The sequence below is a fragment of the Solanum dulcamara genome, chromosome 11 (genome assembly GCF_947179165.1).
Source record: "Solanum dulcamara chromosome 11, daSolDulc1.2, whole genome shotgun sequence".
Taxonomy (NCBI): Eukaryota; Viridiplantae; Streptophyta; class Magnoliopsida; order Solanales; family Solanaceae; genus Solanum; species Solanum dulcamara.
Genome location: NC_077247.1, coordinates 37,539,511 through 37,611,599, shown reverse-complemented (window position 1 = coordinate 37,611,599; position 72,089 = coordinate 37,539,511). Strand labels below are relative to the sequence as shown.

Here is a 72,089-nt window from a genome sequence, read left to right as displayed (position 1 = left end):
AAAAGTTAGTCTTAAAACCAGCCAAAAAAATTTAATTTTACCTACTATGTTAGCTATGCTTTCAGGAGAATCCTGTTTATCAATCATGTTGAGTTGTTTCTTGAATTATTCTATTGTGAAACCTTGTTACTTTGATGAATGTACATTAGCTTGCTGGACATTCATTTGCTGCTCAAAACCATCATGACAATGCACATTAGCATTGTGTACGTTGTAGCCACCAGACTTATGTCCATTTAGACTTCTGTAACCCGAGTTATGGTAATTTCCACCTCTAAAATCATTTTGTTCTCTCTATCTATTCTTGGTAAACTTGAAATCAGATGGATAACCAATTAACTTGTAACAATTCTTTCTAATATGACCCTTAAAATGACATAAATCACATTGAAGATTAGAGTTCTTCTGTATCCTTATATTATTATTATTATTCCTTGTGAAATGATCACCAACAGCACCTGATCCTGAAGATTTTCCTTCCTCATAACGAGAAGGTAAACCTGATTTCTATTTCAAATTATGACCATATCATATTATAGCAGTAACGCCAAGAGCTGAAGGTTCTTCTTTTTCATATTTTGGCTGAGAGTGTGAAGTTAGTACAACCATATTTAAGTGTGCTCTCTAACTTTTCTCATGTATTAGCATGGAATAAGCTTGATTCATAGAAGATATTATGGGCATTATCAAAATTTGACTTCTTGACTGGTTATAATTTTCATTTAATCCACCTAAAAATTGCTTGAGTTTCTGTTATTCTAGATTGGTGATGAAATCATGCGATTTGTCAAAGGAACACGAAGGAGGTGGTACCAAGGATTCATACTCTTTTCAAAGCTCACTTAATCGCGAAAAATAGATTGAGATATATAATTGAAATACCTTGAGTTAGTGTTGCAATTCCTCTGTGAATGTGATAGATCTTCATAGCATTCACCTTATCAAAATGTTCCTTGATATCTGCCCAGACTTTGTGAGTGTTTGAAGAATAGACAATTCCATTAACTAGATCTTTCGAAACTGAACTCATGATCCAAGACAACACAATCGCATTCACACGCTCCTATTGATGCGCCATTTGACCCTCATACATGTCCTTCCTGAAGGTACTATCCACAAACCAATTTTATTCTTCTCTAGCAGTGCAATTCACATTGATTTACTCCAGAGCATGTAGTTCTCCATTCCATTGATAACATAATGAGCTAGATTAACTCCAAGAATATCCGAGCTTTATAAGAACAATGGATCAAAATTCGAAACTAATCTTTGATTGCTTGCATGTCCAGATCCATTGATGTCTACTCCATTTCCTTCCAGTGATTCAGTTTCAATTCATCGATGAAAATATTCAGGCACATATGAGAACAAAATGAAGTTTTGAAGAAGAAAATTAAAAAAACACTTTAAGAACGACTTTGTCACGACCCAAAAATTGAGGTCATGATGGCACACATCTCAAAACCCAATCTGACATGTAACCATAAAAATAAAACTCATACAAGACTCCCAAAGGGGAAAGTGATGCCACGATTTAAATAAAAAGAAAAAAAAACAATGAAGAAATTATCCCAAAACCTGGTGTCATAAGTATAAAGGACATCTAATACAAGGTTCGAATCTGAAGATACAACATAAGTCTCTGAATGATACAAAAGACTGAAAAATAAAGATAGACTAGTGACGATCCGAATTCTGGGACCTCACCACTAATCTGAGAATACACAATCCGCTAAAATATCAACTGCCACGTGAGGTACCCCGACTAGTATCTGCATCAAAAAGGGATACAAAAGTAGGGGTGAGTACAATTCACATGTACTCAGTAGGTTTTAGCTGACTGAGTATAAGGAATTAATCAAACCTATGAAATAAACTAAGGAACGTTTCCACCTGCATATAGAAAAGTCCCACTTCGGCATCGGTGCCGCCATTTTATATATATATTGACGCGAGTAAAGTAAACCCATAATAACAGCTCATAATCACAATTAACCAGATAATTCAAGCAGCACAAATATCAATGCAATGCAATGCAATATGATGATGCAATGATGTGGTGGTACGGTGGAATCAAGACTGTCGCACAAACTTTCGTATACACCTGCTGAGCTGTGCTACCAAGCAGGACCCATGGGGGTCTCGCAGACTATATACCTCAATCACAATATCTCATTATCCTTGCCACCTCCTCGTGGTCAAGTGATCACAATGCATCCACTACCCTACCGGAAAACTGCCTCGGTCAGGGACTCAAGATACAAAGGTTAAGATCACAATATATCCACTACCCTGCCGGAAAACTGCATTGGTCAGAGACTCAAGATACAAAGGTTTAAAGGTGTTTCATTTTCTTTCTCAAAAAGAATTTTCATATTTCTCAACTTCCCATGTTTCATAATATGATGAATGAGGATGAATGCATCAAAACACATATGGCATGGAAGTAATATTCAACTCGCATGTGGTATAAGGTTCAAAGTTCTCAAAACTTAACCTACACATGATATTCACCCTCAATAAATAGTAACGGGAAGGAAACACTTTCTTTTAAATATTCAACCCTTTTTCAACAATATTTCAATACTCAAGTATGCTAAAAAAAACAACTCAATCTCTCAGGCGGCATCACAAGTCAAATAATATACTCAAGCCTCTCTCTTAGGCAAATCACAAATCACATGCTCTCAAAGCAAATAAGATAACAAATAATACCCCCATACAGGCTATGTAATACGAATAAACCCCCACACGGGAACACATTAATAAATAAGTCCCCACACAGGCATCACAATATATATAACATTCTCAACTCATACTACAACCCCATCCCAAAGTCTATAACATATGAATGACTAATTATCCCATCTCAATCTCAAAGAAAGATAGTCAAACCTACCTCAATTGCCGAAACCGCACTCGAATACCTCTACCGGACAAGCAACTCTCGAATTCAGCACCCAAAATGAAAACCCACTATCAACAATGAAGCATACACATCACAAGGAGTCCAATGACACCCATATTGATAGGTTTCGGAACCGGGGGTAAAATAGTCCAAAAATTAACTATTTTCGAAAAGGGTCTAATCTGGAAATTTATTGAACAATCCCATTCTATTGGTAATAAGGAACTCATGGTTGAAAAACCCATAAAAATAGAGCTCAAAACGAGTTGGAAATCACAATTTTCCTTAAATCCGGATTAGGGAAGAAACAAAGATTTTTGGGGTTTGAAACTAAAATTTAAGAGTTAAAATCATCAAAAAATTAATAAAAAGGGAAGGTTTTAGGTCAAAAATCACTTACCCAACACTTTGCCTCGAAAATCTCTTCTCAAATCACCTCAAGGAGTTCAAGAACTCAAACAAATGATGAAAAATATTGAAATGGGAAGAAAGTGGCATTTTCTGCCCAAAAAGTTACTGTTCACGCGTGTTACTGTTCACGCATGTTACTGTTCATGCGTGTTTTGTACAAATTTTCGAAAATCACCCTCAAGGTCATTACATTATCCACCACTAAAAAGGATGTTCGTCCTCGAACATAAGATAAAATAAAGTACCTGGGGTCTCAAAAAGCTGAGGGTACCGAGCCTGCATATCAGACTCTAACTCCCAAGTCGCCTCCTCAGCAGGCCGATGCTGCCACTGCACCTTGACCGAAGTGACATCCTTGGTCCTGAGTCTATGAAGCCGCCTATCTAGAATAACTGTTGGCTCCTCCTCATAAGTCAAATCCGGACTCAACTCTACCGGATGGACAGCTGACAATTTAGGGGGTAAGGCCAACTTATACGCCACTCCACCTACTCTCCTCAGGATTTCAAACGGGCCAACAAACCTTGGGCTAAGCTTGCCCTTCTTTCCGAACCTCATCACACCCTTCATGGGCGATATTTTAAGCCACACACAATCACCCACCATAAACTCTAAGGGACGAACCCTCCTATCAGCATAACTCTTCTGACGACTCTGAGCTATCAATAGTCAACCCTGAATCAAATGTACCCGCTCCACAGCATCCCTACGTAAGTCAGTATCCAATGCATCAACCGCAACAAAATCAAACATCCCAATGGGTGATCGACACCTACGACCATACAATGCCTTAAATGGTGCCATTTGAATGCTGGAGTGATAACTGTTATTATAGGCAAACTCTGCTAAGGGCAAGTGTTGGTCCCATCGGGCACCAAAATCAATCACACAGACCCTAAGCATATCCTCCAACACCTGAATAGTTCGCTCAGACTGACCATCGGTTTGGGGATGAAATGCTGAACTCATCTGTAGCCGCATACCCAAACCACGCTGTAATGCCTTCTAAGAGTGAGAGGTGAACACTGAACCCCGATCTGATACAATAGAGATAGGCACCCCATGCAGCCTAACAATCTCACGAAGATAGATCCTAGCTAACTAATCCGCATTGTAGCTAGTCTTCACCGGAAGGAAATGGACTGATTTCGTCAATCGATCCACAATCACCCAGATAGAGTCATACTTACCCAATGCCATGGGTAATCCAGATACGAAGTCTATAGTGATACGCTCCCATTTCCACTCAGGAATGGGCATCCTTTGCATAGGACCACCCGGTTTCTGATGCTTATACTTCACTTGTTGGCAATTTAGACACTTAGCCACAAAATCAATAATGTCTCTCTTCATGCAACACCACCAATAGTGTTGTTTCAAGTCATGAAACATCTTTGCCACTCCCGGGTGAATCGAATACTTGGAACAATGAGCCTCCTCTAATATCATACGTACCCATTCACTAACCTTGGGCACACAAATGCGACCATTAATCCTCAAAACTCCTTCCGGATCAAGAGAGGCTGATTTTGCTTCACCACTCAACACTTTGTCTCGAATGGCCCTCAACTTTTCATCTTCAAACTGGTGTGTACGAATCTGGTCCATCAAATTGGACCTAGCCTCCACAAAGGCCAAAATACCATGATGTGTAGAAATATGAAGTCGGACCAACTGTCTAGCCAATGACTGAACATCCAACGCCAAAGGCCTCTCCACAGCCTTAAGAAAGGCCAAACTACCCATGCTAATGCTTTGCGACTCAGGGCATCCGCTACCACATTAGCTTTGCCCGAATGATAAAGTATGGTAATGTCATAGTCTTTCAATAACTCTAACCACCTACGCTGCCGCATGTTTAGATTCGGCTGAGAAAAGATATACTTAAGGCTACGGTGGTCAGTATAGACCTCGCAATGCACTCCATAGAGATAATGCCTCCACAACTTCAGAACAAACACCACCGCTGCTAACTCTAAGTCGTGGGTAGGATAGTTCTTCTCATGTACCTTCAACGGTCGACAAGCATAAGCTATAACTCTACCTTTTTGCATCAATACACCACCCAAGCCGACTCCCGAAGCATCACAAAACATAATAAATGCCACGCCCTCCTCGGGTAAGGCTAGAATAGGTGCTGAAGTCAATAATTCCTTGAGCTTTTGAAAGCTCGCCTCACACTTATCAGTCCACTAAAATGCCACTGTGTTTTGAGTTAGCCTAGTTAATGGGGATGCAATAGAAGTGAATCCTTGAACAAACCGATGAAAAAAGCCTGCCAACCCAATAAAACACCAAATCTCGGTAATCGAAGTAGGCCTAACCCAATAACGAACCGCTGCAACTTTGGCTAGATCAACCATAATACCATCCTTAGTCACTATATGACCCAAGAATGTCACGGACTCAAGCCAAAACTCATATTTGGAGAATTTTGCATACAACTTCTCCTCTCTCAATCTCTGAAGGACTGTCCTTAGGTGCCTAACATGATCCGCCTCATTCTTGGAATAAACCAATATATCATCAATAAACACAATCACAAACGAGTCCAAATAAGGTCGAAGCACCCGGTTCATCAACTCTATAAAAGCAGTCGGGGCATTAGTCAACCCGAAGGACATAACCACAAACTCATAATGCCCATAACGAGTCCTGAATACAGTCTTCGGGATATCAGATTCCCGAACTCTCAACTGATGGTAATCCGATCTCAAATCAATCATTGAGAACACAGATACACCTTGAAGCTGGTCAAATAAATCATCAATGTGAGAGAGAGGATATTTGTTCTTGATAGTGACTTTGTTCAACTGTCGATAATCAATACACATCCTTATAGTACCATCTTTCTTCTTCACAAATAAAACTGATGCACCCCACGGTGATATACTAGGTCTAATAAACCCCTTCTTCAATAAATCTTCCAATTGTTCTTTCAACTCTTTCAATTCTGCTGGAGCCATCCGATAAGGAGAAATAGAGATGGGTTTAGTGTCATACTCCAAATCAATCACAAAATCGATATCACGGTTAGGAGGAACTCCCGCAAGTCTGTAGGAAATACATCCATAAACTCTCTCACCACCCTCGTAATCTCTATATGAGATGACTCCGTGAGGAGATCACATACATGAGCCAAATAAGACAAACAAACCTTATCCATCAAGCGACGAGCACGAATATAAGATATGACCCCCTTAGGATATGAACTCGGATTACCCTTCCATACCACGCTAGGTAAACCGAGATAAGTTAAGGTCACGGTCTTTGCATAACAATCTAATATAGCATGATAAGGAGATAACCAGTCCATACCCAGTATCACATCAAAATCAAGCATGCCTAATAAAATCAAGTCTGCACGGGTCTCTCTACCCAAAAATATCACCAAACATCCCTTGTATACCAGATCCATCACTAAAGATTCACCTATTGGGGTAGAAATAGTAATAGGCACAATAAGGGACTTACTCACATAATCAATACCCACATCGAAATAAGTCGACACATAAGAATAGGTAGACCCTGGGTCAAATAATACTGAAGCAGAACGATGGCAAACTAGAACAATACCTGTAATAACTGCGTCAGAGCCTTCTGCCTCATATCTACCTGGTATAGCATAGCATAACTGACGGTCACCCTTAGCCTGCGAACCACCACGAGCACTACCTCATACTCTACCCCTAGCATCATTAGTGCCACCTCTAGTATTCTGCGAAGAACCTCGAACAGCTAGAGCATCTATAGAACGAACAACTGGTGCCCCAGGCCATCCATTAGAAAGAGCACGTTTGGGGCAATCTTGGGCCTTATGCCCAAACTCATCACACACATAACAACCTCGAGGACCTGAACTCCGTGGGGAATAACTAGAAGTGTCAAAACGACCTCCAAAGCTCGAAGAACCCTGAATAGCTGCCTAGACTGGTATGCCCTGATAACCATAGGTTCCTGAACCTGAATATTCTCTACCCTTGGAGGAATGATCGCTGAATTGACCCTACCGACGGAACCTCTTGGCCCCGCCCTGTCTAGCACGTCGGATACTCTCTATCATCCTGGCATAATCAATAATACTCTGAAATGTACCCCTAAACAGTACAAGAGAGGTTGTAGCCTCTTGGAGATAACCGGCGAATCCTTTCACTAGTTTGCGAATCCGCTCGAACTCGGTGGGAATACTCGACATAGCATAAAGAGATAACTCATGGAAGCAAGTCTCGTACTCAGATACAGATAGGGAGTCCTGCTCTAGTCTGTCAAACTCATCTCTACGCTGATCACAAAGGCTATAAGGCATAAATCTCTCAAGGAACACCTCAGTAAACTGTTCCCAACTCATCATAGGAGAACCAATAGGTCTACGAGCAAGAAATGACCTCCACCATTCTTTGGCCACTCCCGCAAATTGATATGAAGTGTAAGCAACTCCATGTGCCTCTAAAATGCCTAGGTTGAACAACCTGTCTTGACACTCAGTCAAAAAGTCATAGGCTTTCTCTTCGGCTTTACCATCAAACCTTGGAGGCGCTAATCGAACGAACCTCTCGAAACTCTTCTGCTCAGCTACCGACATGGCAGCATTAGCAGAAACTGGCGGAGCTGCAAATCTCGGAGGTGCAATAGAAGTCATTGAAGATGAACTAGGAGTCTGAAATCCTACACTAGGCCCCTGAACTGGCGGTGTTGCACCAACTATGATAGGAGAACCTACAGCACCTAAAATAATACCAGAGGTAGGAAAACCATCCAGTCTAGCCAATAATTGAACCAGTAGCTCTTGAAGAATCAGAGCACTTTCGGGAACCACAGGAGGCTGGGATGGCCTCTGCTCCTCAGTCTTCTGCTCTAAGTCATCCTCATGCTCATACATGGGCTCAGGTGATAGCTCTCTAGCTCATCCACGAGTAGGTGCCGCTCCCCTTTCTCGGCCTCATCCCCTGACTCCACCACGTCCTCTACCTCACCCGCGTACTAGGGCTCAGGCAGCAGGTGCAGCCTCACCCTCAGTAATTGTGGCTCTAGTCCTCACCATCTGCGCAGAAGGAATAGATCAGAGGTATACAACACTTGATATGAATAAATGGCACGAAGGGAGTAAAAAGAAAGAAATTCTTCTATTAAGTATCTTGTAGCCTCTGAAAGATAAGTACGGACGTCTACGTACCGATCCGCAAGACTCTACTAGACACCCTGCTCTTTAACTTATAAGACCGGTGAACCTAGTACTCTAATACCAATTGTCACGACCCAATAATTGAGGTCATGATGGCACACATCTCAAAACCCAATCTGATGTGTAACCCTAAAAATAAAACTCATACAAGACTCCCAAAGGGGAAAGCGATGCCACGATTTAAATAAAAAGAAAAAAAACAATGAAGAAATTATCCCAAAACCTGGTGTCATAAGTATAAAGGACATCTAATACAAGGTTCGAATCTGAAGATACAACATAAGTCTCTGAATGATATAAAAGACTGAAAAATAAAGATAGACTAGTGACGATTCGAATTCTGGGACCTCACCACTAATCTGAGAATACACAATCCGCTAAAATATTAACTGCCACGTGAGGTACCCCGACTAGTATCTGCATCAAAAAGGGATACAAAAGTAGGGGTGAGTACAATTCACATGTACTCAGTAGGTTTTAGCTGACTGAGTATAAGGAATTAATCAAACCTACAAAATAAACAAAGGAACGTTTCCACCTGCATACAGAAAAGTCCCACTTCCGCATCGGTGCCGCCATTTTATATATATATTGACGCGAGTAAAGTAAACCCATAATAACAGCTCATAATCATAATTAATCAAATAATTCAAGTAGCACAACTATCAATGCAATGCAATACAATATGATGATGCAATGGTGTGGTGGTACGGTGGAATCAAGACTGTCGCACAGCCTGTCGTATACACCTGCCGAGCTGTGCTACCAAGCAGGACCCATGGGGGTCTCGCAGACCATATACCTCAATCACAATATCTCATTATCCTTGCCACCTCCTCGTGGTCAAGGGATCACAATGCATCCACTACCCTATCGGAAAACCACCTCGGTCAGGGACTCAAGATACAAAGGTTAAGATCACAATGCATCCACTACCCTGCCGGAAAATTGCCTCGGTCAGAGACTCAAGATACAAAGGTTTAAAGGTGTTTCATTTTCTTTCTCAAAAAGAATTTCCATATTTCTCAACTTCCCATGTTTCATGATATGATGAATGAGGATGAATGCATCAAAACACATATGGCATGGAAGTAATATTCAGCTCACATGTGGTATAAGGTTCAAAGTTCTCAAAACTTAATTTACACATGATATTCACCCTCAATAAATAGTAACGGGAAGGAAACACTTTCTTTTAAATATTCACCCCTTTTTCAACAATATTTCAATACTCAAGTATGCTAAAAAAAACCAACTCAATCTCTCAGGCGGCATCACAAGTCAAATAATATACTCAAGCCTCTTTCTTAGGCAAATCACAAATCACATGCTCTCAAAGCAAATAAGATAACAAATAAGAACCCCACACGGGCTATGTAATACGAATAAACCCCCACACAGGAACACATTAATAAATAAGCCCCCACACGGGCATCACAATATATATAACATTCTCAACTTATACTACAACCCCATCCCAAAGTCTATAACATATGAATGACTAATTATCCCATCTCAATCTCAAAGAAAGATAGCCAAACCTACCTCAATTGTCGAAACCGCACTCGAATACCTCCACCGGACAAGCAACTCTCGAATTCAGCACCCGGAATGAAAACTCACTATCAACAATGAAACATACATATCACAAGGAGTCCAATGACACCCATATTGATAGGTTTCGGAACCGGGGTAAAATGGCCCAAAAATTAACTATTTTTGAAAAGGGTCAAATCTGGAAATTTATTGAACAATCCAATTCTATTGGTAATAAGGAACTCATGGTTGAAAAACCCATAAAAATAGAGCTCAAAACGAGTTGGAAATCACAATTTTCCTTAAATTCGGATTAGGGAAGAAACAAAGATTTTTGGGGTTTGAAACTAAAATTTAAGAGTTAAAATCATCAAACAATTAATGAAAAAGGAAGGTTTTAGATCAAAAATCACTTACCCAACACTTTACCTCGAAAATCTCTTCTCAAATCACCTCAAGGAGTTCAAGAACTCAAACAAATGATGAAAAATATTGAAATGGGAAGAAAGGGGCATTTTCTGCCCAAAAGGTTACTGTTCACGCGCGTTAATGTTCACGTGTGTTACTGTTCACGCGTGTTTTGTACAAATTTTCGAAAATCACCCTCAAGATCATTACAGACTTGATGAAGATGATGAAGATTTGTTGGTAACTAGATATCAATCACTAAATCTGGATCGCCATTGATGACTCTGATATCATATTAAAATGAGTGATAATTCTGGAATGAAAACTAATGGAGAAGAAGAGTGAACTGGAGATTGAGATAAAAGGATCAAATTTCCATTTTTTCAGTGTGATACAATGATCTAATACAAGTTACTATCTATTTATATCCAGCTAATCAATTAGGTAAAATATCTAACTGATCTCTAACTACCTTTTACCCACATTCTAACTAATATTTAAGTTAGTTACAATTAACTATGTCAGCTGGCTTCTTAGATAACAACTTTAACTATTTCTTCATCCTCAACAACATGATACAACTATAATTTACCAAGGACATAATCGTAGATAGGAGAGTACGGAGGTCGCAAAATTAAGATAGAATCATAGTAGGTGGTGGAGTGTTGTTTTTCATAATGTAATAGCCTTATTCTTGTAGTGTATTTCCTTTGATTTCCTTTATCCGATGTGTTTATTGCTCTTCAGTTATCGCATTATGTTGTTGTTTTACTAACTGCTATATTTTCTTCACTATCATTATTTTCCCTTTTTCATACATATTTTTATTAGCTATATTTGAGCAAAAATCTTTCAAAAAACAGCCTTTCTATCCTTCATAGATCTCACTGTGAAATTTCCCGTTGTCCTTGTATATATATTATGAGGGTACATATATAAGTTAAAATGTGCCGCATATATAAAGTTATGTGAATATGGGTATGGCAAGGCCGTATCCAAGTGTCCGACAAATGGCATACACGAGGGCAGAAGTACTAAGAAAGGCCAAAGTTAGAAAAGACAGGTCCATGTATATATTGTCTCCTCAATTATATGTACATTCAAAAGTACAAAACATATCCTTACTATATCTATCCATCTTTTGTTTCTCTCTTTAATTTCTTTCTTCTGCCACGCAAAACCTGTACCTCTGTACATTATGGACATTTGCCTAGTCATTTTCGTGTTACAAATTAACTTTATTTTTTGGGGGGTGAAAAATTAAAGGAAAAGATTATCTTTGTCTACCTGCAAAATGGTTAAAATTCTCTTTTCTACTCTTTCTTTAAATGACTAAAAATAAGGCTCTTCAATCAACTTTTCTGTTGTCCAAAGGTCAGCACTATTGCGTAATACTGGTTGCCATGGTACAAAATAATCATCATCTTCACTTTTTTTTTTCAAAATTCAGTCCATATGTATGTAGTGTATGATTATTGTGCATGCAGCATTAACGCTAGGCTATAGATTTGGAGATAGAATTTGGGTTCAAGTGGTTTTAAGTTGAGTAAGGTCAAAAAATTGAGTATGCGGAGTGCAAATTTAGTGATAAAGTCATTATTTCAAGAGAGGAAGTTTCATGTATCTAGGGTCTGTAATTCAAGTAATGAAGAAATTGAAAAAAATGTCACACATCATATTGGAGCACGATAGATGCATGGAGACTCGCATTAGGTTTTTGTGTGATAAGAATGTGTGGGAGAATATACCATAAATTATGGTTGAATAATGAAATAAATAAAAATGAATAAATAAATATTCATGCCGAGGTGCGGTCGCTCTCTTTAAAAAATATTCAAGCTCACTGTGCACGGTACTATCTTTACCAATCTAACAATAGATTCAAATAACTGGGAATTAGTTGAAGATTATAAAATTTCACCAAAAAAATATCTTTCTTCAATATAATATAAATTACACTCTTTTGTATAATGAATAAGTTGACTATCTAAAATATTTTTCTCTGTCTTTACTCTCTCTTTCATTGCATTAATCTGAAAATATGAACACAATATAGTACTTGTCATCCACTTCACATCTCACAACATACTACTTCTCCTCTACACAACAAAAGGATGAAAATCAAACATCCTTTATAGGTGTGGTATTTCTTCCATCTCGGTAAATTATAGAGTGGGATATTAGGGGATCAGGTTAATAGTGATCATGTGATAGTGGTTATAATATTTAAGCCTCAATGTGGGAATTAGTGGTTACACACGTTACCAAGAAATAATTTTCACTTTCATCATGACTAATTCATGCAAATTAGTATTATTATTTTTGATATTAAAATGCATTTTTTCTCTAATAGAATGTGCTGTCGATATTTAAAAGTGAACTTTATAGAATGATTGTTAAGCCGACTATGTTATATGTTGGGTTTAAGTGAAGTTTAAGTGAATTGTGAATGGAAAATAAGAATTGGAAAATGTGGGAAAATCATATGAAGGAAAAATGAAAAGTCATTTCTTCCTCATTGGTAGAACAAAGGAAAACTCTTGTCCAGATATTAGGAAAGACTTCCTTTAACTCATAAATGATTAAGTAGAGGGTGTCCCCTCGAGCCGTCGTCGTCGCTCGACTTCAGCTTCGGCAAATAATGTGATTGATTGATAATTTTTTAGACAAAATTTATTTATTAATCTCATTAATTGATTTCCTTTTTCTTAATATTGATTCGGAATGACTAAAATCGAAAGATTTTTTTATTCCAGTGATTAATTTGGTTCGAAGAAATAAAATCTTTGTCAAGTTAATTAAGTTTTTATTTCTCTTGGTTCGAAGAATATAAAAACTTCATCAAGTTGAACAAAAATTTCTATTTGTTCATTCTGTTGTTTAAATGCGATTTATGTTTTGTCAAACGGAATGGGAGATACCAATGAATATGTTTCTGGAGAAAATACAATGGCTTCATCTAGTTGACCACCACTTGTGCTTGCTCGGACTGCTCCAGAAAAGCCAGGCAAAATATGTGGTGTTGATTTCAAAAGGTGGCAACAAAAGATGCTTTTCTACCTAATCACATCGAGCCTTCAGAGGTTCATCACTAAAGAGGTTCCAATCATATCAGACGAAACTCCGGATAGAGAGCGCTTTTTCGTAAAAGAAGCATGGAAGTATTCTGACTTTTTATACGGGAATTATATTTTGAGTGATCTGAAGGACTGTCTATATAATATCTACAATGTGTGTAAAACTTCAAAATAGTTGTAGGATACGTTGGAGAAGAAGTATAAGATAGAGGATGCAGGACTTAAAAAATTTGTTGCGGTCAAATTTCTATAGTTCAAAATGGTAGACAGTAAGACAGTAATGTCTCAAGTGCAGGAATTGTAAGTTATTGTGCACGATCTCCTTGCTGAAGGTATTACTTATGTCAATATTTTTCTTAAAATTATTGATTGTAGTATTAACAATAATTTATTATTATTAAAGGGATGGTCATTAACGAAACTTTTCAAGTACAACCTTCATTGAAAAGTTGCCTCAACAATGGAGGGACTTCAAGAAATATTTGAAACACAAACGAAAATAGATGACTCTAGCAGATCTTATTGTTTGTCTCAGAATTGAAAAGGATAATAAATTCACATAAAAGAAGCCAAATGGTAAATCGGCAATCATGAGAGCCAATATTATTGAAACTGCTCCAACAAATTCGAAGAAGAAAAAGAAAGCTTGTGGACCGAAAAATCTTCTAACTAAGAAGAAGTTTAAGGAAATTTTTACAACTGTGGGAAGGCTGGACATAAGTCTGTTGATTGTCGTGCACCCAAGAAGGAAAAGAAGAAAGGTCAAGCCAACATGATTGATACAAATGGGGATGTTGAAAACTTATGTGCAATGCTGACCGAATGCAACATGGTAGAAAATTTCAAAAAATGGTGGCTTGATTCAGGAGCCATGTCACATGTTTGTGCGGTCCGAGAAGCCTTCACTACTTATTTCCCTGTTGCACCTGTTGAGACTATCTATATGAGAAATTTTGCAACGGCTAAGATTGAAGGATATAGTAGAGTATTCTTGAAAATGACATTCGGCAAGGTGGTGACACTGAACAAAGTTTTTAATGTTTTAAAAATGAGAAAGAACTTGGTTTCTGTCGGTCTTATCAAAAAATGAATTCAAGTGTGTTCTGGTTTCAAACAAAGTAATAGTTAGTGTATTTAGGAAAAACCTACCTCCTGTGGTCCTTTTCAAACTGAATGTAATAATTGATTATAATAATAAATTAAAATATCAAGTATTCACGCTTAGGACATGTCAATTATAAAACCTTACGAAAACTGATCAACTTAAATGTATTGCCTAACTTTTAATGCAATAAATCAAAATATCAAGTATATGTTGAATCTAAGTATGCTAAGCATCCTTATAAATCTTTTGAAAGGAATTTTATTCCTTGAGAATTGATTCACACAGACATTTGTGATATGAAGTCAACATCATCTCGTGGTGAGAAAAAGTATTTTATAACTTTTATTAACGATTGCACTAGATATTGTTATGTCTATTTGTTGAATAGTAAGGATGAAAAAATAAAACCATTTAGATAATACAAAATTGAAGTTGAAAATCAATTGGATAAAAAGATAATAATAATAATAATAAGTGATACAGGTGGAGAGTATGAATTTCCTTTTGCAGAAATATATTTGGAAAATGGAATCATCCATCAATCTACTGCTCCTTACTCACTTCAATATAATGGAATTGCAGAAAGGAAAAACTAGACTTTAAAGGAAATGATGAATGGCTTACTTATAATTTTAGGTTTACCATAAAACTTGTGGGGGGGAAGCCATCCTTACAGCAAATCGAATACTCAATAGAGTTTCCCACATCAAAACACAGTCTATTCCATATGAGAAATGAAAAGAAAGAAAATCAAATTTGAAATATTTCAAAGTATGGGGGTGTCTAGCCAAAGTCCAAGTTCCTAAACCTAAGAGGGTCACAGTAGGATCTAAGACTGTGGATTGTATTTTCATTAGATATGCTACAAATATTAAAGTATGTCAATTTTTGGTTCATAAGTCCGAACATTTGGATATTCATGATAATACGGTAATAGAATCAGATAATACCAATTTTTTTAAACATATCTATCCGTATAAAACTAGACGTGAATTATCTAATGAAGGGTCTAAATGACCTCGAGAAGAACCAAAGGAGAGTGTACCAAATAAAGAGAGTCCAAGGCGTAACATCAAAGGACATCTACTTTATTTGGATTTGATTTTGAAACATTTCTTCTTAAACATAAGCCTCAAACATTCAAAGAAACTATGTCTGCTGCGGACTCACCCTTTTGGAAAGAGGTTGTTAACAATGAGATTGATTCAATCTTGGGAAACCATACTTGGGAATTAGTTAACCTTCCTCCAGGAAACAAACCTTTAGGTTTAAATAGGATTTTCAAAAGAAAAATGAAAGCTGATGGAACTATTGAAAAATACAAGGCAAGACTTGTCATCAAATGATTTAGACAAAAATAAAGCCTTGATTATCTTGATACATACTCACCTGTAACTAGGATTACATCTGTCATAACCCAAAATGGGTCATGAGTGGCACCCACACTTAACCTCCTAGGTGGGAGAACCAACGATGTGAACCCCAACTTATAAAGTATAATAATAACGCGGAAGCTCAAACTTATAAAGTAAGAAATAACAATCCACATGAGTTTACTACATAACGTTCCCCAAAATCTGAAAGTCATCACATCAAGGACATATAATTATAAATACTAAGTCTAGAATGTCAAACACTAAAATAAAATAAGTGACATAGTTCGTGTCCGAACACTAAGGACATCATGTCATGACTAAGAGAATCCATCATGAGCTAGAAGGATAGCTCACCCTTAAATCCGATGAACTTGAGACGGACTAGAGTTGAGGTCGAGTCGAAGTCTGTGGAACACTCGCTGCACTCCACAAAATAAAATAAGAAAAGATACAAGTAGGGGTTAGTACAGGACAACATGTACTGAGTAGGTATCATCGGCCGACTCAAAATAGAAATTAATATACATAAAATAATAGTGCAAAATCAACAACACTTAACAGGTGGCAACCAATGAACAATTACATAACCAATCAACAATATCAAGATCACACATAAGGACTCAAGCCTCCACATCACACACTTTTGAAATATGAGTTTTTAAAGATTGGGTAGTATTAAGTAATTTTAATTTATTTTCCTTTAATATTATCGTGTCAGAATGTGACACCCGATTCAAATATACCATGTCGAAATGTGACACCCGATCCAAATATACCGTGTCGGACGTGACATCCAATCCAAATATAATTAATTTATCATTTCTTATGATTATATTCCACTTCATTAACAATATTTTATCAAGCCTTCTTTATTCAAGGCACTATTTTTGATAGGACAAGTTCAAGATTATGGATTTCATGGTCTCGGGATTTTAGACTAATCACAACAACATATCAACCATCCAAACCGCAACAATTAAATGCGTAGTAAACTTCACACATATTACTCAATGAATATCAATCACTATTAAGAGTCTATCTATGATATAGAATAAAACCATAACCTACCTCAATCGAAGAACCAAAATCAAGCAAGCTAATTGACCAACGTTTTTTCTTTCTTCAATGCCTCAGGACTTTTCCAATCTATCAAATATACAATATTCATAAGTAGACGAGTTCGTTGATATCCATACTATATATATATGTTTAATCTAAACCCAACAACTCATTCAATTTTATTATCAATTCCCTAAAACTCAAGCCTAGGGTTAAGAGGTAATTCCTCTAAATAATATAACTTTGATGGATTTCATATAAGCACTACTCCTAATATTTAATTACATATCTCAAAATTTAAAATATAATATAATAAGCACAAGAGATTCCCATAACCGAAACTCAAACATATCTAGAAACTACAACTACGAAAATAACATACAAACATGAACCTATTGTAAATCTATTACGTATATAATTTTCAATTACTACCAAATCAAATGTCACTCATTGACATCACTACCAATAATGAATACTAAAAGTTAGTCTCCTCCCATAGGTTGAAAAGACACAATTTTCAACCAATTTGAAAACCAATTATTTACACACCAACGTATAATAACTGTTTATGCTTATATATATATCCTAAAATCACCACCTGCACACACTATCACCTTCCAAGTCAATTCTTCCTATCTAAACTATATATTATACTATATTACAACTCTTTAAACCACATATACCTACTATCATTTAATGCTAAGTACTTAATGAAAGAATAAAGGTATTCTTACATGGTGTTCCTCTTCGTTTGCCTTCTTTCGCCGCAGGTAAGGTTCTTTTTCTTTTTCTTTTTCTTTTCCTTTCTTATTAATTAGGTATTTAAAAGTTATAACCCTACTAACTTATTTTAATAAATATGGAATAAGTTGTACAGGATATTAATTAAATTATAAATTTAACCCACCAATTAAATTAAATATCTAAAATTACCCCTAAATTAAATAATCTTAGTTATCAATTAGTCCAAAGTACTCATTAAAAATTTATGGGGTGAGTCCCTTATGAAATAAAAAGTTCTAGTTCTCAAAACGACCTAATGGATCGTTACAATAGATACCAATCTATCCACCGTTCGTCCACGAACAATCAAAAGAAGAGCAAGGGTAGAAATGGGTACCTGACTCGACGAACAAATGCGGATATCTCCTACGCATATCAGCCTCAATCTCCTAAGTGGACTCCTCAACAGGACGATTCCTCCACTGGACCTTCACAGAAGCAATCTCCCTTGACCTCAATTTGCGGACCTCCCTATCAAGAATAGCTACAGGCTCCTCCTCATAAGATAAATTCTCATCAAGCAAGACTGAATCCCAGCGAATAATATAGTTTCCATCACCATGATATTTCTTTAGCATAGACACATGAAACACTCGGTGCACTCCAGATAAACCTGGAGGCAATGCCAATTCATAGGCCACCTCTCCAACACGCTTAAGAACTTCAACTGGCCCAATATACCTCGGGCTGATCTTACCTCACTTACCGAATCTCAGCACACCCTTCATTGGTGAAACCTTCAACAACACTTGCTCTCCCTCCATAAAGTCCATGTCCCTGACCTTTCGGTCTGTATATTCTTTCTGCCTACTCTGAGCTGCTAAAAGCTTCTCCTGAATAAATTTCACCTTCTCTAGTGACTCTCTCAAAAGATTAGTTCCCCAATGTCTCACTTCAAACCCATCAAACCAACCAATAGGAGACCTATATCTCCTCCTATACAATGCCTCAAACGGAGCCATATCAATAGTCGAGTGATAGTTATTATTATACGAAAACTCTGCCAAGGGTAGAAATTGATCCCAATGACTACCAAAATCTATCACGCATGCACGAAGCATATCTTCTAGCACTTGAATTTTCCTCTCAGACTGCCCATCGGTCTGAGGGTGAAATGCAGTACTAAGATCCAACCTAGTATCTAACTCAGCATGCAAGGTCCTCCAAAAGTTAGAAGTAAATTATGTACCTCTATCTGATATGATAGAAATCGGAACTCCATGTAGTCGAACAATCTCGCGGATATAGAGTTTGGCTAACTTTCCAGCATCATAAGTCACCTTGACTGGAATGAAGTGAGCAGACTTAGTTAACCTATCAACAATCACCTATATCGAATCAAACTTACCGAAGGTCCATTGCAATCCTTTCCCACTTTCATTCAGGAATAGACATTCTTTGAAGTGTCCCTCCAGGCCTTTGGTGCTCATATTTTACCTGCTGACAATTTGGACAATGGGCAACAAAATCCATAATGTCACACTTCATTTTGCTCCACCAATAATGTTGTCTCAGATCGCGATACATCTTGGTTGCACCAGGATGTATAGAGTACCTCGAACTATGAGCCTCTACAAGAATAGTCTGAATCAAATTATCAATACGGGGCACACATATCTGCCCCTTAATCCTCAAGATGCCTTCTTCATCGATCATGGCCTCTTTGGCCTCTCCCTGCAAGACCATATCACGAATTCTGCTCAGTTTCTCATTATCAAACTGCTTTTCTTTAATCTTGTCAAGGAAGAAAGATCTTGCTTCCACACATGCCAAAAACCTTCCTTTGTCAGTTACTTCCAGCCTCATAAAGTTATTAGCTAGAGTTTGAACCTCTCTAGCCAACGTACGTGTGGAAACCAACAAATGAGCTAAACTTCCCATGCTTCCTGCTTTTCTGCTTAAGGCATCAGCCACTACATTAGCTTTTCCCGGGTGATAAAGAATAGTGATATCATAGTCCTTTAACAATTCCATCCACCTCCTCTGCCTCAAATTCAAGTCTCTTTGAGTGAATACATATTGCAAGTTGCGATGATCTGTATACACTTCACACTTTACCCCATATAGATAATGTCTCCACTGCTTCAATGCAAATACAATCACAGCTAACTCTAAATCATGAGTGGGGTAATTATGTTCATGCACCTTCAATTGCCTTGAAGCATAGGCAATTACCTTTTTTTCCTGCATTAGCACTGCACCTAAGCCAGAATATGATGCATCATAATAAATAATGAAATTCTTACCTTCTACTAGCGGGGCAAGAATCGGTGTAGTAATCAATAAGGTCTTGAGTTTCAGAAAACTCTCTTCACACTCATCCGACCACACAATTGGAACTTTTTGCTTGGCCAGATTAGTCAGCTGGGAAGCAATGGAAGCAAATCCTTTGACGAACCGGCGATAGTAGCTAGCCAAACCAACAAAGCTCCTTACCTCTGAGACATTAGTGGGCCTTGCCCAACTCTTCACTGCTTCAATCTTCTGGGAATCCACCATCACTCCATCCTTAGAAACGACGTGCCCTAAGAAGGACACTGAATCAACCCAGAACTCACACTTAGAGAATTTGGCATATAGCCTTTTCTCCCTTAATAATCCCAGAACAATCCTCAGATGCTCTTCATGTTCTTCTCTGCTCTTTGAGTAGATCAATATATCATCAATAAAGATAATAACAAAAAGGTCCAAATATGGCTTAAAGATTTCATTCATCAGACTCATGAAAGCAGCAGGCGTATTTGTAAGCCCAAAAGACATTACCAAGAATTCATAGTGTCCATACCTGGTTTGAAAAGCAGTCTTTGGTACATCTACTGCCCGTATTTTCAGCTGATGGTAACCAGACCTCAAATCAATTTTTGAGAAAACACAAGCACCCTTCAACTGATTAAATAAGTCATCAATTCGAGGAAGATAATACCTATCTTTAATAGTCACTTTGTTCAACTGCCTGTAGTCTACGCACATACGAAGGCTACCATCCTTCTTCTTCACAAATAAAACTTGAGCACCCCAAGAAGAGGCACTTGGTCTAATAAATCCTTTACCCAACAACTGCTAAAGTTGGGCCTTCAACTCCCTCAACTCAGTCGGGGGGCATTCTATAAGGTGGAATGGAAATAGGGCAAGTGTCGGGCTTCAGGTCGATATAAAAATCTATATCCCTATCAGGTGGCATACCAGGTAAGTCTGTGGGAAAAACATCCATAAACTCGCGCACTATCGAAATAGACTCAATCGATAGCACTCCAAAACTGTCATCCCTGAGATGTGCCAAGAAGGCTAAAGAAACCTTACTCACCAATCTCTTAGCACGAAGAAAGAGATATTCCGAACTGGAGCGGGAAGATAGTCACCCTTCCACACCAACGGATCCATCACAGGCTTGGCTAATGTCACAGTCTTAGCATTGCAATTTAAGATAGCAAAATTTGGAGAGAGCCAAGTCATACCCAAGATTACATTAAAGTCAACCATCTCTAAAATAATTAAATCTACATAAGTTCTGCTCCCTACAAAAGTCACAAGGCAAGACCTATACACTTTCTCAACTAGCACAGACTCACCAACAGGAGTTGAAACACGAATAGGCATGTCAAGTAAGTCACAATGTAAATCGAGTCCATCGACAAACATGGAAGAGATATAAGAAAATGTGGATCCAGGATCAAATAATATGAAGGCCAAGCTATCGCAGACCAGAAGAGTACCTGTGATAACAGCATCGAATGTCTTTGCCTCTAATATCCCAGGGAAAGCATAACAATGGGCTCTGTATCAAAGCTATCTGGCTTCACCCCCTCTACCTCTATCATAAAATCAACCACTTCCAAAGGTCTAACCCAATTTTATATGCATGTTCTTACTAAAATCTTCGATTGTCTTTACCCAAGTTTACTTGTTGGGTCTTCCTATAACCATAATCTTGTTGTTCCTATATCGATCCACTCTCTTAGAGCTTACGATAAAGTCACAGATCCTTATTTAGAATGTTTGAAATATACTCAAATACCTAAACACATTAATTGTATCTAAGATATACCCCTAGAACACATTATACCTATCGAGAAGACCATACCTCAAATGATCCGCACCTTCTTACTCATTGAATAACTACAAAACATTATCAAATTCGACCCATTCTATCTCTATCCCAAGCGATATATATTCTTTCATAGGTTAGGTTGCTAGCACAAGTAACACAATCCATAATCTAACCAACTAAGCATCGATATCATTATAGTAGTCATATCCTGACCCTTTTTGATATACACTCAATCTATGAAACTGCAATAGAAATTCTGACCATAATCCTATCACAAAGTGGCAAAATCCGCTCTTCTAGACTGAAGCAAAGTTGCATATTTGGATAAGGCACGAAACCTGATCTCATAGGCTACAACGAATATCTTTCCTTGCTCTATATTTTGGAACTCATCTCCCCTCTTGTCCCTCTAGGTCCGGGGGATATACTTCTCTATGAAGAAGTCAGAAGACGTTTCCTAGCAGCCTGATCTCTGTCCTTGGTGGGCTTTCTCCTGTGACCTCTACCACGATCTCTCGTCACTAACCACCTCTAGCTACAGCCCTAATGGCTGGCTCAGGCGATGCTATTGTTTTAGTTCTGAAAATTTACGAAAATAGAGTGAAGAAGGTCAGATATCAATTTGTATCACCTATATACCAATTGGATTCAAGTAATAACACGAAAGAAAGAAGGAATAGAGTTTTCCTAAAGTCCCGTAGCCTCTCGAAGAAAAGTAAAGGCGTCCCCGTACCGTTCCGCAAGACTCTACTAGACATGTTCTTGTGTGATGAGATCACCGAACGTAAAGCTCAGATACCAAGTTTATCACAACCCAAAATGGGCCATGAGTGGCACCCACACTTAACCTCCTAGGTGGGAGAACCAACGATGTGAACCCCAACTTATAAAGTATAATAATAACGCGGAAGCTCAAACTTATAAAGTAAGAAATAACAATCCACACGAGTTTACTACATAACGTTCCCCAAAATCTGAAAGTCATTACATCAAGGACATATAATTATAAATACTAAGTCTAGAATGTCAAACACTAAAATAAAATAAGTGACATAGTTCGTGTCCGAACACTAAGGACATCATGTCATGACTAAGAGAATCCATCATGAGCTAGAAGGATAGCTCACCCTTAAATCTGATGAACTTGAGACGGACTAGAGTTGAGGTCGAGTCGAAGTCTGTGGAACACTCGCTGCACTCCACAAAATAAAATAAGAAAAGATATAAGTAGGGGTTAGTACAGGACAACATGTACTGAGTAGGTATCATCGGCCGACTCAAAATAGAAATTAATATACATAAAATAATAGTGCAAAATCAACAACACTTAACAGGTGGCAACCAATGAACAATTACATAACCAGTCAACAATATCAAGATCACACATAAGGACTCAAGCCTCCACATCACACTCTTTTGAAATATGAGTTTTTGAAGATTGGGTAGTATTAAGTAATTTTAATTTATTTTCCTTTAATATTACCGTGTCAGAATATGACACCCGATTCAAATATACCATGTCGAAATGTGACACCCGATCCAAATATACCGTGTCGGAACGTGACATCCAATCCAAATATAATTAATTTATCATTTCTTATGATTATATTCCACTTCATTAACAATATTTTATCAAGCCTTCTTTATTCAAGGCACTATTTTTGATAGGACAAGTTCAAGATTATGGATTTCATGGTCTCGGGATTTTAGACTAATCACAACAACATATCAACCATCCAAACCGCAATAATTAAATGCGTAGTAAACTTTACACATATTACTCAATGAATATCAATCACTATTAAGAGTCTATCTATGATATAGAATAAAACCATAACCTACCTCAATCGAAGAACCAAAATCAAGCAAGCTAATTGACCAACGTTTTTTCTTTCTTCAATGCCTCAGGACTTTTCCAATCTATCAAATATACAATATTCATAAGTAGACGAGTTCGTTGATATCCATACTATATATATATGTTTAATCTAAACCCAACAACTCATTCAATTTTATTATCAATTCCCTAAAACTCAAGCCTAGGGTTAAGAGGTAATTCCTCTAAATAATATAACTTTGATGGATTTCATATAAGCACTACTCCTAATATTTAATTACATATCTCAAAACTTAAAATATAATATAATAAGAACAAAAGATTCCCATAACCGAAACTCAAACATATCTAGAAACTACAACTACGAAAATAACATACAAACATGAACCTATTGTAAATCTATTACGTATATAATTTTCAATTACTACCAAATCAAATGTCACTCATTGACATCACTACCAATAATGAATACTAAAAGTTAGTCTCCTCCCATAGGTTGAAAAGACACAATTTTCAACCAATTTGAAAACCAATTATTTACACACCAACGTATAATAACTGTTTATGCTTATATATATATATATATCCTAAAATCACCACCTGCACACACTATCACCTTCCAAGTCAATTCTTCCTATCTAATCTATATATTATAATATATTACAACTCTTTAAACCACATATACCTACTATCATTTAATGCTAAGTACTTAATGAAAGAATAAAGGTATTCTTACATGGTGTTCCTCTCCGTTTGCCTTCTTTCGACGCAGGTAAGGTTCTTTTTCTTTTTCTTTTCCTTTCTTATTAATTAGGTATTTAAAAGTTATAACCTTACTAACTTATTTTAATAAATATGGAATAAGTGGTACAGGATATTAATTAAATTATAAATTTAACCCACCAATTAAATTAAATATCTAAAGTTACCCCTCAATTAAATAACCTTAGTTATCAATTAGTCCAAAGTACTCATTAAAAATTTATGGGGTGAGTCCCTTATGAAATAAAAAGTTCTAGTTCTCAAAACGACCTAATGGGTCGTTACAACATCCATTCAAATGTTAATTGCACTAGCTGCAGTAAATGGCCTTGAAATCCAATAAATGGAGATTAAAACCAGCTTTCTTAAATGGAGAATCGGAGGAAGAAACTTATATAGAACAACCTGAGGTTTTTGTTGTTTCTGGTAAAAAAATGAAAGTGTGCAAACTTGTTAAGTCACTTTATGGACTAAAACAACCACCCAAATAATGACATGCGGAGTTTGACCAAACTACGCTGGCAAATGGATTTAAGATTAATGAGTGTGATAAATGTGCTTACATTAAAGACACTCCAAATAAAGTTGTCATTGTTTGTTTGTATCTGGATGATATGCTAATAATGAGTAACGACATTGCAAACATAAATACTACTAAACGTATGCTTCCAGTAAGTTCGATATGAAAGATCTAGGAGTTGTCGATTTGATATTAGGAATTAAGATTCACAAAACTCCTCAAGGTCTAACATTGTCTCAAACTCTTTATAACCAAAAGATACTTGAAAAATATAAGTACTTAAACTTCAAAAGTGTAAAAACACCAATTGATGTGAACCTTGATCTTGCTAAGAATAAAGGTGATGAAAGTCAGGCTCAATTGGATTATGCAAGAGTGTTGGAAAGTTTGATGTACATCATGAAATGTACACGACCAGACAAGCTATAAGTAAATTGAGTCGATACACAAGTAATCCCAACCAAAATCATTGATGGCGATGTAACAACTTTTGGGGTAATTAGAATACACTCAAAACTTTACTTTGCATTATAACAAGTATCCAGCAGTTGTTGAAGGATATAGTGATGCAAATTGGATTACTAGGTCAATTGAAATTAAATGCACAAGTGGATGCATTGTTATCATTGGTGAAGGTGCAATATCTTGGAAATCATGCAAACAAACATGTATAGCTCGCTCTACAATGAAGTCTGAGTTTATAGACTTGGACAAGGTCGGTGAAGAAGCAGTATAGCTCCAGAATTTCTTAGAAGATATTCCATTTTGGACCAAACCAATGGCTTCTATATGCATATATTGTGATAGTTGAGCTGTAATAGAAAGAGATGGGAGTATTATGTATAACGGTAAGTCTCGTCACATACGACGAAGACAGAATATTGTTAGACAACTACTCTCTAGTGGAATTATCACAATTGACCATGTTATGTCAAAGGATAATATGTCGGATCCACTTACAAAAGGCCTAACTAGAGAGGCAGTTGAGAGATCATCAAAGAGAATGGGACTATGGACGAGAAAAAATTATTGTGGCGGTAACTCTACCTAGAAGACTGCAGATCCCAAAATCTAGGTTCAAAGAGATCAAACAAAGTCATTGATGAAGGTTCAAAATTATAAAAATAATTTTTATAATCCATTTTCATGATGCGACAATGTTTAGTAACAAGGACAAGGCATTAGGAACTGTTAATGATATCTAAGCTTGATACAGAGCATATCAAATGGTGTTTCTATGGGATAACATATTTAGATATCACCTATATAAGTGTGAAGTGTAAGTCACTTTAAGGAGAATCTGGTAAGGTCAATTCACTATGCATTTATGAACCAGAAACATTTAAAGGGTTAATTGTGCGACTTATGTTATCTAGGTATATACCAAGGCTCGACGGTTCAAAGATATCAAATCTACCGATTGACATGGTATATCCGATATATGTTCACTATGAAAAGTTCAAAGGGAAACCTACTTATACATATGCAATTAGTCCTTACTTACGAATTACACAGTTTTTCATGCATAGGTTTTAAACAATAGTCATTCCCCATTCATGTGAGGAATTTTTCGGTTTAAGTGAAGTGTGAATGAAAAATAAGAATGGAAAATGTGGAGGAACCAAATGAAGGGAAAATGAAAAGTCATTTTCCCCTCATTGGTAGAAGAAATGAAAAATCTTGTCCTTATATTACGAAAGACTTCTTTTAACTGATAAAGGGTTAAGTAGAGAGTACCCCCTCGCATCGTTTGGCTTCGACTACGGCTACGGCTTTGTCTTTGGCAAATGATGTGATTGATTGATAATTTTTTAGATAAAATTTATTTATTAATCTCATTATTTAATTTTCTTTTTCTTAATATTAATTCAATATTAATTCAGAATTATTGATTAAATAATTAATTAATTTCTGAATTAATTGGATTAATTAAATTCGCGGAATTAAAATTACCGAATTAACTAATAAACGAAATTTGAAATTCACGGATTCGGAAGGGACCTGTTCCTTCTAAATAGATGTTTCCCTTCGTAGATTCAGAAAGGACCTGTTCCTTCCGAACAAACACTTTCTTTTCCAAAAGAAACCTTGTTGGTTATAAATAGAGAGGCCTCCTCTCAGTTTTGATCATCAAAAATCTCTCCCTCTTCTGCATATATTTTCTTACAAATAAAGTTGTGTCTTTGTGTGATTACGTTGCTGTTTTTGAGTTCGCTGGAATTAAAGAAGTTTGAGGTACCGCTACTTCTTTAATGTTCTATCCGTTTTATCTTAGAAGGAAATAATCCATAACCTCGGGTACAATGAGGGGATTAAATTCCTTAAGAATACACAGTGAATTTTGTAGACTCAGATATTGTTTTTTTCTTTTCATCTTAATTATTTCTAGTTTACTTACTTTAATACAGGAGGTAACATTATATAGGATAGAGTGTTAAGCCAGTCAAGAATTTTATATCCACAAGATGAGAAAACCATGAATAAGTATGCTGAAATGGATGCCTAAGATACCAAAAGAGTTAAGATTACAAATGAAAATATTTGGCCAAGCTGGGGTTGAGATGACACTGCTAAACAAACTACTATAACTAACCTAAAAGAAGCGATCTCATGAAATCTGTTTTATTGAAAAATTGATCTAAAAATCGTCCTCAATTGTATATTGCAAAACTAGTAAATGTTACCGGGGCGGTTATTTTAAATAATAATATTAATGCATTTATGATATTGCAAAATGGTTTGTCGCTTAAAGAGACCTCATGAGTTGCAAAAAAGGACCTCACAAGGTCAAGTTTTTGATAAAACTTTTTTTTTATTTTGGAAAATACCAACCTCATGGGTCTGATTTTCAAAATACACGTAATAAAATACAGCACCTCCATCTTTAGAGTGGTATGATACAATTCTTCCATTGAATCATTGGCGCTTGTTGATTTAAGAGTATTTTATTTTATTTATTCTCTTCAAATTTATTTATTTTTAAAAGTATCGACCTTAGGAAGTCGAATTGTTTTTTCGGTTTACAAAAATCGATCTCATAAAGTCGGCATTTTAAAAATATTTGGTTTATGATTAAAACAATTATAGCTACCTCATGAGGTCATAATTGTGATTTTTTTTATTTTAAAGACATACCGACATCATGAGGTCGCTATATTTTTCCAAAAATTAATTCCGACCTCATGCCGGTATATAGTTTTCACCATTTTTTATTATTATTTAACTGACTTCATGAAGTTTGTTTCTTTTTATTTTATTTTTAAAAAAATGGAGGAGAAAAGGGACCTCATGAGGTCGCTTTTTTGACTTATTTTTTATATCAGCTTACCATTATTTTAGTATTGAGGTTCAGACATGTAAAAGGAGATGTGAGGATACCTCGGTATAGGTTCGAGGAGGGTACAGTAGGCTCAAGAAGTTTTGAAGTGAGATGGTTAGGCAGGACATGACACAACTTCAACTCATCGAAGATATATATGAAACCCTTGAAGAAGGGTGTTTAGATTGATGATTAAGATAGAAACTTAGTAGGTAGTCGAGTGTTTTGCTTTTCTATCTCTGAAGCTTAGTAGGTAGTCGAGTGTTTTGTTTTCCTATCTCTAGAGTATAATATATTAGTATTAGTCTTGTATTTCATATTTCTAGATTTCTATTTCTACCATTGATTCTTTATCCTCGATTATTGTATTTTCTTATTGTAATTCTTGTTTGTTGCTGCTACGTTTTTTCCATCTATTTTTGAATTATAGATTTATCGAAAATTATTTCTCTATTTTATTAAGATAGAAATAACATCCGTGTATATACTACCATCCAAACTATACTACCGTCCAAACTATGAGATTACCTTGAGTTATTATTATTGTTATTGTATTAATTATATTTGAATATACAGTAACAATGATTACAAATTGTTACAACTAGACGGGTGAATATTATTTTTAACTGCGGACTAAAAATATTAAGCTCTCTTACTTGGGATTTTCAAATACCCATTTGACCAGACAGATCTAGCAGTGTTTGCTGGGATAGATCAATTGAAGGTTTCAGTGACAAAAGATTGACTAGATAATAGTCCAAAACACAATGGTCAACACCTATATATGTGTTCCAGCAAGTTATAGTAGTGATATTGTAACTATTCTTCTATTATTATATTATTGATATACTTTAAATGTTATGGCATGTTAATTGTTATTTAATTAAAATAATAACTACCAGTTAATACTTAGAATAAAGATCATTATTCATCTATAATAGTTAAATCTTGTAACTAGTAAGTGAATAGTATCGCTTATTTTAAGAAACTTGTTCAGACCTTCTTTGATTTTAACAGTCTTTGGTTTGTGTAATAACATAGGTGGCTCAAGTATATTAGTGGTCTGACGCGAAAATAGGATGAAAGCTTTGAAAAAAAATTAAAAAATGGAATAAGTATCAAAAATACATTTGACCTATTTCCATTTTTTGAGTTTCATACCTAAAACTATTGGAAGTATGTTTCTCAAACTAATAAGTTATAGTTTAGATATGAAACTCACACTTTCAATAGTTTAGGTATGAAACTCAAAAAAAGAAGATAATTTTAGGTGTGTTTTACACACTTATCTTTTTTAAAAAAATATATATACCACATTATTTACCACGAAATAATATCTCACATTATTTACCCATGGTGTCAATTGAAATATCTATTGTTAGTGTGAACATTTTAACATTTTATTAAATTACAATTTTAGCAATTGTCCATTGATGACATTTAATGTCATCTTTATTATTCTTTCTTTAGTGCATAAAAATGTCTTTCATTATCATCTTTATTTAGTGCAAGACTAAATCATTCCATTATGTATTTTTAATCTAATTATCACTAATAAGTGGTGCACTAAATCATATTATTATGTATTTTTAATCTAATTATCACTAATAAGTGGTGCACTAAATCATAATGGTGCACTAAATGATGATAATGATGGCATTCTATTATTTTTTCATCTTTGTATGATTTTTTCTCCTATAAATAGAGGGGTCTTCTTTGTTTTGAAAAGAAGAACAAGAGAAGAAAAAATTGAGAGAGTTAAGTTTATATAAAAAAGAGAGTTCTTATTAGTTGAAGGGAGGTGTTCTTTGTGTAGAGCTTTAAACTCAACTCTTGTCCAGAGTTTGTTGAGTTACATTTTTGTGATAAGGCTGTTGTATCCTGGAGGGGACAAGTCAAGAGGACTACAGCTGGACCAGTGAAACGATTTACTGCAGTGGACTTGAATCTCCTTAAAGAGAGCGAGATATTCGCGCCTCAGCCAAGAAGTGAAGTTAATTTCTTCATTTTATTTTTCAATTGTAATTTGTAATCTTATAAATTCACCAACATCTATCTAGAGCACAAAAATAAGTACGTACTACAATTGTGAATATGCTGCCTATTGTCCCTATTCTTCTCTTTTTATTGCTAGCATATATAGCGGAAGTTTTTTTTTGTAATAATTATAAATAGTGATGCTAATTAATGATGATTATTGGACCCTGTTTTGATTTGAAACAATGCAATTAAGTTGGCCCCGGTTTGCTTAAATTACTATAACAGTGCTATAAGATACATAATCTAACCTTTTTTATTTTGGGGTATATCATAATTCGATCCATTGTCGGCATAGCCTTTTTATTTTGGAATTAGTTAGGATATTAAACAAAATATAATCATATGTTTAATGATATTTATCATACATTATGTTGTTAGCATTTCGATAATTTCATCATTATTTGATCGTGGCTCATCTTCCATAATAATTGATCTTTGACTAATAGAGCACTACATCCATACAAAACTTTGTCGTACTCCTCCCGTCCATATATTATAATATTATTTATAGGATTTGGCTAGCCATAAAAACTATTTATTTATTTTGATTATTTTTTATTTAATTTGAAAATTAGTGTTTGTATTTCAAATTTGGATTTTGAAATTATAGTTAAGTATATTGAAGAACGAACATTATTTTAAATATATTTTGTAAAAAATGTAATTAAAAACAACTTCAACTCCAACTCCAACTCCAACTCCAACTCCATAATTCTAAATAAAATAAAATATATTTGTAATCTATATATGGTCAAAAGTCTACTTAGTGTTTATATTTGGTTTAAAATAAATGATTACTTACATAATCAAGAAGGTATCAAGTATTTTTAATAGTTTACCTTTATTTAACCAAGAAATTATTTTAAATAAATTTAATTAAAAGTAAGTAATTAAAAATACATTTTACTTTTTAAAAAAAAAAAAATTCTTTGAAAATATGCTCAAATTAAAAATATCATATAATATGAATCGAAAAAAGTATTTATTTCCCCTAGCCTAATGTCGTTTACGAGAACAATGAATATTTATATTTGGTTTGACCATTTAATTTAATTTCTAAAGAAATATCTTCGTATATATGCCGTGACACCAAATCTCTAATAGAATTTCATTGTGGTCATGTCCCCAGACAAAAGAATAACAAAGATCAATAATTGTGCTACGACATTTTTATTAACTCGACTTGAAAATGACGAAAATAGTCTTTTGATATTTTGGATAAGTCTCTTAAACATATTTTAAAGCAATTTATCAAATATTTTAACAAGTTTTATACGCTAGATATGAGAGAAAATGTGGGGAAAAAAAGATTCAAAAAAACACCAGAAAAATTCCATCAAATCTTAAAAACTACAACATAAAAAATTATACTAGCCATAAAAAATAGATTGAAAGTAATATAAGTAACAATTTAAAAAGTGTAACGATCCAAACTGGTTCGTAAGTGGCACTCACACTATCCTTTCGATGGAAGAATTAAAGTACACCCCGAACTAGCATCCTAATACAAAAGTAAGTAAAAAAAAAAAAAAAGTAAGCATAAAAGATATGGAAACAATTTTGATATAAGGTTTAAGCTGACTTCCTATAAACTCGGGAAATTAAAAAAGACAATCATAATATAGTCAAACATGTGGAAGTCAAACCCTCTAGGACCTGAAAGTCATTGTACCAAAACTCTACTAAGTAACAAGTCTAACAGTAAGGGAATGCAACCCCGAAACCATAATATATATAATGTCAGAAAGGTCTAAGTCCGAAAGAATGGGACTAGGCCCTACAGGAATTCACGGCAGCCTGAAAGAACTGGCTCACCCTTAGATTCGACAATCACTGCTTTCCTAACTGAGGTCTATCAACAGCCGCCTGAAGATATCTTGTACTCAACAAAGAAAGAGCAATTGCAGTATCAATACACATAATCAATGGTATACTAGAAGAATCATGCGGCCAGTCCAGTAAGTGAACATGCACAAGTAACTACAACATAGTAAAGAAAGGATATATGAAAACACATTACCAATTATCATTTCATAAGCATTGCACAGTTCACAATGTCAATCTCAATACAACAGTCAACAATAGTCCTCTCATTGGATCCATACTCAAACTGTTAGTTTGCACCAAAACATGACACCCGATCTAATATATGTGTTGGAATGTGACAGTTGATCCAATATATGTATCGAAAAGTGACATCTGATCCAATATATGAGTCAGAACGTGACATTCGATCCACAATCACAATAAGTAGTACAAATACTTGCACAATCAAGTAACATATTTATTATATGTAATTGACCACGGTAGTCATTTCATTAAGTCTAATACATCTTTTCCTAGTCTCATGTATGGAGGCAATACTATCAATTACAGTTTAACATGCACACAATTCACAGACAGGAAATAAATCATCACGTACCTCGAAACCAAGCTTTGAGAATTTTAAAGAGTTGGAGTTTTTCCTTTTCGAAGTCTCTTAGCTTGTTCTTAGTATAAAAACAATCAATAATTATAATAAATCAACAAATAATGGCCTACAATACCCGGATTATATCAAAATCCTAACATTGGCGACTTTCATGAACCTATCCCCCATCTAGAGCTATTTTCCACAATTAAATTCACGCCAAGAATCCTCTGCTAAGATATCTACCATGGATTCAAGGTGTAAAGAATCAAATTGCGTGTTAGGGGAGTATTTAACTTACCTTTGGCGCAACAATGGGTTAAAAATTGAAAGAAATAGTCTCGGATCATCCCTTTGCTCTCCAAAAATGAGAATTGTAGAAAATAATATTTTTGAGACTTCTTCCGTTTAAATACGTGGTTGTCCTGCCACGGTGCCCCTTACCCTACCATAGTGGCCCCACCATAGAGAGAATAACCCCTTTGTGGCGGGTTGCACATGGACAGAAACTCGGGATTTGTCTCCCAAGCCCCTATTTTGCAATATACCATCAATCATGACGTTCTAAAATCAACCCTTCATTCCAAGATCAATTACGAAAGTTTTACTCATTTGAATTCAATTTTGTGAAGCCGTACAGTCTTCTTAGTGTCTTGGATGTCAACTCAAACTATCAAACTGATAATTAAATCATTCATCCATTATAGGATTACCCAAAACCTTGCATGACTCGAATTTCGTCCAAATCATTCCTTGCCTCAAATTTTTCAAGTTACTACTCACAATTATTTTGGCCCAAATTCCTTCTCCATTAGCCTATTCATAACAACAGAAACATGTAGTTACAATAGATACCAATTTACCCATCACTCATTCCCGAGTGATAAAAAATATGAAAGTTGGCTAAAATAGAGTAGAGTACCTGAATCATTGTACAACAGAGGATACATGTCTCACATGTCTTTCTCGATTTCCTAAATAGCTTCCTCGATCGAATTATGCTTCCATTGAATCTTTACCGACTTAATCTCTTTGGTTCTCATCTTTCATACATCACGATCACGTATTGCAATTGGTTCTTTCTCATATTGAAGATCTTTTTCTAGTAACACGGAGTCCCACTTAATGATATAATCTCCATCCTTATGATACTTTTTCAACATAGATACATGGAATACTGGATGGACTCCAGATAAATTAGGTGGTAGAGACAACATGTAAGCCACTGTCCCTACACAATCAAGAATCTCATATAGGCCAATATAGTGAGGACTAATCTTTTCCTTCTTACCGAACTACATCACTCCCTTTTTGGGTGACACCTTCTTGTGGTCTGCATACTCTTTCTATCAACTCTGGACTACTAAAAGCTTAGCTTGGATACTCCTTACCTTATCCTAAGAATCCCTTACCATATCAACTCCCAAATGCTTCACCTCTCCAACCTCAAACTATCCTATAGGCAATCTATATTTTCTCCCAAATAGTGCCTCGAATAGTGTCATATCAATGCTGAAATGATAACTATTATTGTAGGAGAACTTACACAAATATAAGAATTTAGTGCCTCGAATACTGTCATATCAATGCTGAAATGATAACTATTGTTATAGGAGAACTTACACAAATATAAGAATTTATCCCAATGTCTTCAAAGGTCAATTACACATGCCCTCAATAGATCTTCCAACACTTGAATTATTCTTCCTGACCATCCGTCAGTCTGTGAATGTAAGGTTGTATTGAAAGTAAGTTGATTGTCCAACTCCTCATGCAATTTTTCTCAAAACTTGAATGTAAACTGTGTACCATAGTCTGAGATGATAGAAAGAGGCACCCCGTGTAACCTTATTATCTTCTTCACATAGACTTTTGCCAACTGTTGTGCATTATAATACACTTTAATTAGAATAAAGCAGGCTGACTTCTATCAACCACAACCCAAATAGAGCCAAACTTTTCGAAAGTCTTAGGAAAACCCACCACAAAATATATAGCTATTCTCTCCCACTTCCATTCAGAAATGGGCATTCTCTGAATTAAACTTGCAGGCCTTTGATGCCCATACTTCACTTGGTAACAATTTTAACAATTAGCCACAAACTTGGGTATGTCCTTTTTTATTCCACCAATAAAATCGCTTTAAATCTCAATACATCTTGGTCACATCCAAATGGACAGAGTACCTTGAATTATAATACTCTGTCAACTCTTTCGGAATCAAGTCATCTACTCAGGGAACACAAATCCTTCCTCTAAAACTGAGGATTCCACCTGCATCAAGAGCAATATCTTATGCTTTGCCAGACAATGTCTTCCATCTAATCTTATTTAAGTTCTCATCTTCAAACTATTTGGCCTTAATCTCTTACATGAAAGTGATCCTAACCTCAACATTGGTCAGTACCCTACCTTTCTCTGAGACGCCTACCTTTATGAACTTAGTCTCCAAAGCCTGAATCTATCTAGCTAGTGGTTGCTTAGAAACGCTTAAATAAGCTAGGTTGCCCATACTAATCAATTTCAGCCTCAATCCTACTGCCACCACATTAGCCTTACCTGGATGAGACTGGATGATAACATCATAATCTTTAAGTAGTTTCATCTACATTTGTTGTCTTAGATTTAACTCTTTTTGAGTGAACACATGTTGTAGATTGCGATGATCAGTAAATCTTTCACACTTGACACCATAAAGGTATTGTTACCAAATCTTAAGAGTAAATACTATTACTGCCAACTTCAAATGATACGTCGAGTAGTTCCTATCATGAACCTTCAACTTCCGTGAGGCATAGGCTATAATACTTTTATCCTGCATCAACACATACAACACCAAAGCCTGAATGTGAAGCATTACAATAAACAATGAAATCCTTACCTTCAATTGGCCATATTAAAATAGGTGTCGTGGTCAGAAGAGTCTTAAGTCTTTAGAATCTTTCTTCATATTTGTCAATCCACTCAAATGGTATCTCTTTTTGAGTCAGTCTTTTCAAGTGTATGGCAATTAAAGCAAAGTTTTTCATGAACCTCCTGTAATAGCTAGCGAATCTCACAAAACTCTTAACTTCAGTCACAAACCTAGTTCTTGACCGCTTTAATCTTTTGGGGATCTACCATCACCCCTTTCTTTGAAACCATAAGTCCTAAAAAGGCCATAAAAGACAACTAGAATTCACACTTAAAAAATTTTGCATATAATTTCTGTTTCCAAGACACCCAGAACAATACGAAGATTATCTGCATATTCTTCTTTACTCGTCAAATAGACCAAAATGTCATCTATGAACACACAAAAGAATTTATGAATGGTTTGAACTCTTCATTTATCAAGCTCGTGATGGATGTAGGTGAATTGGTCCATATAAATGACATTACCAAGAACTCATAATGCACATATCGAGTTCTTAATATTGTTTTATGTATATCCTCAAGCCTAATCTTTAACTAATGGTAACCAGACCTTAGATCAATCTTAGAAAATACTTATGCACCCTGCAATTGATCAAAGAGATCATATATACAAGGCAACGAGTACTTATTTTGGATGGTGACCCTATTTAACTGTTGATAGTTTATGCACATCCTCATACTACCATCGTTCTTCTTAATACTGGAGAGCCCCAATATGAAGAACTATGACGGTTCAATCCTTTATCAAGAAGTTCTTAGATTTGAGCCTTGAGCTCCCTTAATTTTGCTAAAGTCATGCGATAATAAGGAATAATGATTGGGCGAGTTCCCAGCTCCAAGTCAATGCAAAAATCTATATACAGAGGCAAACTAGAAAAATTAGTCAAGTGCGGAAATAGACTCAATGGAGAGGGACTCCATTTCGACATTCCGAATATAAGTCAAGTATGTTAAACAACCTTACCCTACCAGTTTTCTAGCCCTGATGAAAGAGATGGTCTTAACTGGCTTAGGCTTGTACACCTCTTTCCATTCTAACCTTTCCCTATTGGGAATATCTAGAGTCATAGTCTTAGCATTATAGTTAAGCACAATATAATAAGGAGACAATCAGGTCATGCATAAGATCACATCAAAATCAGTCATATCCAGAATCACCAAATCAAACCAAGTTTAAAAACCCATAAACATAACTAAACAAGCACGGTAGACATGTGTGACTACAACACACTCTCCAACTAGGGTAGAAATATTGATAGAAACATCAAGCATATCAAAAATCACAACAAAACCCAAGGCAAATTATACTGACACATAGGAGTAAGTAGCCCAAATCAAACAAGAGAGTATCCATCTAATCACAGACAAGAATAGTACATGTGATCACTGCATCAGGTGCCTCAGCCTCTGTCCTATCCGAAAAGGCATAAAATTGTGTCATGTTATCCTGGCGGGAAACCTCTCTGCCTGACTGCACTTTTCCTCTACTTGCATCACTATTTGTACAGCCTCTCTAATTTTCTTCTCATCCACCTTGTGGAAGTTCTCAATAGTTATTACCTCCACCTATTGATACCATTGCTCTGATCTGCTGCTGGGCGGGATCAGCCATGCAAGAGTGGGGAAAATTTCTCCTCGTGTGTCCTGGTTCCCCACAATTATAACAACTGTGGTCATAGACAATCTGTTGCCTGATGCGAAAGAAGCTCCCTGACAATCCTGAGTAAGATTCTGCAGTGGAGTCCCTGAGTAACCACCCGTAAAAGTGGGTATGACTTACTAAATTGGTCGGATTGTAAATACTGGTATACCTATACCTCTAGAATAAGAACTATTGAAATTATTGATATTTTTAGGCTTCTTAGCCAAAGTGTCACAACCCCAACCTGTCGGAACTAATACCCACACTAACCTTCAGTAGGAGAACCAATTTTACAGCTTAAGCTATCACACTTGTGAGGTATAATAGTTAAAAAATTGTGAAAGTAGAAATAAATCAAGAAATAATATTGAGTCTCCATAAACTTAGCAAAATAATCTAAACAATAACTGGAAATGCGGAAACATCTTAGAAATTGAAAGTCATCATACCAAAACTCTAAAATAAACAAGTCTAAAAAGGGGATACAACTCCAAAAGAAGAGGAAAACATAGTCATGAACTAAACCAATGTTTGAATCTAAGTCCTGGAAAAAGGAGTAGAAAATAAGAGATTCCACGGTAACTTGAAAGAAATAGCTCACCCTTGAACTCGAATAATAGTCACTCCTCCAAACGAGGTCTCTCCGCAACCGGTTGAATATGACTTGTACTCAACAAAAGATAGAGCAAGTGTAGTATCAGTACACAAAGTCAATGGTGTACTGGTAAGATCACGCGGTTAGCCAATAAGCAGATCATAGACAAGTAAACTCAACATAACAGACATATCTATATACAGAATAAATTAACCAATCTCATCTTCCACCATATTTAGCAAGAACATAATCTATATATTCAACATGCTATAACTTCACATGGGGGTCCTCTCAGGGAACCTACAAATAATCAATCTTGTGTTGGAACGTGACACCCGATTTAAATATGTGTCAGAATATTACACTTGATTTAAATGTGTGTCATAATGTGAAAACAAATACAATTTATGTGTTGTACCATGAAACCCAATCCAATCAGACCACAATCATAAATACATTCAGTATTTACAGCATTATATCACCAACAACATATTTATCACCAAAACAGGCCATCAAGTGATCATCTCACACATAATCTAGCATGTCTCCCTATTTATATGCGCATAAGCATATCATGAAGAAGTTTATCAAGTATATAAAAAACATACGAAAAAATAAAACCATCATCTACCTCAAATTCACACTTCGATAATCTTACAATGCAAAAGTTTTTCCTTTACGAATTCACTCCTCTCGTTCTAGGTCCAGAAAGAGTAAATGCATATAAAGGATCAACATAATGGCCTAAATACAATGAAATATAACATAATTCACATCATAGGCCAAACTCATGATCTTAGCCCCACCCTACGATTATTTCCCACCATTAGTTTTTCGTTCAAACCCTCCCTCAATGATTACCAATCATAGTTTTTAGGTTCTAAAAATCAAAAGATGAATTTAGGGAGTAAAGTTCTTACCTTAAGTGTGAAAAACCATGGAAAATTGATGAAAATCGTCTCAGGTCACCTCCTGAAGTCTTAAAAATTATTTTTATAGAAAAAGACCATTTCTGGAATTTTTTCCAATTTAAGTCGCGACTATTTTGCTCTGGTGGAAACTATCCCACTTTGGCGGGATATGTGAAAATAGTAAGATTGAAGTTTGAGCCTATTTTGCAACACACCCTTTTTTAAAGACGTATTAAAATATATCCTTCACGTCAAATTAGATTCCAAGAGTTTTACTCTTATGAATGCGATTCAGCGAAGCCATAATTGCTTCGTATCACGTTGGATATCAGTTTATCCAATTAAATTAGAGATATGATCTCCCACAATTCATATGATTACCCTAGACCTCACCTAACTTAGAATTCATCCAAGTCCGGCTTAGGCTAAATTTTTCCGAAGTTACTATCTGAAGTTTTCCTACCTAAAATCCTTCCCCATTGACCTATTCCTAACAATAGGGATAAGTTGTTACACAAAGCCTTGGCCTGCCTATCTCGTCGAACTTTTTCTACTTTCTTTTTGAAATCTTTCACTTCATTGAAGCTTCTTCGTGTAAAGGTCATGTGAACAGAAAATACATGTAATTTAGGATTCAATCCCTTAATGAAAACATATTATCTCCTCCTATATGGTCACTAGTAGTATATATGGATAAGACATGAAATTTAGCCTCATTAGCAAACAGTCATGCCACCCTGATCGAGATCCATAAACTTATCTTTCTTACAGCCCCTCAGAGTACTTGGAACATATTTCTCCAAAAATAGGACATGAAACTAAACTCAAGTGAGTGAAGGCAAAATTGGCGATCGACATTCCATAAAGGCTCTCCACCACTACTTAGCTTCACCTTGAAACTGGAAGGTCACGAACTCAACTCCATATTGGTAGATTATGCCCAACTTGGTTGGTATTTCATGCTCAGTGCCAATCATCACTAGGCCCAAAAGTGGATGGAAGATGGTCACGAACTCAACTCCATGCTGGTAGATTATGCCCAACATGTGAAGTCTCTTATAGAAATCCAATATTAACTTATAGGCATCTTCACCCTCTGAACCCTTGAACACTAAAGGTTTCAACTTCAAGAACTTGGTCAGCATTTCATGCGCAGTGTCAGTTATCACTAGGCTCAAAAGTAAACGGAAAAAGACAGCAGTGCCCAATACTCCCTCCATCTGAGGGACTGCAGCAGCAATGGAGCGAGCAAATAGAACTTGAACTACGGGCATTATAGAAATATATCCTGCGCCGACCAACCCACTCAGGAAATTCATGATCTTTTGTGGTATAGCTAGGTCCAAAGGGGGAAGTCCTTCAGCTTCATCCCCTACATTCACTACCTTCTCAGCATCCTACTCAACTTCTACCTTTACATTCTTCTCTACTTTCACCTGGTGTGTGGGAGGGGCCTTTTTTTGTGGGACATTCTCAGCCTGAACCTCCCCCCCGGCAGGTTCTTTCCTTCTCCGACTTCTGTCGCATCCTCTTTCTCTATCTCTACTTTAGCTAATCCTTCTAACTATTAGCTCCTCGTTTTGCTCAATGAAAGCAATGAGCTAGATACCGTCGTATCTATAATAACCATCTGCAAAAAAAGTGTAAAAGAAGTTAAATACCAATTTGAATCACCAAATATCAATTAGAATTAACTTATAGCACAAAGGAAGAGAAAGATAGAGAGAATTCTTAAAGTCAGTAGCCTCTAGAAGAAAAGTATTGACTCTTCGTATTGTTCCGCAAGACTCTACTAGACTCATATTATTACAATGAAATCAAAAAAAACTAAGGTTCTGATACCAACTTTGTCATGATCCAAATCGGGTTGAGAGTGACACTCACACTACCCCTCCTGTAGAAGAACCAAACTACACCCCAAACTAGCATCCTAATGAAAAAATAAACATAAAAGATATAGAAATAATTTTTATATAAAATTTAAATTGAGTTTCCATAAACTCACGAAATTACAATCATAATATAGTCAAACATGCGGAAGTCAAACTCTCCTAGGACTTGAAAGTCATTGTACCAAAACTCTACTAAGTAACAACTCTACAGTTAAGGGAATGCAACCCTGAAACCATGAGATAAATAACATCTAAAAGGTCTAAGTTGAAAGAATGGGACTGAGAACCTAGAGGAATCCACGGCAACCTGAAATAACTGGCTTACCCTTGAATTCTGCGTTCACTATTCTCCTAACTGAAGTCTGTCAACGGCCACCTGAAGATGCCCTGTAATCAACAAAAAAAGAGCAAGTGCAGTATCAGTACACATAATCAACAGAGTATTAGAAGGATTATGTGGCTAGTCCAGTGAATGAATATGCATAAGTAACTACAACATAGTAAAGATAGGCATAAAAGGAAACAGATTACCAATTATTGTTTCATAAGCATTACACAGTTCACAATGTCAATCTTAATACAACAGTAGAAAATAGTCCTTTCATGTGACTTATACTCAAACTTTTAGTTTGTACCAGTGTGGTATCCGATCTAATATATGTGTCAGAACATGACACCTGATTCAATATATATATCGAAACATGACACTCGATCAAATATATGTGTTGGAATATGACACCCGATCAAATTACGAGTTAGGAAAGTATTTAACTTACCTTTGTCCCAATAATGAGTAGAAAATTGAAATAAATAGCCCTAGTTCTTCCCTTGAACTCCAAAATCGAGAATCGAAGAAAATAACATTTTAGAAACTTTTTTCGTTTAAATTCGCGACTGTCTTGCCATAGCTTCACTTACCCTGCCATGAAGGCCCCACTATAGAGGGAATAATCCCGTCATGGAGGGTCACTTGGGGACAGAGACTCGAGATTTGTGTTCGAAACTCCCATTTTGCAACATGCCCTCAAATCATGATGTTTTAAAATCAACCCTTCACTCCAAGATCAATTACGGGAGTTTTACTCGCCCTAATTTGATTTCGTGAAGCTGTACAGTCTCTTTAGTGTCTTGGCTATCAACTGAAACTATCAAATTGATAATTAAATCAATCATTCATTAACGGATTACCCCAGACCTCACTTGGCTTGGATTCCATCCAAATCTGGCTTAGGCTCAAATTTTCTAAGTTACTACTCATAATTTTTCTGACCCTAATTCCTCCCCCATTAACCTATTCATAATTACGGAAACAGATCATTACAAAAAATTGCACCAAACTTTCAAAAATAGGTCAAATAAAAAAGAAACTGCAAAAATAACAATGCCAAATGTTATTTCCTCCCGCTAAATCCTTGCCCTTTTTTAAAAAAAAAAAACAAATTTGTTAAATATTTAATAAAAACAAAAAAAAACGCTCATGTTTGGTGAACTTAAAAAATTAAAATTACTCAAAAATATATTCAAGAAAATTACTTTGAACATAGGGGACTATTTTCGTTAATTTTATAAGGTCCAATCCATGAGTTAATGGAAGATGTTTATCTTCCTTTGGTAAAATTATCATGCCTTGGAGATGTGGTCAACCGGTCAAAATATTTGTTCACACATTGTTGAAATTGGCAACCGATCAAAAAATATCTTCACACACCTTTGTTGACATTGACAACCGTCAAAATTATATCTTCACACACCTTTGTTGAACCGGCCGAAAAATCTGTTCACATTAAAATGTTGAAATTTCTACATTTGTTTATATCATCAGTGACATAGGGAGGTTTTTTTTTCTCTTCTTATAAATAGGGCACTCTTGCTCATTTGTAAAACACACCAAGATAGAGAGAAAAATATTAGAAAGCAAAGTGAGGTATTTCATAAACTATAAAAAAATAGTATGTGAAGAAAAATAAAATGTGAGCGATATTTTAGTAAGGTGGGAAAGCAAAAGAGTGTTATTCCTTTTTAATGTGTTGTGGTCACTTTGATTATTGTACTTGTGACTATCCAGTGTAAAATTCTTTACTATAGTGAGATTAGTTGCTCCTCTTGGCCTGTGATTTTTCCCTTATTTAAAAGGGTTTTCACGTAAATTCTTAAGTCATTATTTTTCCATTTTATTTTCATTATTTTGGTCATATATATTTTTGTATTAGTCCATATTTTCCCAACAAATTTCTCCCTACTGTTGATAAGAAAAAGAGGAAGATGTTCAAATATGCAATTATTTTCCCCTCCAAGAATTGAGAATATATTATAATGTCGTTGCATCTTTTTCTGTTTCGACCAAAAGATGGAACATTTTTAAATTGCAGCTCATATATAGAAAGATTTCAGGTGAACTAATCTTCCAATTAATTAGTAGAACATTATATATGTATATACTGTTGAATCTTAGAATATATTAAATGAAGTTTACTTAAAACAAATTAAGATAACATTAATTTACGCCTTGTTTTGATGGTTGTTACTCGTTGTATTGTATTGTATGATATTGTTAGTTTAAATACGATGTTATTTTGATTATTACTTAAATTTTATTATATTGTATCGTTTAAATCCATCGTTAGATAACAACCCTCTAAACAAAGTGTAAGTGTAATGACCATTGACAATATATCATTTTCATGAACATTTAGTTGTCGGATATATTCTTTGGAATATGGTACACTCATTGTCATCACCAGTATAATCTTCACTTCTTTTCTTTTATCTGCATGTTTATCTTTAGCTAAATTTTGATATGGATTAATTAACTTAGAAAGATCAGAAAAATACAATAATGATACATTTGATTAATTTGGTGTTGGATCTTGTGACATGTGAAACTTTGACAATCTATTCATACATACTAAAAATTTGTATGATGTTAATTTGTGAGCCTTCGCCGAGAGCTTTCGAAGAAATGACAAGCATAGAAAATGGTCAAGATATGATTTGTCTAGACACTGATCAAGTGGATTAAGTGTAAATTAGAATATGCCCTTTCAACTATCTTTTGTTTCATGCACTTAATAAATTATAAATACACAGTCAAGGACTGAGATGGGATGATTGTAATTTTTCATTATTCTTTAACTTATGAAACTATTTTCTCGACATTTACTTATGGAAGAAATCGTAACATTGTATTATGTATATGATTTGAGATTGATATAGTCAAAGAAAAAATTGAGACAAAGAAAAATATTTTAAGTAAGCATATAAAACACATTCAATCTAACTGCATATCTTTTGCATGATGGGTCAGTAAAAAAATGAAAATAACGGTTTAATTCATTAGTTGTAGATGCTTACCAATAGTAGAATCTTCTAATTCTTCCTATTTGATCCAAAGTCGATCGATCTAGCCATGAGCAAGTTGAAAATGGCTCTATCAAGCTTTGGAGGACCGAGCCCACATATGTGGTAAAATACACGGATGACTTGTGGCCAAGGGTGAAAAGAAAATTAACATGAGATATAGCTAATTTTTCCGCAAAATTTACTTTAGTAGAGAGTATGATGTTGATGGCCCAAGGTAGAGCACTAAATGGAGCCTTATTGCGTTGCAGCATTCACACGAGCTAGGAAGTCTATTAGTCATACTAACAACTTGAAGTTGTGTCTTGAAGGTTTGCCCCTGATCCCTAACCTAGGAACAACACTAAGACATTATGTTTTTATTTTCTTGATTAAAAACATGACATAGTATAGTGATAGTACTCAGTCCGCAATTGCAGAGTCCATATTTCCTTGAAAATACCTTCCAGAGGCAAGGATTTGTAGTACAAATGTATGGTAAGGAATATTATTTGGTAAGACAGACATATAAAGTGCATATGTATGGTAGCTTCAAAAGAAAATAGATCCTTGTTCGAATATTCTGATGGTGTCCTTGTCTGGTCTATTTTCATCTTTTCATCATCGCTAGACTACTTTGGCACAACCACAATAGCTAGTTTGGCTTCCTCTTGGTTTGATCTATACTCACCTTGTGAGTCGTCACCCTTATATAACTATCTTGTTGGTTTGTGAGTTAATCAATGTACTCGTATCATTGGGGTTGGGAAGAAATCTTTGGCTCTATCGAACATATAGAGAATTGGAAATAACATTCTACCGATGTCAAGTATTGGATTGATTTCTTCAGCCCTTTTTTATGTGTTCGTGTTCTATATGACCGACATAAGATTGGACTTGTTAGATGTTATGGTGGTTCAGTGAGCAACATGTCGAATCACTCTAATCTTCTTCTCTGCCATTTGGCCAATACGAGTTCACCCGGTACTAGCACCTTTATGGGAAAATTTATCATTTTATTAGGAGTTTTTCAAAGAAATAGCTTAATAGCCACATTAGCAATTATTAGGATGATGTTAGGCAATTTATTCCCTTTGGATATATAATCATGTGGTTTCTGGGAATTTAAACTTATTTGTAGAATTTTGCCTCTTTTACTAATCCAGAATTTTTTGAGTTATACAATATTGTCGGTATTATATTTAGGAGAGCATAAATCAAGAGTTACATTACTGAAAAGATGAAGATTATACCACAGTAAATTTAAATCTTCAGAGAACGAGATATTCGCGCATTAGTATAAATATTTAGTTATTCAATTTATTTTTTGTTAGTGTGAGCATTTTAACATTTTATTAAATTGCAATTTTAGAAATTGTCCATTGATGACATTTAATGTCATCTTTATTATTCTTTCTTTAGTGCATAAAAATGTCTTTCATTATCATCTTTATTTAGTGCAAGACTAAATCATTCCATTATGTATTTTTAATCTAATTATCACTAATAAGTGGTGCACTAAATCATAATGGTGCACTAAATCATAATGGTACACTAAATGATGATAATGATGGCATTCTATTATTTTTTCATCTTTGAATGATTTTCTCTCCTATAAATAGAGAGGTCTTCTTTGTTTTGAAATGCAAGATAAGAGAAGAAAAAATTGAGAGAGTTAAGTTTATATAAAAAAGAGAGTTCTTATTAGTTGAAGGGAGGTGTTCTTTGTGTAGAGCTTTAAACTCAACTCTTGTCCAGAGTTTGTTGAGTTACATTTTTGTGATAAGGTTGTTGTATCCTGGAGGGGACAAGTCAAGAGGACTACTGCTGGACCAGTGAAACGATTTACTGCAGTGGGCTTGAATCTCCTTAAAGAGAGCGAGATATCCGCGCCTCAGCCAAGAAGTGAAGTTAATTTCTTCATTTTATTTTTCAATTGTAATTTGTAATCTTATAATTTCTCCAACATTTTTCAATTGTAATTAATGATATATTTACCAACACTTTAAATTGATCTTATATAATATTTATCTGAATTAATCGGGTCACTTATTTTTTGTTAAAGAAAACTAATGTTTTTTAATCATCAGCACTCAATTCTTAAATATTTTGTAACTTACAAGAAAGTTCTAGCACAGGAAAAACACTACTCACTTGTATATGCTTCACAAAGCTTAAATTAATTATTATTTTTCAAAACCCAATCATCATGTACTTTAGTGTCAATCCTTTATTTGCACAAATAAAAGTGGTACCAACCCTCTGATGTTAAATTTTTTCTTTGTCTAACACTAACTGATATTTTGCAAACAATAATAGTTATTAGTTGATAATGGGCTGAAACTATGTCACCTAATTAGTATGAGTTCTATAGAAAGTTGAGTATTTAATTAGCTTTAAGTTTGAAAGTACAATAATTTACAGAAAAATGATTCAAGAATGATGCTATCTAGACATATAAATACAGTTTAGTATTTGTGATGGAACTTACTTGGAAAGTCGGAGTTCGTTTTTATTGTTTAAATTAATTGATTAAATGAATTGAAAAAGAATAAAGGAGAGAAAGTCACTTTACTAAATGAAAATGTGAAATTGACTTGATTTGGACAAAAAGGCAACTAAAATTATTATTGCTACTCCCTCTGTTTCATATTAGTTGTCTATATTATAAAAATATCCTTTTCAAAGTATTTGCCAACTTATAAATCAAGAAAAAATTATTTGTTTTTTTCATTTTATCCTTAAGAATAATATTTTAAAGTAAATGATATTGATTGCATTAATAAGAGTTAAAGATAAATTAATAAAAATATTTTTTATTTATAATTCCTTAAAGAGCATGTAAAATGAAAATGTGATAACTAATATGAGACGATGGAAATATAAGTTTGTTCCCCGATTCTTTCCTTTCACTTTCCTTAAAATAAAATATGTCTTTAAATATAAGCTCAATTATTTTGTGGTCATTATCAAGTAGAGTACAATTTTAATTAGGGTCTAATTGAAAATATCGTGACCTATAGTAAAATAATGTAAGAAGTTGCATCGAAAAATATTGGAAGGGGTGAGTTTGTTTATAAGTGGGAGTAATATTTATTGTGAATTTATTTTTTGTCCATGATCATGACATTTCCATTTAAAATGCAATCATTGTCCAGACAGTTTTGTGAGTTGTAATTTATTAATTCAATTTTAGCATTAGTTTTTCTCAAAATAAATGTATAAAGAGTGAGAGGGTCACTTTCTAAATATAAAATAAAATCAACAAATAAAAGCAAGTTAGACATGGCCAGAATTTTTTGTTTTAATTAGGATTCTCTTTTTCCCATTCAAAGAATCTCAGGTTTGTTTAGTGGGACGGATAGAGGCACTGGAGCTGCAATTATATTGGTTTTTACTAAATCATAATTCAATATGCAATGTATTATAAAGAGTTAAAAGGGTTAAAAACTCCTAAATTATTTCATTTTATTGAGTTTCATATTTAAACTATTGAGAGCTTGAGTTTTCTACTTGAACTATCACTGGTTAGTGAAATGCACCTAGACATTGACTAGACCAAATGTTTATCTAGAAATGTTCTAGGCACGCTTGTACATAAAATCTTTGTTCACCTGGCATATATAACAATTCTATTTGCTGACACGTTAATTATTTTTTATATTTTTAATTGACTTTTTAAAAATTCTAAACTCTCTCCTTTTAAGTCGAAAATATTAATGTCACGACAGAGACGAGAACACAGCTAAGAAGGTGGAGAAGAAGATAATGGATGTTACGGTTGCAATAAATTAATTTATACGGTGATAGTTTTAACCTTTAATCCTAACTATTAACCTAATATTAATTTATTTAGATACTACCACACTGGTCATTTTTATCATTATAATATTTCTATTTTCATTACCATCGTTGTTATTGAGCGCCACCACAACATTTATGATCATTATCAATCACTACAATCGTTGCTATCAATTTCTACTACCAATCAACTCCACCATCACAACTAACATTGTTGGCAACTATCACTAACACGTCATCAATCACCACACATTTTTCAATCACCATCATTACGATTGCTATCATCTCCACTATAAATATCACCCATTATTATCACTGCGGACAAATTCTATTGTCAATCACCTCCATCATCTCAACTAATAGCGTTGTAAATTACCATCAACATATCGTCAGCCATCACAAATTTCATTGTCACCATCATCAATACTGTCAACTACTAACATCAATCAATTTCACTATTATTATCAATCATCACCATCATGATCAGTTACTGCAATATTAACCACCTTCATACTCACAATTGCCACCACTATTCATTTCTACCATTACTATCAAATATAAATATTTTATTTTTTAAAATTAAGTAATATTTAATATTTATTTATTATATTTATAAATAAATAAATTATGTATATTTAAAAATTAAAAAAATAATTTTAATTATTTAATATTCAAATCTAAAAATAACATCTTTATCAATAGTCAATCTTAATGAATACGAATAAACTCAAACTCAGTGTGATAACAAAAGAAAATTAGAGGATTGAAGAAGGGCAATGATTATAAAATGGGGCCACTATGTTATGGCAATTAAAAGTACAGGCGGAACAAAACTCCGCAGCCACTGCCGCCATTTTTTCCTCTTTCTTGATGATCATTACTCAAATTAAATTCTACTTTGTAAAAATTAATCGTATTAACTAATTGTTTCATTATCATTACCAGGATCACCACTCACCACTCACCACTTCCAATGAGAAAGCTGAAGAGTTGCACAAAAGGAATCGAAAGGGACTCGCCATAAACTTACCTAAATTAGGAGTAATTAATCAGTGATAGATAAATTAGATTTTTATTCCTAATAAGTCGAGTGGACTATATGAATAATTTATAAGTACTAAGTATATCAATGAAACTATTTTCATATTAGTCGTTAATTTACTGTAATTTCATCTTATCTCTATTTGAAATTGATTATAATTTTCTCACCTGAAATGAAAGGCCTCGTCCGCCCTTTCATAGGAGTTGTTAAATGCTCCTAATTAACGTATCTACAGTTATTTGTAAAATGAGAGACGTGCCGATAACTGGGGGATCCTAAGGAGGGAAACTATTTGTCACTCTTCCGTCCCAATTATCTCAATTTAAGTGGCACGGTCAAAATTTCATCATCTTTAATATTACAAGTTAGTTAACTATTATAATAATTTTTAAATCTATACTTCTTTCGTTCATTTTTGCTTGTTGGTATTTGTTTTAAGGAATATGCAAAATCTAATGTGAACAACTAAAATTGAAGAGAGGAAGTAAATTTTATTTTCAAACTCTAGTAACTCAAAAGGGCTAAATCATTAGGTTATAAATTATAAACGGAGAAGGGTCTAAAATGCCCATTAACTATTCGAATTGATACAAAACTATCTTTCGTCCATCTTTTAGCTTTCAAATACCTCTGATGTCAACCTTTTGACTCAAAAATACCCTTGATATTAACCTGCTCATATTTTCCCTCATTTGTAACAGTTTTTCTAAAGTAAAATTATTAAATATTTATTTACTATGTTATCTAATCTGATTGGTCCAAATTTAAATCCTTCTCAAATAAATAACACAAATCACATATAATTCATATTTTGACCTGATACACTTGAAAATAATATTCAAAAAAATATTAATTTCATGATATTTTTCTATTGATCTATTTTAAATTAATATCTAATTTATTATAACCCCACTCATAATTGGGGACCCATTCAATATTCGCGTCTAAATGTCCATTTAATTCAAAAAGATTATTATTTTTTATTAACATAAAATTTTCTAACAATTATCTAATTGTCTTGTCCATTTCCTTTTTTTTTAATCTTCATTCTTAATTAGGATTGAGAGTCTCAAACTTGAAATAAAATCTACATATTCATATTTTTTTAATTTATATTATTATCATGGTAGGGTATGAGTGGGGATAGGAGAAAATATTATCTTTTATTCGTTCATTTTGAATTTTTGGGTACACACAAAAAAAACGATGCTATTAAATTATCTTCTATTGAACTAATTATTTCTATATGAATGTCCTCATTATTTTTCCTCTTTTTTCTCCCTTATTTTGCCATAAGTTCAAAAAAAATTAAATTTAAAATGAGGGACAAGATCCAAGAAGAAGTTTAAAAGAGGAAAAATGAAGAGGAGGAAAAGGTGATTTTACCATTGAATTCAAAATCAGATCAATCTTACTAGAGCTCATATATTAAGTAATTTTAAATTATTTTAACGTATTAGGGCTTAAAATACCATTGAACTATGGAATTTGGTACAATATTGCCTTCTCATTCACCTAATGAATGTAGACCGTTAGAAATAAGGATATTTTTAAGTCAAAAGATTGATGTCGAGGTATTTGAAAGCCAAAAAATTGATGTCAGGGATATTTGAAAGCTAAAAAATAAACGGAGAATAATTTTATACTAAATCAAATAGTTAAAAAGGCATTTTAGACCTTCTCTAAATTATATATTCTAAATTAGCCCTTAACAAGTAGGAAAATTTATAGGCAATAGGGGGAGAGAGCGGCCAAAATCAGTATAAAAGGGAGTGGGCAGCGAATTTACATCGGAAGAAGTAAGGCATTATCCTTGTTCAAATTTTGCAAATCATAACCGACTACTCACCTTCACTCTCTAACGAGACACCCAGAAATATAGAAATAAAGGTTTTTCTTAACGGCCCCCTTTCTTTCAATCCTTTTCCCCCTGTTTTTTTAATTCCTCTGCTACACTTTCCGCAGCCTTTAAAAGTAAATTAAAGCAACATTTCTAATTAATTACAAATATTTACTTACAATTTAAAAGTTGAAAAGAGAAGATGATGACACTTAATGAACAAGTGAGGATAGTTGTGAGAGAATTCAACGCCAAGAGAGATTGCAGAGAAGTGGAAGAGGTAGAAAGAAGATGTGAAGTTGGTCCTAGTGGAAAACTCTCTCTTTTCACTGACCTATTAGGTGATCCAATTTGCAGAGTACGCCATTCCCCTGCCTATCTCATGCTGGTACATACTTTTTTTTTTCATCGTAACGAATACATACAGATATTCGATGAATTCAACTTTCAAATTTTAATAGTAGTAAGTTGTTTTATTGTCAGTTTTGGTTTGTTTGATTGTCTCACATGATTAACAGGTTGCAGAGATAGTGGTGGAAAATGGAGAAGAAGAAAAAAGGGAGGGAATAGTAGGGATGATAAGGGGCTGTATCAAAAGCGTTACGTGTGGAAAGAGACTGTGGAGGAACAATCACGAATTCCCCAAATTGCCTCATCAACAACACCTCCCTGTTTTCACTAAACTTGCCTATATTCTAGGCCTTCGTGTCTCGCCGCAGCACCGGTAACTTACTTTTCTTTGCATTTCTATCCATTCATGATGCTCTATTACTTATAATTTTATATTTCTCATCATAACTAAGAAACTATTGTTCACTTTTATTTTAACTTAAGTTAAATAATTTAGATATTATCAAATGACTGTTTAGTATTTTCCTAAATCAGACACATTCTAATCACCTCATATTATTTCCTTCCTTTATGTATTATAATTGGCTCTCTACCTATATAATAATACTAGAAAGTTGTTTATACCCCCTCAATTTCAACTTGCGTCTTAATTACTATTCGGAGAGTTAAAATATAAATTGATCATGATTAATATCTTTTTAAAAAAATTGAATTATTAATAGTATAATTTATAATATTTCTTATGTAATTTTTAGATATATAAAACTGTATGTTAATAGTTTATATTCTAATTCGCATCAAATATTAGCTAATTTGATTTACATAATTCGAATGAAACCATATAAATTTAAATAGAAAGAATATGTAGTATAAATAATAGAAAATTATTTCACCGTTAGAGATCATTTGATAATTGGATAAGAAATAAGTTATTTATCTATTAATTTTCTTATATTTTATACTACGTTTGGTAGATAGATAGAAAATAAGTTATTATGGTGTGTGGTTTGTGATTTGTAAAACTCACATAATTAATATATGTATAAAGGGCAGTCCGATGCACTTAAGCTCTCGCTATGCGTAGGGTCCGGGAAAGGGCCCAACCACAAGGGTCTATTGTACGCAGTCTTACCTTGCATTTTTGTCAGAGGTTGTATAATTTATGAAAAACAATTATATATTATTTTATACAGAGATTCACTTATAGCTAATTTTTATATTATTAATACATGCATAACTCTATCTAGCTAAAGGATCGTTCGGTTGTGAACAAGTTATCTAAAAATTAATTATTTTGGGATTAGCTATCTTGGAATAAGGTGGGATAAGTATATATATATAACTTATCACATCACTATCATATAAATAATAGATAAGTTATCTCAAACTTGTTAACTAAGCAATATCCCAAAATTTTATTTCTGAATTATTTTTTATTCCAAAATTATTTATTTTTTATCACTTATACTAAACGATCCCATAGTGTGTTTTAACATGGTGCACACAAGGAGATTTGGTGCATAGAGTACTTGTACCTAGTGCGCACACTTATTATTTTAATTTATTTATATTTTAAATATTTATTAATTTCAAGTTTTCATCTAAAATATTTAAAATCAAAAAATTAAATAAAATAAACAAACATTCTGCTACATTTGCTTTAATGATAAAATTCAAAATTCTTTCCTTTTACTTTCTTGTCTTTCGTGCCGAATCAAATTCAGAGTACTATTTCTTATATGGTATTATCATGTACAAAAAAATGAACTCAACAAATATGTGAATCCTGTTTTCCTTTTTCAGGAGAAAGGGAATTGGGTTGAAATTGGTGCGGAAGATGGAAGAATGGTTCAGAGAAAACGGTGCTGAATATTCATACATAGCTACTGAAAACGACAATCTAGCTTCTGTGAAACTCTTCACACACAAATGCGGCTACGCCAAGTTCCGTACCCCATCCATTCTGGTGCAACCCGTTTTCGCTCACCGGGTCAAAATCTCGAAAACTGTATCCATTTTCAAACTCACTCCAACTGAAGCTGAAACTCTATATCGCCATAAATTCTCCGCCACAGAGTTCTTCCCAAAAGACATTGATTCAATTCTCAACAATAAACTCAATTTAGGTACTTTCTTAGCAGTTCCAAAGGGTACTTTTTCGTGTAATTGGCCAGGTGTGAACGAGTTCTTAGCGGGTCAACCCGAGTCATGGGCTGTACTCAGTGTGTGGAACTGTAAGGACGTGTTCAAGCTCGAAGTCCGAGGCGCATCGAGGATGACCAAGGGTTTAGCTAAAACGACCCGTTTAATGGACCGGGCTTTTCCTTGGCTTAAGGTTCCGTCTGTACCCGAAGTTTTCAGGCCTTTTGGGCTTCATTTTATGTATGGGCTTGGTGGGGAAGGCCCATTATCTGTGAAGTTAACTAAGGCCCTTTGTGACTTGGCCCATAACTTAGCGGGTGAATCGGGTTGCGGAGTGGTTGTGACGGAAGTAGCAAGCTGCGAACCGCTTAAGTTAGAAATTCCACACTGGAAGAAACTATCATGCGCCGAAGATTTATGGTGTATAAAACGATTAGGGGAAGACTACAGTGACGGTTCTGTGGGTGACTGGACTAAATCACGGCCTGGTCTTTCTATCTTTGTTGATCCAAGAGAATTTTAACCTTTTTTTGGTTTCTCATTTACGTATTCAAGCTCGATTAAATTGAAATTTTCGTCGCACACGGCCTTATTGAGGAGAAGTGCTCCATAGGTAAGGATTTTTTTCTATACTCAAAACTCTTCGGAGATCTCTAATTAAAAAAAAATCTCATTCACTACACCACAATCCTTTCTATCCGTGATGATGCATCTTTTGGTGCTAGAGAATTTTAGGGTAAATATACTTTGGAAGTCATTTTCTTTTTGTAGGTTTTTCTTTTTGGGGTTAACTTTGTTTTATATTTTTATAGAAGAATTAGAGGTGAAGAAAGAAAAAAAAAAAAGAGAGGGAGTACCAGCACTTTTTGATTGTCGTTGTTGTAAAGTGGGATTGTAAATATCACTTTGTTTCTAACTTCTTCTTCTTTTTTGTAGTTTGATGTGACGTTTTAGATGATCTTTCGTATGTTGGATTTTTGTTTATATTTGGGATTTTATAGCCGGTTTGGATTAATTTATTTTTAAGTAAGGTTAATCTTTTTTTTAACTTATAAACTGATAAAATTCAACTATTTATTGGAGCTTATTTTAAGTACAAAATGACTTTTAAGCTGGCCAGCCAAACACTAAAAAAAATTGAAAACAACTTATAAGTCAATCCAAACGGCCTCCTAATCTCTTGGACTTTGCATTTTCTTAATTCAGATCGGACTAGGGAACCTCACATGAAAAAATATCTGAATATAAGTATGAAGAGGTTATGAATAAAATAAAATCCTAAATCGATAAAGAACAAGAATCCTGAATTTCTTATACAACTTGGACGACTTTTTTTTCTTAGAACCAGCTTTTCAAAGTTTCATTCAAAACTTAATTTAACAATCGACATAAAAGATATTTAGTGCACAAGAGACAACCACTTCATTATGTATACATTTTTCATAATAGAAAACAAGGAGCGACTCTACTATGTGAATGCAAGTTGTGAGATGAAATGTGTATGAAGTTTTCATTCAGATATGACATGTCTGTACTAACTACTTTCATTTGTCTCATTTTAGTTTTTCTCTTAAACCACAGTACCACTCTTTCTTTTCTTCACAGAATTTGAAAACAAAAAAAGGGAGTGGGGTTATTTTGGGTCTAAAAAGTTCATTCAAAGCCTTTTTAACATATTGTTTATAAATAATTAATAGATATTGAATTTTATGTGATTTTTCATGTATTAAATTATATACTGCATGTATTATAAATACAGAAATCAAATGAACCCGATATATTATGATATGTTTTGTAGCAATGGAAAGATAGTGATCAAAGATCTTTTGGAGTTTACACTAATTTATTCGTTGTGGTCTCCACTTGTCCTTTACATTTTTGGAAAACAATCCTTTCATAAATTTGCGAACTGATGTTTTATTCCACACGGCTTGTCTAATTATACTAGTGGGACTCTCCACACAATACATCTTAGCTCATCTTTTTTATTAATTAGTTACTATATGTAATAATTGGATTTTTGGGGTCCTTTTGGCTGTTACAGCTATAAAGACATGTAATTGAAGCTTAAGAATGTTTTACACGTGTCAAAGGAAATTTTTAAGAGACAATATTTTTAATACAGATCAAAGCTATTTTACATGATTTAGTTAAAATTTACAATGCTCAGCAGGATTGAAGAAGCTGGTTCAAAGCTAAGGTATCAATCGGCCTTGAATTTTGAGAATGAGAATGTAGAAATTGTTGTCTTTGGTATCTAAATAGATTCAAAGAAAAAGCGGGCGATTCTCGGAGCAACGGCTAATTCCGGACTTTCAAAAAATTCAAATTCAGAGTCAAGTGATAGATCTTGATGACGAATCCGACACAATAAAAATTAATTTAAACTTTTATCCACATCTTTGAGAAATCGCAAACAACAGACGTGAGCAAAATTTTGTCGTGATTCATGACATCTCACCTACTGGGGATGATAGATGATTACTAAATTTACCTCTCCACAAACTTTCAAAAGATTTCATCCTGTCGTCTGAGAGAAATCAGCCGATGAAGCTTGACGAAATTCTGATTTGTATAATAGTGTATAAAATTATATATGTTATATAAATACCTCTTATAATTTTGTATATGTTATATATTATGTGTATACTATTGTATACCAAGCTTTTAAGCATTTGATTTTATTATTGTATATTATTCACTGTTTCGTTATCTCTCTTAATTAATCTCTAAAAATCTCAAATGGTGAAAGCCAAGTGATTTAATTTTATCAATTAAATTGAAGCCAATTGACTCTACATCTCCTGTATTAATATTATCTTCTTGTTCTATCTCTTTACTTTTTGTGTCTTTTTCCATTATATTGATCTTTTCATTATTCTTAGTTAAATCATATTTCAAGTTGTTTGTGAATTTTTTCAGGAATTATAATTGGATTTGTATGAGTAATTATATGGTTATCAATTTTCTGATCTTCAAGCTATTTGAAATATACCAATACTATGTATCAAAAAAATAAGTTACTTCTTAGCAGTATCTGACCTTTTTTTATGCTTCTATTGAGCCAAGGATCTCTCGGAAACAGCCGTCCTACCTTGGTAGGAGTAAAATCTGCGTATACTTTACCCTCCACAGACCCCACGTTGTGGGATTTCATTGGATTGTTATTGTTGTTGCTTTTTTTAATTTTTCTGATCGTTTGTCTCGATTGTGACTTGCCATAATTTCAGAAGAAAAAGCAAAGGCAATTAAGAAATTATTTATAACGCAAGTAATAGCAATTAAAATTCAGAGTTAAAAAAAGGAAATAAAATTGGTTAAGAAGATAACTATGAATTTGTTTTAGTTAGAGCACAAAGAGGAGTCAACTTTCCTTAACTATATTTTATCGTAATTAGTAATTACTATTATATTTAAAAAGATATATTATTAATTACTACTTAATTAAATTATCATGTTTATCTTTAAAAATATCTAATGGTTTAGAAGATCTTATCCGTGCACAAACATATGTATCACTGTACATTTATAATGTATTCAAATACTTTTTTATGAATACATTTTATAAATAGGCGGGTCAATAACCCGCTAAAACTTGAATCGGTTGAGTGGGTTGAGGGATTGGGATTGACTTTGTCACCTTTAAATAAGACTGTTTATATTAATCAAGACAATTTTTAAATTAGATAAAACAATTATCTTTAATGGTTAGAAATTACACAATGATGGTCGCGCGCGTTATAACTTATGTGCAGGTGATGTGCTCCTGGCCTTAATGGGCCAAGTCGTGCCTCAATTACTTTGAAAAGATTAGAATGCTCAAAACAAGACTAACATTTTAGTGGCATTCGATATTGGAGTAATGATTTATAGAAACAGTAGTTTTTCGTAGTTAAAGGTGATATTTTTGAATGAAAGACGAACAAAAACGTAGGTAAAGATGTTTTTGTTAATCAAGAAAAAGAATCAAATATAAATTGCAAGAGTCTCCCTCTCTCTGATCTACACTTGACCTATACCAAGATTTTTCTAGTGGCCGAAATTATGTACAGATTCTAGTTTTTGTAGGTGCTGATAAGAAAAGTTTCAAGTATCATAGGTTCTAACAGTAAACCTACCGAACCACCATAGGTTCTTTCAGTAAAACCAAATATTATATACCGACTAAGAAATCTTCCGAGAAGATTAGATGCTTAAATTAAGCATAACTTGCTCAAGAGTTTAATCAGAAATCTTTTAAGCAGCTATAGTCAGATTTAACAAAAAGAAAAGAGGAAACAGAACCGAAGTTTAAAGCAAAAAATATCTTCATGATCAGTAGTTAAAAATGGGTAGTCACAGAAGTAATAGTTTGAAGGAGAAGCACTGTTTCTATGCACAGAAATTGATGTACACTACAAGAAGTTGCTTTACAAGCTTGAGCATGATATCCTACAGACACAGATTTACATCCTTTTGTTTCTTCAATACAAAGAAAAAACGGGGAAATAGAAGAAAAAAAATGGAATCTTACAACTGTGTTAGTGATCCTACAGTGCACCAAGATTTGTCAATTCTTTTCCTCCTAATTGGGACAAAGAGGTCTTTTTTCTACCACATAGAGTGAGTTACTATGAACAACTCCTCCTTCAAGTGATTGCACAAAAGATCTGGCAACACTATGAACGTCATACCTCTATCTTCTTCAAGTGTACAGCAATTGGCATGCCCAAGAACCCGAAAAATACACTTACGAACCATTGACCAAATGAGAGGGGAGTGGTGTTGGCAAATGTTCCCAGATATTCGATGATTATGATTTGGAAGAAGAGAGTTACACCGATAACTGTCACAAATACATAGTTATCCAGTATGCCTTCCCAAACCTCAACTTTTTCCATCTCTCGGGAGTTCACTTCATTGAAAAGCTGCATTTAGAACCAGACAAATGTGTAAGGTAAACCACTGAAGCTTGTCCCCAAACCATACTTGATACTAGAAACCAAATGATTTCACTAAACTTTTAAAATGTTTATAATTTACCTGGCAGAAGACGAATGAGTTGAAAATAATTGTGTTTAGGGTAAGGTTAGCATCCGGGCCATCAAGACGAAATATTGTTTTCCCATATACTTGTAGGAACCATATAACTAAGAACTGATATAAAGATTGGCCCAAGATATTCCTCCACATGACGTTGCTGATAAAGTTTCCTTTCCTCCCTACTGGTGCTCTTTTCATTAGTTCATCATTAGGGGGCTCTGTTGCTAAAGCAAGTGCTCCTAAGGTATCCATGATCATGTTGACCCACAGAAGTTGAACAGCAGTAAGGGGAGCGCTTCCTGAAGCATAGTTCGCAAAAAAACATAGGAATGAGCAAAAAAAAATTGCATTTTGATTGGCTATTCAGCAAATATGACTAAACTGAAAAACAGTTAAAAGAATGGTAGAACAAGAGGAAAAGGCTCCTGACCTGTCACACAAGCTGAAGCGAAGTTAACTACCAACGCAACAATATTAACAGTCAGCTGAAACTGAACAAATTTCTGAATATTTATGTAGACTGAGCGTCCCCATTTGGCTACTGTAACAATTGTGGAGAAATTATCATCCAGTATGATAACATCAGCACTCTCTTTGGCAACCTGAAACCAAAAAAGTCAGGGAAAGGTCAATGATCGTTTCAATCTAATTGTGTTATCTGGAAAAATTTGCAATATAGAGTCAGTGGTCTTAGAAGCTGAACAGCTAAGAGGGACATAATTCTTTTCCTTTTAGTTTTTTCTCTTAATTCAGAGATGCATATTCCAATCTTATTTTTCTTAAAATTCTTTTGTCAGGTAATAGTCCTCTAATTCCTTCACTAGGAAAACAAAATATTCAGGGGCAGTTGTTGCGAGCATTAGAATTGTTACCTATTTAACAAAACATGATCCAAACAGTAAAATGCAAAAGCACGTAGTGATTTAATGCTCCTGCTTCCTTTTTACAGTCCCTACCGTACTTATAGTTCTCAAATTGATTGTGCATTTAACCACCTCATGCAATGAGAATTTGGTACTTCATAAAGAATCCAGACAAGGGATTGTGATTGAAATGAACTAAAAGGAATGAAATATTGTATTCACCTCAGTTCCAGCGATGCCCATTGCAAGTCCAATATCTGCTTCATGAAGTGCTGGAGCATCATTGGTCCCATCACCAGTGACTGCAACAACTTCATTGAATGTTGTCCGCAATTGCTTTACCAATGTGTGTTTGTCTAATGGAGAAGATCTAGCCATCACCTGAAGAAGTAAGAAGAGTGTATTCTTAAATGAGAAATCACAACTAGGGCGGAACTTTTCCAGAAGACGTCTCCTGCAATAATGACTTCATTCTCTAATGAACAAAAATGACTACAGTACCTGAATTTTGGGGATCACTTTAAGCATTTCCTCTTGACTCATTTCCCGGAAAACTGGTCCTTCAATAGCAATACCATCATCTGTCAGTATACCACATTCCCTAGCTATGGCTTTTGCAGTATTAATGTTATCTCCAGTGACCATCCGAACAGTCACGCCTGCTGAACGACAAAGTGCAACAGACTCCTTGACTCCAGGACGAACGGGATCCTTTATACCTACAATTCCTATGCAAGTGTACCCAGAGAGTGGAATAGCATCATCAGGAGAGAATCCATTTTCCAGATCCATATAGGCAAGACACAAGGTACGAAGAGCTTCAGTAGCAAACTGCTCAATGGTGGCATTAAGATTATTTCTTAATGTTTCATCCAAGGAAACAACATCACCATTTGAGTTGATTACTTTGTCACAGGCAGCCAAAATAATTTCTGAAGCACCTTTGGTATGAGCCCTTAAACCTCCTTCAGGAAGCTCAAGCACCACACCCATCAGCTTCTTAGTAGAGTTGAACGGTTCAATTTTTACGAGCTTTCCTGCTTGTCGTTCTGCTTGAAAATCTCCACCAAGTGCTAAACCAAACTCCAATATAGCAGTCTCAGTTGGGGTTCCCAACATCTCACGCTTCTTGCCCTTGGTAGCTACAACTTCTCCACTCGTGTTGTTAAAAATCGACTGCAGCAAAGTTTTGAGCACAGAATTTGGCATTTCAGAGCTAAGTGCAGATGCATCACCTGGTTTGCTCACATCTTTGACATTCATACAGAAGCATGTTTTCACTACAGTCATGCGGTTGGTTGTTAGAGTGCCAGTTTTGTCGCTACAGATGGTTGTAGCTGATCCCATAGTCTCACAAGCTGCTAGATGGCGGACAAGTGCTTTATCATTCATCATCTTTTTCATGGCAAACGCAAGGCTTAAGGTCACAGCCAGGGGAAGTCCCTCAGGAACTGCAACAACCACAATGGTAACTGCAATGGCAAAGTATTCCAAGATTTCCCTAGCTTCTTCCCCAGACCAGCTCCAGTGGGATCCCTCTAGCAGTTTTCGGCCAAACATTTTTTGCAAGAGTACTGCAAAAGTCACAACAGCAAAGAAAAGGCCTATCTTTCCAATGATTGTTGCCACTCCATTCAGCTTAACCTGTAATGGAGTTTCATCATCTCCGCCTTCACTGAGAGTTGCTATCAGTTTTCCCCATTGAGTCCTCATCCCAACTGTTGTAACCAACATCTTGCAAGAACCATCTTGGACCTTGGTTCCAGAAAGAAGAAAAGGATTTTGAGCATTGACCATTACTGGCTCACTTTCTCCAGTCAAGCTGGATTCATCAATTAAAACAGAAAATCCTGAAAGAAAGAGTCCATCTGCAGGGACTTGATCTCCTATCGCGAGATGAACTATATCACCAGGAACTAGATCATATATGGACATCTTTTGTCTGTATCCGTTCCTAGTAACCTGGATAGATATCTTCTTCTTCTCTTTGTCAAGGTCTCTGAACTGTAAGGATTGACGATAATCACTTGTTGCTGTAACAAAGACCACCAGCAAAATACTAGCTACAATACCAAGACCATCATGGGCCCCTACAGGCCATCCCTCCATTACAATGCCAACAATCAGAGAAACAAAAGCACATGCACCAAGGATCATGAGAGTCATGTCTTGAAGGGCTTCCCAGACAAACAACCAAAAGCTCCGAGCTTCACTTTCTTGGAATTTGTTAACTCCAAAAAGTTCCTGTCTGCGAGTTAGGGCAGTTTCATTATCAGTAGATAGCCCATCAGTACTTGACGTGGCCAGCTTATTTGCAATCCCATCCACTCCTCCATGAAATTTCACTTTTTTCAGATCATGGCTTTCAACTACAGATCCTAGCTCGTCAGCGTCAATTTGAAAACCGGCATCTGCAATTTCCTTTGGGACACTGTAATCACTTGGTTGCATGCCTGCCATTTCGAAGAATTAATCTAAGAACATCTTAAGAGGTAACAACACTGAAAGAAAAAAAAAATTCACCTTGTATAAACTGAAATGCAGCCTTTGAAACCAGCACTGCAACTCTCAGTTTCTCCTGTAACACATACAAAAGAAGTCTTAGCCACATTAACCAGGTTTTACCATATGAAATTGCTGAAGTAAATCTATATGCATCCCAACTCGATCCAATCACCATGTTATTGCAAAATCAAATGCATCCCCAATTCAATACCATCAATCACATGAAATCAGGCAAGAGATTTATTCTTCCTTAAAATGACATTACCATGTGGAACTGCTTCAAGAAGAAATGACAATTAAGAATATGATCCCATCAAACACCAATAGCTTTATACATTGTCTATAGTAGAATTTCCTCCTGAAAAGATCCTTGTTGTAGGAGGAACATTAACTATATGTTGAATGTAAAAGGCGAGGTAAGTCCAACAGCACGAATAAAGATGATTGGAACAGGAACAAAAGTGAAGACCATAAATATTGACACTGGAAAAAAAAAAAGGTCAGCAGCCCTACCGAAAGCTCTGATTTTATTTTATTTTGATGACAAGGGAACCTGCAACGGCTACCTTTTGGGTGTGCACACGTTAAACCTCGCTCCCATGTAATAGCTAGGAAACTACACAGTAGAGGCAAGCCGCACTAGACAAACCCCGTGCGATGAACTCGACCGAGAAAGCATGTTGAAGGCTCTGTATACTCAGTAATTTTACTGACTATCTTCAAACACATCAGTCACTAATATTAGGACTCAAATCAAAACTCGTACTACTTGAGATCGGTTACATGAATTATATGTATTAATATGAGTAATTCATGTAGTAATTCGACTATTTTTATTATCATTCTTTATGTATTAATATGAGTAATTCATGTAGTAATTCGACTATTTTTACATCCTACCCTCCTCAGACCCCATCAGACCCCATTTGTGGGATTTCACTGGGTATGTTGTTGTTGTTCTTTCACAACCTTTTCTTCTTTGGATATGGAACCAATTATGCTCAGTGCTCACACATAGGCTAAGTTTACTCTCAAGTCATGGTGGAACTCACGAGAGATCAGGGTTCAAATTTCAGCAAACACAGAGAAAAGCTACACCTCCATTGGCTTCATATTACTGAGCACCCAAACTAAAAATAGTTGTTTCAATTTACTCGTCCAATTTATGAAATCAAGAGAATTTTTATTATATTTCTCCCTTTTTATACTTTCTATTAAATAACTGCATAAAATAAAAGTAATCAAATTTGTAGTTTCAAAATATTATTAATAAAGATAATTTAATAAAATACGTCTCTAATTAAAACCTTCTTAAGGGAGTGTAGCAGGTCTAACAGAGTTAAGTAATATGAAAGCATTTCTACAGAATGGCTATTTCTATAGCTTTGAACTGCTAGGCCACATGGTGGCAACTTTACTATTTAAGTAAGGGATAATGGAAAATGAGAAAGTGAGAGAAGGGTAAGTACATGATTAGTACGTCGCATTGCAGCAGCCTCATAACGCTTGGATAGATTAGCAGTGAAACGAAATCGACGTTTAGGGTTCTTGACAACACCACAAAGGCTCCTCCATCGCTTCAGCACCTCCTCCGACGAGTGCTTCGGCTTCACTTCTCCGAAATTTTCGTTCAAATAGCTTTCCATAATTCTTCTTCTTCTTAATTTCTCTTCTTTACTAGACAATGAACATACATATATATATATATAAAATGAACTTTTGGGGTTCAAACAAAAATACCAAAAATATATCAACAATATGTCTGTCCTACACGGTGAAAAAGAAAAAAAGAGGAAAGGGTTAAAAGGGAGTATGAAGCTTCCAACACATTGTCCTGGAAACTGAAACGAAAGGGAGGAGTTTGGTGCAAAAACAAACGTACAAGTTTTGGGGAAATGGACCTTTATGGATACAAAAAAAAATGGATGAAGAATTCAGAGAGAGAGAGAGAGGAGGGGGGGAGAAGAAGGATCCGAAATTTGGGTGAGAGAAAGTATTAAGGTTTGATGGCCAATGGACATGAAGAAATAAGCTGTGCTAATCACTAGTACTTTTCTATGTTTCCAATTTTTATTCCTTGTTTTATGGTATAGTTGATCAAATTGGACGGGGTCAATGCTTCCAGTTGAATTGTGGGGTCAATGCTTTAAAAGCAATTAATGATGTGATATTTTTATTAACTTACTATATTATGGAGTATTTTAACATGTTTTTATTTGATAGAGTTACAAAATTAAATCCGTATGAAATTACATATATTTGTAACTAGACTGATAGAGATATATTTGAAACACACTATATAAAATTATAATTTGAAATCAGTGTTTAAATATATAATTTGAAATCAAAATTTATACAAAATTATGAATATTTATTAATAGGTGGTGGCGAAATTATGATTTCAAGTTAATATTTAAACATAAAATAGGATTAATATGCATGTTCAAATGGACCTCAAATCTCTATGGTTTAAAAATAAGAAACTTTGATTTAATTTATTCCATATGTTCATCCTTTTTTAGTTGAGAAATTATGGTTCCAATGTTACGCGTTTTGTCAGACACGGCAATTACGCGGCCTCTCTTTTCTTCTTTTACTAAAAAGAGTATTACTTTTATGGTCATTTTTTATCCTTGGTGTGGTCCATCACCTAACTTTTTGTAATTTCATCGTGGACTCCATTTCTTTCAAGTTAATAATGCAAGTCTGCGCACCATTATTCGCGCTATCTGACCCCCAAACACAATGTGTCTAACTACTACCCATTCCAAAAGTTTATAGGCCAAATGACAAGACATTTGTTGTTCAAGAGCTTTTTACTATTACACCTCCAAATTTATGCCTTGCTTCATATATCAGATTTTGATATTTGACAACTTTTTGATTTTAAGGTTGTGTTTGGTATGAAGCAAAATATTTTTTTAAAAAATGTTTTCTTGGAAAATAAGTTAGTTTTTAATTTATTTTTTCATGTTTGATTGGTGTGTGACAAATATTTTTTGAAAAATATTTTGTATTATTTGGTCAGTGAATGAAAATATTTTTAGAAATATATTTTATTTTTGGCTAAAGAGTAGAAAATATTTTTTAGAAAAATATTTCTGACATGAAAATCGATCTTAGTAATATCCAACTCCAACACCTGATGTGGTATCCAACTCGACTTTCAAATTTAAACTCGATCCCGATTTTCGAACGAAAATCCGACCACATCAGACCTAAATTTTAAATAATTTGATTTTTTTAAAAAAAATATCTTAATATTTTTGGGGGGAGTGAGGCGGGGGGTGGGGGTTGGCAGGGGGTCGAATTTAGGGGTAGGGTGAATAAATGAAATTTTCAAAGCTTAAAATATTTTTCAAAAAACAGATTTTTAAGTTTTTTTTTGTGGGAGGGGGGGTTGTTGGGGTGGGGTGAGGGTGGGTGGGTGAAAAAATAAAAAATTGAAATTTTTAAATATTTTCAAAAATAATTTTTTAATTTTTTTTGCTGTAGGGGGGCGACTGAGGGGTTGGGGGCCTCATGGGGTAGGGGTAGAGGTAAAAAAATGAAATTTAAAATATTTTTTAAAATAAATTTTTAAATTAGTTTTTGTGTGGATGGAGGGGGGCGGACTGGTGAGGTGGGGAAGCTGATAGGGGGTCCGGGTAAAGGATGGGTAAAAAAATAAAAATTTTAAAATTTGAAATATTTTTTTTAAAAAAATAAAGTTTTTAATTTTTGGGGGGTAGGGTGGTCAGGGTAGGAATTGATAAAAAATGAAATTTTTAAAATGTGAAATACTTTTTAAAAATAAATTTTTATTTTTTTCTTAGAAAAGAATTTTTTTTTTTTTTTGGGGGGGCGGGGGGGAGGGGAGTCGTCGTAGGGATGGGGTAAAAAGAAAATATTGTAATTTGATGTTAGAGGAGAGTTTTAAAAAATGTTTTCCTTAATTTTTGGAAGGAAATCATTTTCCTTAAATTTGAGGAAAATAAGTTGATTTGAAAAATATTTTTCAAAACATTTAAACCAAATATGAGAAAATTGGAAAACTCATGCCAAACACATCTAAATATCTAATTCAATCCTTAATGACATACTATCCTAATAGTCATAAAAATATCATGATGAATATATTTAGTTATGAAAAATGGTCCTTTTTTTAATCCCCGTAAAGATAGTGATAAGGTATAATACATTTTATTATTATTTTTTTCAAATTTTATTTATGAGACTATACTAGATATATAATAATTGTATATTTAGTGAGGGTAAGGTTTATTATTGTTTGAACCAATTTTTGTAAAATTATGTGTATATGAAATCTTATGATCGTAAAAATATTATTTAGGAAAGAAACACGAAGATGTATAATTTATTGATGCAGCATTTTGCTCATTTGATAGAATTGTGTAATAATTGAAAAAATATCGATAGTTTTCACAAATTATGAAAGGTTTCATGTTGGATCATTCGCACAAATGCCCTTATTTTGAAATAATCTTTAATCTTTACCCTCAAATCTGATAGTCTCTAGTTTGTGCCCGTCAACATTTTAGTAAAAAATAAGTTACCAAAAATATCTCCGACTTTGAAATAACAAACAACTATCACTCGGCAAAATTTATAACCCCGTATCATAATATACCACAAGTTTTGTCATACTGAATAACTTAATTCCAACATAACTTAAATGTAAGAGGCAAAAGTTCAATTTTAGAACCACCAAACTATATCGTAAGAGATATAACTTAATTACTACAAAACTTATGTAGTAAGTGGCAAAACTGCAATTTCAGAACTCACAAATTATGTCATAGGAGGCATAACATAATTTTTACAAAGCTTATTTCATAAGAGGCAAAAGTTCTCTACAAACGTATGTTGAGTGAATTAGGTGATAGAAATACTACACAACTTATGTTGTATAACTTAATTCCTACATAATTTATCCAAACGAGGTAAAAAATTTCTAAACTTATGCCGAACAAATTATATCATAGAGATAAAGGCCTTTCGTCTGTAAATTTTCATTAAATAAGAGGGCAAAAACTAAAGATCATTATATTTGATGGCAAAAATTACAGAGAGCGCCGAAATAAGGTAATCCGTGCAAAAACTACTTTCATGTATAAAAGAAAAAAATAATTAAAAAATTCGAATTGCATATCCAAATAAAATTTCAACTTCAAATTAATATCTCAATCATAATTTGAAACCGCATCAAAACAGACCCTTAATAATACGAGACTGACTAAGAAAACATACATACCCTTAGTAATACGAGAATGTCAAAGAAAACATATATATATGAACCCGTTTGGATAGACTTAAAAAAATAACTTTTATGTATAAAGTGTTTTTAGAACTTTGAAGTGCTGAAAGTTATTTTTATAAATAAGCAGTTGAGTATTTGGATAAAAATGCTTATGTTGAAAATAAGTGTTTGAATTTCAGGATTAAAAGAATAAAAAGGATAGTTTGAAAATTTAGTTAAAATATAAGGGATATAAAAGTAATTTTCATGGTCAAACAAAATAGTTTTAAGCACTTAGAAAAAAAAAGTTAAAAATCCTAACTTTTCATTTTGAAAAGACTTTAAGAATTTTATGGCTTAAAGTTAGAATTAGGCAAACACGTCCAAAAACTAAAAAGGGACTTTAAATTGATTTTGACCAACTTAAAACCCATCCAAACGGACTCTATATATCCTACCAATTTATACGACACACTTTTCTGTAAATAATGACATATTTTTATATTTAATAACAAAACTTTAAAATGGTCATACCTTAATTAATTTTCATTTTGATTTTCACCTTTATCTTCTAATAGAACTTTGAGAAAAGTGCTTTAGATATGAATATAAGCCGATCCATAAATCGACATTTATATGGAATTATACTGTAGTATGATTTATTCAAACACTATTTATATCGAAATAAAAATGCAATCAGACACCTAAATAATCTCACATTTTATCTTTAAATTATTATCCTTTTTTTTCATTCGTAGAAAAACCTTTAGATCAAAAGTTATAATGATGCTATAAAAAGCTTTTCCTGAGACCATTTTACCCCAAAGTTACATATTAAGAGGCAAATCCAAATTAATCTAGACCATTTTACACCAAAGTGAGACATTATGGCACAAATTTGAATTAGAGACGATTTGGATGGCTTGAAAAAAATAACTTTTATGTATAAATTTGAATTACAGCCCGTTTGGATGGGCTTAAAAAAAATAATTTTTATATATAAAATGATTTTAGAACTTTAAAGTGCTGAAAGTTATTTTTATAAATAAACAGTTGAGTGTTAAGATAAAAATGCTTATGTTGAAAATAAGTGTTTGAATTTTAGGGTTAAAAGAATAAAAAGAGTAGTTTGAAAATTTAGTTAAAATATAATGGATATAAAAGTAATTTCTATGGTCAAACAAAATGACTTTAAGCAATTAAAAAAAAGTTAGAAATTCTAACTTTTTATTTTTGACTGACTTTAAGAACTTTATGACTTAAAGTTAGCATTAGGCAAACACGTCCAAAAACTAAAAAGGGGCTTTAAGTTGATTTTGACCAACTTAAATCCATCCAAATGGGCTCTTAGTTATATCCCAAAAGTATGTCCACAGCAGAGAGGGAAAACAAGAGCTTTCAGTGGATTATCACATCAACAACAATATACTCAGTGAGCTAGCCCTACTTAACAACCTCCCTTGATCTTCTGCAGTGTGAAAACCAGAGGTGGTGGAAGGACATGTCGACTTGCAGGAAAAGGGAAATTTGAGCAATTTACAGTTTTATATTCAATTCCACAAAACAGACATTCATTTTTTGATGACATGGGAACCCGCGACAACTATCCTTTAGGTGTACAAAGGGGTAAACCTTGATCCTAGTGTATTAGCGCTAGCAAACCACACCGGAGAGGTAAACCGCACTAGGCAAGTCCCATGCTGCGAGATCGACAACAGGGCCAAGGAAAGGGTTTCGAACTAGAGACCATCCATTATGTAAGTATCAAGCCAAACCATTTGAGCCACCCCAAAGGATTAAACAAACAAGCATTCATTCAACACAGCTTAAACACGAGAATATATGCCCGAAACAGATGGCAAAGAACAAAGATGGACAGCTAAGATGAAGTTGATGAGAGGCACTATAAACCATACTTTAAAAGGCATATATAACTAGAAAATGACTACAACTGAGCAAGAGAACAGAGTATCAAAATCACCTTCAACCATACTTTTGAAGATGTTCTGTAAATATTTCAAGTTGTTAAATAGTCAACTGAACTGACCACTGAGACTTTTCATGACATGGGGAGGAGGGGCTACACAAGCACTGAGCACACAAAAAAAACAAAATTAAAAAACACATCGTGCTATAGCACTTAAAAAGCAGCATCTAAAGAATTGAATCTCACTGAATTTTCTACTTGCTAACACATTGACATTGTCATCCCCATTAGCCTCACAAGAAAGGCATACGAGTCTAACTAGTGCAAAATCCTGTTAACAGTAAAACACACTAAGTCTAAGCTAAGAGGATTCTACAAAATGCATAAAACTAGAAAGTATTAAGATAATGAATACAGCTCCAGGATAATAAACTGGAAACTTTAGAAGTATGCCATACTGACAGGAAACTCTTTCGAAATAGCATAAAGAATGATTCACTTCCATAAACCAAAGTTAACTAAATAGAACCAACTCATCACATTTTCCTAGTGAAACTAAACTAACTTAACTGAAAAACTAGAGTAGCTTCTCCGACATCCTAGCTCTACTAAAAAATGACCTAAAAAAGGATGACTAATGCCATTTCATAGAAGAATGAAAAAACAAGTGAAATTATTGCTGCAGATAGAGGATGTAAAATATAATGGGAAGAGGATCCAGTACTAGTCCCTTTAATTTACACCTATTTTGTGTGCTCCTTACTATTACCACTCAGAAAAATCATTCATTATTCAAACAGAACATGGTTGATGGCTCAAACGAAAAAATAAAACACTAGATTGATTGAATAGGAAATTGAGAAGCCTCACAAAAATATACAGCACAATTTCAACCAGCAATTCTACGCAATGGGAAGTGTACAATAAAGATGTTCAGGATATTTGCCGCCAATTTGAAGATAAAATCACTAAAGCTTCTCTGCCACTAAGGTAAAGGTAAGGTCTCTGTGTACTCTACCCTCCCCAAACCCCAATTAGTGAATTTACACCGGGTATGTTGTTATTTGTTGTTGCTGTTGGCTAAAGCTTGACCTATAGATGGTTCTCAAAGTTCATGTGGATGGTAGCCATATAATATATATTCTATAGGGTCATTGGTTCAGAAAGCCACTTCAAAAGGATATCAAATGATCCTAGTTCACGCAATGTGAATACTCTGTAATCAAATTTATTCACTAGACAACCTCTTAAACCATATGCTTCTTCTGTCAAATACGAGACACTTGGCTTAACAGTCTCAATCACGAGTGCCAAACAACAGCATGTACAAGGCATGAGCTAAGCTATAATTACCAGCACCGGTCGAATAAGGTATCTAACATAAGAATTTAACTGAAAATTTAGGATTCCGAAGTATCATCATCACTGATTTAAGCAAAAACAAAAACTCAAACAAAATTCAATGTCTCCACAAAACACTAATTAAATGAAACGTACTGATATAAATTCCCTTTAGGCTAAAATAGCAATACCAGACAGAATGAGTGAACAAATCAATCGACTGTCTGCATGATATCCTCAGTAGTAAACTTAGTGCCCTTGTCCTTGTCAGCAGCAGCGCGTCCCTTAGCCTTACGGTCAAGTAGTGATTTCCTGTCTTTGTCAAGCCTGAGCTTTGTAACAACAACTTTAGAAGGGTGAATACCAACGTTCACAGTAGATCCATTGACCTTCTCTCTGGTTATACGTTCAATGTGGATCACCCATTTCTTTCGGTACACTTGGATGACTTTCCCGTCGCGGCCCTTGTAAGTCCCACGAACAACCTGAACCTCATCGTCTTTCCTAACCGGCATAGATCTTACGTTGTACTTTACACGTAACTCGGACGATAAGGGTGCGCTCATCAAAATCCGGCGCTCACTTGACGGCGCCGTGAAATGAGCCTTCCTGCTCTTCCGGCGGGAGGAGGATACTCTTGGATTGTACTTCATTTTTTGCTGAATTCTTTCTCGCTCTCTCCTCTGCTTCTCTGCAAATGGCAGCCGGTGAAGAAGATTATTTTTAGGGTTTTTGGGTTCTTATACAGATAGATGGTGGGCTCGAGAAGCTAGGGTTTTAAAGGTTGGATTTTTCAGCTTTCGGAGGCCGATGTATTGGGCTTATGTTATGATACTTTTGGGCTCTGGTGTTGCACAACTCTTTGGGAAAAATTACTCTTTGTTTTGTTTGATGTTTGTTAAGTATTGTTTCGTAATGTGTTATATTATTTTAATGAATATTATTATAAACTTTATCTAAAACTCATAATAAAAAAGTCTAATTACTATACATCTCTCATTGTACCAAAATTATCCGATATCCCCTTTTTTTTCAACTTTTCTGATACATTAGTGATGTATCTGATACATCAATTATCTATAGAGTAATTAATGAAGATCATCTATTTATGGATAGTATCTTAATATAAGATATGATTGGTTCTTTAAATCAATTACTGATCTAATTAATGGGATTAATTTGGTTAAAAAAATAACGATTGTGTACGTGAAGATTCAAGCCAAAAAACAGAGCATAAATTCAAATCAAATTCGATTTCAATTTTTTTTCCAGTTTTGGTGATACATAAGTTATGTATCTGATACATCAACTTTAGATGTAGAATACTTAATGCATATCAGCTATTTATGGTTAGTATTTTAATGTAAGTTTTGATTGGTTATTTAATTGAATGACTGATCTAATTAATGGGATTAATTTGTTTAAAAAAGCAACTGTGATGTTCATGAAGATTCAAGCCAAAAAATAGAGCATCGTCTCGAATAAAAAAACAGAGCATCAATTCAAACCGAAGTTGATTTTAATTATTTTTTCACTTTTACTGATACATAAGTTATGTATCTGATACATAACTTTAGCTATAGAATAGTTAATGCACATTAGTTATTTATGGATAGAAGATTGAGATAAGGTATGATTGGCTCTTATAGTTTCGAATCTCAATGGGTGGGACGGGATCTTCTTGATGACGTATTTCATTCCCTACATTGACATGAAAATGGTTAAATACAACTTGAACTTTATAAATAAATACGATGTATCATATGCATTAAAATATTTGATGCATGAGATGAGATTCTGATACATACAGAAGATGTATCAGAAGCAGTTATATATTATATTCTGATACATAAATGTAGATGAATCAGAATCATTAAAACTTGAAACAACAGAAAATGACACTTAAACATGATGTATCAGAAATAGTAAATCTCCAAAAAAAT

The 72,089-nt window shown here is 34.4% G+C and overlaps 3 protein-coding genes across 5 annotated transcripts; 1 reads left to right on the top strand and 2 right to left on the bottom strand.

Moving 5' to 3' along the window:
* The first annotated feature begins 50,660 nt into the window (after positions 1-50,660).
* Positions 50,661-55,505, top strand: LOC129875029 (probable N-acetyltransferase HLS1). 3 transcript variants are annotated; one of them, XR_008763048.1, is made up of 4 exons: positions 50,661-51,144; positions 51,275-51,480; positions 52,911-53,862; positions 55,423-55,505. XR_008763048.1 is itself a non-coding variant. In XM_055950462.1 (3 exons), exons 1-3 carry the CDS (start codon positions 50,959-50,961, stop codon positions 53,770-53,772), a joined length of 1,254 nt encoding a protein of 417 aa, XP_055806437.1. In that variant the 5' UTR covers positions 50,661-50,958; the 3' UTR covers positions 53,773-54,216. The 3 variants fall into 3 exon arrangements, 2 of the variants coding, with proteins under 2 accessions (XP_055806437.1, XP_055806439.1); XM_055950462.1 differs by lacking the exon at positions 55,423-55,505 and having other exon boundaries at positions 52,911-54,216; XM_055950464.1 differs by lacking the exon at positions 55,423-55,505 and having other exon boundaries at positions 51,090-51,166; positions 52,911-54,216.
* A 2,088-nt stretch (positions 55,506-57,593) lies between these two features.
* Positions 57,594-63,709, bottom strand: LOC129872056 (calcium-transporting ATPase 2, plasma membrane-type-like). Its single transcript, XM_055946907.1, has 7 exons — positions 63,109-63,709; positions 61,658-61,712; positions 59,636-61,587; positions 59,357-59,515; positions 58,702-58,873; positions 58,272-58,570; positions 57,594-58,156 (listed from the first exon to the last, which is right to left on the bottom strand). The coding sequence occupies exons 1-7, from the start codon at positions 63,283-63,285 to the stop codon at positions 57,917-57,919; spliced, it is 3,054 nt and encodes a 1,017-aa protein (XP_055802882.1). The 5' UTR covers positions 63,286-63,709; the 3' UTR covers positions 57,594-57,916.
* A 6,458-nt stretch (positions 63,710-70,167) lies between these two features.
* Positions 70,168-70,923, bottom strand: LOC129874624 (60S ribosomal protein L26-1). The gene has a single exon (XM_055949937.1). The coding sequence runs from the start codon at positions 70,797-70,799 to the stop codon at positions 70,359-70,361; it is 441 nt and encodes a 146-aa protein (XP_055805912.1). The 5' UTR covers positions 70,800-70,923; the 3' UTR covers positions 70,168-70,358.
* Between the last annotated feature and the right edge of the window lie 1,166 nt (positions 70,924-72,089).

What these genes read in the sequence shown, in the direction of transcription:
- LOC129875029 (XM_055950462.1), top strand. Translation starts at nt 50,959, where the DNA reads ATGATGACACTTAATGAACAAGTGAGGATAGTTGTGAGAGAATTCAAC. An exon ending in CCCCTGCCTATCTCATGCTG is followed by an intron (nt 51,145 to 51,274) that starts GTACATACTTTT and finishes CATGATTAACAG; the next exon opens with GTTGCAGAGATAGTGGTGGA. An exon ending in CGTGTCTCGCCGCAGCACCG is followed by an intron (nt 51,481 to 52,910) that starts GTAACTTACTTT and finishes TTCCTTTTTCAG; the next exon opens with GAGAAAGGGAATTGGGTTGA.
- LOC129872056 (XM_055946907.1), bottom strand. Translation starts at nt 63,285, where the DNA reads ATGGAAAGCTATTTGAACGAAAATTTCGGAGAAGTGAAGCCGAAGCAC. An exon ending in CAATGCGACGTACTAATCAT is followed by an intron (nt 61,713 to 63,108) that starts GTACTTACCCTT and finishes TATGTGTTACAG; the next exon opens with GAGAAACTGAGAGTTGCAGT. An exon ending in AAGTGATCCCCAAAATTCAG is followed by an intron (nt 59,516 to 59,635) that starts GTACTGTAGTCA and finishes TTACTTCTTCAG; the next exon opens with GTGATGGCTAGATCTTCTCC.
- LOC129874624 (XM_055949937.1), bottom strand. Translation starts at nt 70,799, where the DNA reads ATGAAGTACAATCCAAGAGTATCCTCCTCCCGCCGGAAGAGCAGGAAG.